The following is a 72,089-nucleotide window of genomic DNA, read 5'->3' as shown; positions in this document are numbered from 1 at the left end:
TGGTCACCAAAAGCAGGCAAAGCCAGGGACTTTGAGGCCGACCCTCCGAAAGATTCCCAACCACACAGTAACAACAGCAGCGAACAGGCGTTTCAGAAATTTCTCGAGATGTTCCTCTGTGCTTTCACGTCCATTCTCCATCAAATCAGAATTGTCCACAGCCCCTATTTAACAGAAATGATATCATTTTTCGCCGGAGGGCTGCGCACACGCAGGTGCACCGCCATCTTCTCCTACATTCTTTAAGAGTTTAAGAGTCGCGAAGTAATGATGCAGCTCTATAAAACTCTGGTTAGGCCACACTTGGAGTACTGTGTCCAGTTCTGGTCGCCTGACTACAGGAAGGGTGTGGAAGCATTGGAAAGGGTACAGAGGAGATTTATCAGGATGCTGCCTGGTTTAGAGAGTATGCATTATGATCAGAGATTAAGGGAGCTAGGGCATTACTCTTTGGAGAGAAGGAGGATGAGAGGAGACATGATTGAAGTGCACAAAATAATAAGAGGAATAGATAGAGTGGATAGCCAGCGCCTCTTCCCCAGGGCACCACTGCTCAATACAAGGGGACATGGCTTTAAGGTAAGGGGTGGGAAGTTCAAGGGGGATATTAGAGGAAGGTTTTTTACTCAGAGAGTGGCTGGTGTGTGGAATGCACTGCCTGAGTCAGTGGTGGAGGCAGATACACTAGTGAAGTTTAAGAGACTACTAGACAGGTATATGGAGGAATTTAAGGTGGGGGCTTATATGGGAGGCAGAGTTTGAGGGTCAGCACAACATTGTGGGCCAAAGGGCCTGTACTGTGCTGTACTATTCTATGTTCTATGTTGTGCTAACCACTACACGACCGTGCAGCCCCCGTTTCATTGTTGATATGAGTGAGCACTGCTTTCTCAGTGGGGATGTCAGACAGGATGACATAGAACTCGTTGTTCCCAGTGGAATGTATCAATGCTGTAGCTCCTCAGCTGTGTTCTTGGTGAGACCTGGAACCCCTTTCTCCATCCACCATTGATCATTTGCTCAGTCTGCTCTCCATAAAGTCACTGTTCTGTAATAATAAATTTATTTATCACGTCACGTGTACATTGAAACATACAGTGAAATCATCATTTTGCATGCAATCAAAGCAGCAAGGAACATGCTGGGCAGCCGACAAGTGTTGCCCACAACTCACTCACCTGTCTGTCTTTGGAACGTGGGAGGAAACCGCAGCACCCGGAGGAAATCCAAGTGTTCACGGGGAGAACGTACAGATTCCTCACAGGCAGTGATGGGAATTGAACACAGATCAACCCATCACACCCATGTTGACATTTTATGACCATCTGCACTGATCTCAGCTTTTGCAATAGATCCAAGTCTTTTCTAGTCGCTCCAATCTTTCAACATATGGCAGTCCCGCCATCCCAGGAATTAACCTCGTGAACCTACGCTGTGCTCCCTCAATAGCAAGAATGTCCTTCCTCAAATGTGGAGACAAAAACTGTACACAATACTCCAGGTGTGGTCTCACCAGGGCCCTGTACAACTGCAGAAGGACCTCTTTGCTGCTATACTCAACTCCCCTTGTTATTAAGGCCAACATGCCATTAGCTTTCTTCGCTGCCTGCTGTACCTGCATGCTTACTTTCAGTGACTGATGTACAAGAACACCTAGATCTCGTTGTGCTTCCCCTTTTCCTAACTTGACTCCATTTAGATAATAATCTGCCTTCCTGCTCTTGCCACCAAAGTGGATAACCTCACATTTATCCACATTAAACTGCATCTGCCATGCATCTGCCCACTCACCCAACCTGTCCAAGTCATCCTGCATTATCTCAACATCCTCCGCACATTTCACACTGCCACCCAGCTTCGTGTCATCTGCAAATTTGCTAATGTTACTTTTAATCCCTTCATCTAAGTCATTAATGTATATTGTAAGTAGCTGCGGTCCCAGCACCAAGCCTTGCGGTACCTCACTAGTCACCGCCTGCCATTCTAAAAGGGACCCGTTAATCCCTACTCTTTGCTTCCTGTCTGGCAACCAATTTTCTATCCATGTCAGTACCCTACCCCCAATACCATGTACTCTAATTTTGCCCACTAATCTCCTATGTGGGACTTTATCAAAGGCTTTCTGAAAGTCCAGGTATACTACATCCACTGGCTCTCCCTTGTCCATTTTCATAGTTACATCCTCAAAAAATTCCAGAAGGTTAGTCAAGCATGATTTCCCCTTCGTAAATCCATGCTGACCTGGACAATCCTGTTACTGCTATCCAAATGTGCTGCTATTTCATCCTTTATAATTGACTCCAGCATCTTCCCCACCACTGATGTCAGGCTAACTGGTCTGTAATTCCCTGTTTTCTCTCTCCCTCTTTTATTAAAAAGAGGGATAACATTAGCTACCCTCCAATCTGCAGGAACTGATCCTGAATCTTTAGATCATTTTCTCGATATCAGAGACTATAGAAATTTGCATCCTGTATTGAAAACTGAATCTATAGAAATTTTCTCGATATCAGTGACTATTTGTATAAAGAAAAGTTCTTTGTTCCCATTTGAACCCCCTTTACCTTACACACAATTGTTGTTGAGAGTGCGCACGGTAAAGAGAAACAAAACTGAATTTTTACCCTATCTATCCATCTTATATCCTGTACAAGACCATAAGACATAGGAGCAGAATTAGGCCATTCAGCCCATTGAGTCTCCCCTCCTTCACCCCAGAGAAAACAAACCCAGCTATAAGCTCTGCCTTAACTAAAGTGTTCCACTGTAGGTAACATCCTGATGAATCTCCTCTGCACTCTGTCCAGTGGAACTGGGTCCTTGCTACAGAATGGTGACCAGAACTACACAGAGCCCTCCAAGAGCAGGTTAGCCAGTAGTTTATAATGTTACAACATAACGTCCCAATATTGCTCTTCTATGTACAGACAGATGACAATTGTTCACAAAGTTCTGTCCCACTAACATTTCCACCAGCTGCCCAGTTTCACTCCCAAACATAAGGTTGAGTACCGTCCCACCTCAAATAGACAATCTACGCATTGTCTCAAAACTTCTCTTGAACATACTAACTAATTCCACACAGACCGTGCCCTTTGCACTAAGGTAATCCCAGGAAATGGTGGGAGAGTTGAAATTTCCCGCATCTCTAACCCTATTCCCATGGCGCCTCTGTTTGATTTGTTGATATATTGATCTGTTACTCTACTATTTCATGCCTGTGGTACAACACCAGCAAAGTAATCTTCCGTCTTGTATTTCTAGATTCTACATACAGTATTTGTTTCACTGGATGATCCATCCAGGATCCTCTCTCCAGGTATCACTGTCCATTATCTCCGAAGTCTCTTCCTGAAAACACTCAGCATAAGGCATTGGGTCCTGACTACTTGTCTCCCATTAGCCCTGTGATCCTTAGAGGTTCTTCTCTGTTATTTTAATTTTGTGTGCGTTTTCAGTGGGAAAACTTGTCGTCTACAAAATGAAGACTGATGGAAATTTTTGATTTAGTGTAACACATACAGAATTCTGGAGGAATTCAGCAGGTCTGGCTGTATCTATGGAAATGAATAGATAGTTAAAGTTTTGGACCATGACCCTTCTTCAGGAGAGGAGGGATGATGCCGGAATAAATAGTGGGGAAGGGGTTGGGGTCAATGTGGTTTGTCCAGTCAATATGTGGATTAAGATCTCCCAGGGTAATTACAGTCCTTTCAAACACACTTTTCATACTTTCCTCATTAACAATGGAGAGCACTCAGCCTGAAGTCTACAGACCAACCCCACCTTTGTCTTTCTCCCCTGCTCCCCGTGTTCATTATTTCCTCTCCAACAGATGTCCCACTAGTGACTGCTACATACCTCCATGAAGCCAGCAGATTTGATAGTTTCATTAATATCTCTCTTCTTCCTTCCTCTCAGTTTAAGAAATTGTCTGTGTTTACTAGGATAGCCAAGCACTCCAGGTTTGTAGTTTAGAATCAATGGACAGGCGAATGGATGGAGATGATAAAATGCATCCTCACCCTTCATGTTCTGGTCAATATGGTCAGAAACATCTACAATAATTTCAGAGTGACTTTGTAATCTCCACATCTGACCTTCTACAGGGTGTGGAACTGACCCAGTCTCAGAACCCCAATCACTACTTTTGGGTTGTTATTTTAATTGTGTTTTGCCTTATAGTTTTAGCATTCAGTACACTTGTTTACATATTTGTATAATCATCCATTGTCAATAACTTTCTGTAACTTGAACTATATTTGGTTCTATATTTCTATCTTTTCTTTCCCCGCAATGTTGAAGGATCAATCAATCAGTCTGTGCTGAACATGTTTCTTACCTAAACTGGCCTGGACTGGCTGATGGTATGAAAACAAACAAGGTGTTTATGTTTCTTAGTTACAGCCGGTCGGTGTTTGTTCCTTCTCTGCCTTGCTTGTCAGTATAACTGACCCTGTTTGTCCTGTATCATACATTCATTTAATGAAACAGCTGGAATTGTAATAGGTGCCTCATTCTTGACTTCGAAAAAATCTTTCTGTGCAACATCATCTCCAGATGGACAAGAGCACAGTTAATCTTTCTGGAGTTACGGCGGGAGCATGAGTGTTTCATGATTTCCTGTTCAGTGGGGCAGGGTGGGATGTGCAGCAGTTAAATTAACCTTCTGCAGGGACCGAGTCAGAAATGTGGGGTACGAAGTACAACAGAAGGAAGTAAAGGCATGTAAAAAGGGCAATTCTTTTACAGTCATGTGGGATTTCAATATACAGATAGATTGGGAAATCAAGTTGATCCTGGATCCCAATAGATGGCATTTGTAAATGGTTTTTTAGAGCAGCTTGTAGTTGTAATCCAGATTTGATTCGGAAGCTTAAGCTAAAGGAACACTTAGGATGCAGTGATCACAATATGTAAGATTTCATCTTGCAGTTTGAGAGAAGATAAAGTCAGATGTATCAGTATTGCAGTGGAGTAAGGGGATTTATAGAGGCATGAGAGAATTGCTGGCCAAAGTTTGCTGGAAGGGACAGTCACAAGGAGGACAGTAGAACAGCAATGGCTAGAGTCCCTGGGACAATTTGGAAGGCACAAGATTGATAAATCCCAAAGGTGAACAACTTAAGGAACGATGTTGCAAGCATGACTGTGAATGGATGTCAAAGACATAGTCATAGTCATAGTCATACTTTATTGATCCCAGGGGAAATTGGTTTCAATAAAGTATGACTATGACTATGACTATGCCTTTGACAGCAACAAAGCAAAAGAAAGGTTGTATAACGCAAAAGAAAGGTTGATTAACGCAATAGAAAGGAAGGACATAAGCCGGGAAGATGTGGAATCGATATGGGTAGAGCTGCATAACACTAAGGGGCAGAAGACGCTGGTGGGAGTTGTGTACAGGCCACCTAACAGTAGTAGTGAGGTCAGAGATGGTATTAAACAGGAAATTAGAAATGTGTGCAATAACGGAACAGCAGTTATAATGGGTGACTTCAATCTACATGTAGATTGGGTGAACCAAATTGGTAAAGGTGCTGAGGAAGAGGATTTCTTGGAATGTATGCGGGATGGTTTTTTGAACCAACATGTCGAGGAACCAACTAGAGAGCAGGCTATTCTGGACTGGGTTTTGAGCAATGAGGAAGGGTTAATTAACAATCTTGTCGTGAGAGGCCCCTTGGGTAAGAGTGACCATAATATGGTGGAATTCTTCATTAGGATGGAGAGTGACATAGTTAATTCAGAAACAAAGGTTCTGAACTTAAAGAGGGGTAACTTTGAAGGTATGAGACGTGAATTAGCTAAGATAGACTGGCAAATGACACTTAAAGGGTTGACAGTGGATATGCAATGGCAAGCATTTAAAGGTTGCATGGATGAACTACAACAAATGTTCATCCCAGTTTGGCAAAAGAATAAATCAAGGAAGGTAGTGCACCCGTGGCTGACAAGAGAAATTAGGGATAGTATCAATTCCAAAGAAGAAGCATACAAATTAGCCAGAGAAAGTGGCTCACCTGAGGACTGGGAGAAATTCAGAGTTCAGCAGAGGAGGACAAAGGGCTTAATTAGGAAGGGGGAAAAAGATTATGAGAGAAAACTGGCAGGAAACATAAAAACGAACTGTAAAAGCTTTTACAGATATGTAAAAAGGAAAAGACTGGTAAAGACAAATGTATGTCCCCTGCAGACAGAAACAGGTGAATTGATTATGGGGAGCAAGGACATGGCAGACCAATTGAATAATTACTTTGGTTCTGTCTTCACTAAGGAGGACATAAATAATCTTCCAGAAATAGTAGGGGACAGAGGGTCCAGTGAGATGGAGGAACTGAAATACATGTTAGTAGGGAAGTGGTGTCAGGTAAATTGAAGGGATTAAAGGCAGATAAATCCCCACGGCCAGATGGTCTGCATCCCAGGGTGCTTAAGGAAGTAGCCCAAGAAATAGTGGATGCATTAGTGATAATTTTTCAAAACTCGTTAGATTCTGGACTAGTTCCTGAGGATTGGAGGGTGGCTAATGTAACTCCAGTTTTTAAAAAAGGAGGGAGAGAGAAACCGGGGAATTATAGACCGGTTAGCCTAACGTCGGTGGTGGGGAAACTGCTGGAGTCAGTTATCAAGGATGTGATAACAGCACATTTGGAAAGCGGTGAAATGATCGGACAAAGTCAGCATGGATTTGTGAAAGGAAAATCATGTCTGACAAATCTCATAGAATTTTTTGAGGATGTAACTAGTGGAGTGGATAGGGGAGAACCAGTGGATGTGGTATATTTGGATTTTCAGAAGGCTTTTGACAAGGTCCCACACAGGAGATTAGTGTGCAAACTTAAAGCACACGGTATTGAGGGTAAGGTATTGGTGTGGGTGGAGAGTTGGTTAGCAGACAGGAAGTAAAGAGTGGGAATAAACGGGACCTTTTCAGAACGGCAGGCGGTGACTAGTGGGGTACTGCAAGGCTCAGTGCTGGGACCCCAGTTGTTTACAATATATATTAATGACTTGGATGAGGGAATTAAATGCAGCATCTCCAAGTTTGCGGATGACACGAAGCTGGGTGGCAGTGTTAGCTGTGAGGAGGATGCTAAGAGGATGCAGGGTGACTTGGATAGGTTGGGTGAGTGGGCAAATTCATGGCAGATGCAATTTAATGTGGATAAATGTGAAGTTATCCACTTTGGTGGCCAAAATAGGAAAACAGATTATTATCTGAATGGTGGCCGATTAGGAAAAGGGGAGGTGCAACGAGACCTGGGTGTCATTATACACCAGTCATTGAACGTGGGCATGCAGGTACAGCAGGCGGTGAAAAAGGCGAATGGTATGCTGGCATTTATAGCGAGAGGATTCGAGTACAGGAGCAGGGAGGTACTACTGCAGTTGTACAAGGCCTTGGTGAGACCACACCTGGAGTATTGTGTGCAGTTTTGGTCCCCTAATCTGAGGAAAGACATCCTTGCCATAGAGGGAGTACAAAGAAGGTTCACCAGATTGATTCCTGGGATGGCAGGACTTTCATATGAAGAAAGACTGGATGAACTGGGCTTGTACTCATTGGAATTTAGAAGATTGAGGGGGGATCTGATTGAAACGTATAAGATCCTAAAGGGATTGGACAGGCTAGATGCAGGAAGATTGTTCCCGATGTTGGGGAAGTCCAGGACGAGGGGTCACAGTTTGAGGATAGAGGGGAAGCCTTTTAGGACCGAGATTTGGAAAAACTTCTTCACACAGAGAGTGGTGAATCTGTGGAATTCTCTGCCACAGGAAACAGTTGAGTCCAGTTCATTGGCTATATTTAAGAGGGAGTTAGATATGGCCCTTGTGGCTACGGGGGTCAGGGGGTATGGAGGGAAGGCTGGGGCGGGGTTCTGAGTTGGATGATCAGCCATGATCATAATAAATGGCGGTGCAGGCTCGAAGGGCCGAATGGCCTACTCCTGCACCTATTTTCTATGTTTCTATGTTTCTATAATATACAACAATGAGTGGAAAGTTAGAGGATTAGAAAGATGTTAAAAACGAACAGAAGGCAACTAAAAATCCATATGGAGAGAAAAGATGAAATACAAAGGTAAGCTAGCTAATAATATAAAAGAGGACAGCAAAAGCTTTGTTACAGACATATAAAGAGTAAGACAGAAGTGAGAGCTCCACTGCCTCAGTTGAGCCTGTACATGCCACACTGCAACTACCCTGCAGCTTCTAGTCTTCATCACACCAGAAATAACGGATTGTACAGGCGCATCAAAGACATAACTCTGACAGAAAAATTACAGGTTATTGATTACAGTGATCATTTTCAACAAAATATGTGATTAATAAAGTAGTAAATAGTTGTATATGTTGCCAACAAGTCAGCGCTGTACTTCACCAGAGCCATATTAATCTGGAAGATTTGCTGGCATTGGAAAGGATCCAGAGGAGATTCATGAGAATTACTCAGGGAATGAAAGGGTTAATGTATGAGGAGCTGGGAAATCAGGTACATAGCTCTGGGCCTGTATTCCCTGGAAGTTAAAAGAATGAGGCGGGGTGTCTCATTGAGACTTATCGAATATTTTAAGGGATAGATAGAGTGGATGTGGAATGGTTGTAGAGAGCATGTGGAGTTTAGGATCAGAGTGCACAGCATCGGAATAGAGGAGCATCCTTTTAGAAGAGAGATGATCAGGAATTTCTTAAGCTGGATGTTGGAGAATCTGTGGAATTCATTGCCATAGACAACTTTGGATTCCAAGTCATGGGGTATACTTAAAGTGGAAATTGATGGGTTCTTGATTAGTCAGAGCATTAAAGTCTACAGGGAAACAGCAGAAGAATGGGGTTGAGAAGGATCATAATCAGCCATGATGGAATAGTAGAGGAGACTCAATGGGCCGAATGGCCTAATTCTGCTCCTATGTGTTATGGTCTTAACACACTTGGGAAACTGCACATGTTCCAGGTCACCCTGGTTCTTAGTATTATATTCAATGGGACCATTTAATTTGAGGACAAATTATGATGAATTGCAGTACAGTCAGGAGATACAGAGCTTAACTGCATGGTGTCATGACAACTACCTTTCCACAGTGTCAGCCAAACAGAAGACCATTGAGTTCAGGAAAGGGAAGGGTGCAGAGCATATGTCCCTGCCTACGTGAAAGCTTATGAGGTTCAGAGGGTTGATAATTTCAAGTTCCTAGGAGTGAGCATCTTCAAAAGCCTCTCGAGGTCTGACCATACAGACATCACAGGGACGAAAGTTCCCCAGCGCCTCAACTTCCTCAGGAGGTAAAACAAATTTAGTACGTTCCCCTTGACGCTCACCAATTTTATCAATGCACAGCAGAAAGCATCCGATCGACAAGCATCATGGCTTGGTATCTCTGCCCATGGCTGAACAAACTGCAAAGAGTTGTGGACACAGCTCAACACATCACAGAAACTGGATTCCATCCATTTACTCTGTCTCCCCTATTGCTGCCTTTGGGAAAAAGCCAGCATTTTCAAAGACCCAGCTACCCTGGACATTTTATCTTCTCCCTGCCTCCATATCAGCCTGAAGATAGAAAGCCTAAACTTGCATGCTTCCAGGCCCAAGGGTAGTTTCTACCTCGCATTTATGAAGCTGTTAAATGGTCCCCTAGTGCAAAAGGTTGGACTACTGACTTCACGATCTAACTCGGTTTGACCTTTCACCTTATTGTCTAACTGCATGACACTCTGCTTCTGTTGCTGCCACACTTCACTCTGCATTCTGTTATTGTTTTGCCTTGAACCACCTCAATGCTCTGTGTGATGAATCTGATCTGTATGAACAGTATGCAAAATAAGCTTTGCTCTGTATCTTTGTACACGTGACAACAACAAACCAATTCCAATTTATACACACCTTGCCCCAAGAGTGATGACCAGATCCAAGATCCCAGATTGGATCCATGAAGTACTGCTCCAGGAAACCATTCAGGAACTGGTCTCATAGCTCCCTTCTCCAGCTGTGGATTGCTGATTCCATTGAAGTGGAACATCAGAAGAGGATTTTTCTCATGTCACCTCTAACTTGTTCCCTTTTATATTGGTGACCTCTGTCCTTGAACCCTCCACTGAAAAAAGAACATCAGCCCAATATTCACTACCCAGAGCCCTGTCATTTTCTATTCAACTTCCCTTTGATATTCCCTGTGTCATAGGATGGGCGCTGGGAATGGACCCAAGTGCAAGACACAGACACTGAAGTACTAGGGACTGGACTAGGATACAGGGTGAGGGCTAGGACATGGACACGAAAATCGGGAACCTGGAACAGGACTGGACAAGAGAGCTAGGAGTCCGGGCTTGGACTCCAAGCCAGAGACTGGACAAGAACCCAGAATTTGGGTCTTGCCTCTGGCTCGGACCCCAGAACTAGACAAGGACGTGACATGGCTGGTAGGCAGGATGAGGCTGGAGTCTTCAGGCTTGAGGCCAGGCTTGGCTAGAGACTAGATGGTTGGGGTCTTGAGGCGAGGCTGGGGGCTTGGGGTGTGGAGGAGCCTCCTGGACAGGGCGTGGTACTCCTGGGCAGAGTGTGGTTCACCTGTTCAGGACGCGGATCACCTGGGCAGGGTGCGGATCTCCACCCGGCATAGGCAAGGGACAGGAAGGGACAGAACCATCCATAGGGTAATGGCAAGATGGCCTGGCTTACCTGATGGAGGCAAGGGACAGGAAGGGAGCTAGGTACAGGGTGGCTCCAAGACAAGACTTCAGGCAAGATGAGGCGAGAGTTACCAGCAAAACAAGGCAGGGCTTCAGGCGAGGAAACAGAAGGCAGGGGAAGGGATACAAGGAGTAAGGACAAGAACAATCCAGCAGCCACGCCCTGGTCTCTGGAGGTATTTATGCAGCCAGCCCCAACGAGAATCAGCTGCCTCAATTAGTGCTCAACAGGAACAGAAACAGGGTAGACAGGAAAACCTGGAGCAAGGGTCGATGGACCGGACCGTGAACTGGAATGCAGACTTCACGGACCAGACCATGACACCCTGAAGAAAATCTCCCTCTCCAATCTCTCCTGGAATAATGAGGGCTTTTCTCAGAAAAGATAACCAACATTTAGATTTCCAAATTCTATCTGACAACTTGCCACATAAGAGGAATTGTGTTGGCATGAATGGAAAATTGATGGAAGCGAGAGGTGGAATAAATAGGTCTCTTTCATAAACACAAGAGATTCTGCAGATGCTGGAAATCCACAGCAATAAGCTCAACATGTTGAAGGAACTCAGCAGGTCAGACAACATGTATGAAAATGAATAAACAATTGATTTTTGGACCATGACCATTCATCAAGACTGGAAAGGAAAGGAAAGGAAGATGCCAGAATAAAACGGTGGAGGGTGGGGGAAAGATGACTAGTTTTAAGGTGACAGGTGACGCCAGGTGATTTGGAAAGGTGAAGGGCTGGAGAAATAGGAATCTGATAGGACAGAAGAATGGACAATGGGAGAAAGGGAAGAATTGGCCACCAGGTGGAGGTGATAGGCAGATGAGAGCAGGTGAGAATCCAGAGTGGGGAATAGAAGAAAGGGTAAGGGGAGGGAAAAAGAAAAAAAATATATTGGAAGGAGATATTGTTCATTCCATCAGAGGATACACGGCTAGAATATGAGGTCAACACGAGGAAATCTGCAGATGCTGGAATTTCAAGCAACACATATAAAAGTTGCTGGTGAATGCAGCAGACCAGGCAGCATCTCTAAGAAGAGGTACAGTCGATGTTTCGGGCCGAGCCCCTTCGTCAGGACTAACTGAAGGAAGAGTTAGTAAGAGATTTGAAAGTGGGAGGGGAGGGGGAGATCCAAAATGATAGGAGAAGACAGGAGGGGGAGGGATGGAGCCAAGAGTTGTACAGTTGATTGGCAAAAGGGATATGAGAGGATCATGGGACAGGAGGCCCAGGGAGAAGAAAAAGGCGGGAGGATCCCAGAGGATGGGCAAGGGGTATAGTGAGAGGGACAGAAGGAGAAAAAGGAGAGAGAGAGAAAGAATGTGTGCATAGAAATAAATAATGGATGGGGTACGAGGGGGAGGCGGGGCATTAACGGAAGTTAGAGAAGTCAATGTTCATGCGATCTCCCAGTCTACAGGGGCTTCCCTTCCTCCACCATCAACTCTGCTCTCAAACGCATCTCCACCATTTCACGCACATCTGCTCTCACTCCATCCTCCCGCCACCCCACTAGGAATAGGGTTCCCCTTGTCCTCACCTACCACCCCACCAGCCTCCGGGTCCGTAACTTCCGCCAACTCCAATGGGATCCCACCACTAAACACATCTTTCCCTCCCCCCGCCCCGCTTTCCACAGGGATCGCTCCCTACGCGACTCCCTTGTCCATTCATTTCCCCCCCATCCCTCCCCACCAATCTCCCTCCTGGCATTTATCCTTGTAAGTGGAACAAGTGCTACATATGCCCTTACACTTCCTCCCTCGCCACCATTCAGGGCCCCAGACAGTCCTTCCAGGTGAGTCGGCTGGGGTGATATACTGCGTCCGGTGCTCCTGATGTGGCCTTCTATACATTGGTGAGACCCGACACAGACTGGGAGATCATTTCTCTGAACACCTATGCTCTGTCCGCCAGAGAAAGCAGGATCTCCTAGTGGCCACACATTTTAATTCCACATCCCATTGCCATTCTGATATGTCTATCCACGACCTCGTCTACTGTATGATGAAGCCACACTCAGGTTGGAGGAACAACACCTTATATTCCGTCTGAGTAGCCTCCAACCTGATGGCATGAACATTGACTTTTTTAACTTCCATTAATGCCCCACCTCCCCCTCGTACCCCATCCATTATTTGTTTATATACACACATTCTTTTTCTCGCTCTCCTTTTCCTCCCTCTGTCCCTCTCACTATACCCCTTGCCCATCCTTTGGGCTTCCCCCCTCCCCCTTTTCTTTCTCCCTGGACCTCCTGTCCCATGATCCTCTCATATCCCTTTTGCCAATCACCTGTCCAGCTCTTGGCTCCATCCCTCCCCCTCCTGTCATTTTGGATCTCCCCCTCTCCCTCCCACTTTCAAATCTCTTACTAGCTCTTCTTCCAGTTAGTCTCGACAAAGGATCTCAGCCCGAAACATCGACTGTACCTCTTCCTAGAGATGCTACCTAGCCTGCTGCATTCACCAGCAACTTGTATGTGTGTTGCTAGAATATGAGGTGTTGCTCTTCCAGACTGAGAGTAGCCTCATTGTAGCAGAAGTGGAGGCGGTGGACCACCATGTCGGAACAGGACTGGCGATGGAAATTAAAATGGTTGGCCACAGGGAAGTTCAGCTTTTGGTGGATAGAGTGGAGGGGGGTCTTTTTTAAACTGAGTGGAGGTGAATAGTGGCCTGAAATTGTTACTATTTACATTAATGCAGCACGCAAGACAATTACTTTGCCTGACAACTATACTTTATTAATCAAGATTTGTTTAAACAACTCAGATATTCTCTCTCTTGTCTCAAAACAGACTCATTCACGAAGCTCCACCATAAACACAAGCTTCCCCAGCTTCGAGGACGTTCTTGAAAGGCGATGTCTCAGGCATCCGTCATTAAGGGCCCTCCCCACCCAGGACACTCTCTCTGCTCGGTACTGCCACCAGGGAGAAGGTACAGGAACTTGAAGACCCACACTCAGCCGTTCAGTAACAGCTTCTCCTCTGTCATCAGAACTCTGAATGGTCCATGAACACATGAACACTGCCCCCCTATTCCTTTTTTGCATGATGTATTTATTGAGTGTGATTTACGGTAATGTTTGTGTCTTGCACTGTACTGCTGCCACAAAACAACAAATTTCACAACATAATAAACCCAATTCTGATTAACCCTTTAGTTTCACAAGTATTTTCATTGTGTAACTCGTTAGTTTGGTCTCGTAATCCACGATCTGCATTGACACTCTTGATGAACCCGGCCAGGAATCGAAGCGTCAACATCCTTTTCTGAATCACTGACTCGGGCTCTTCTTCAGTAGTTGCTCTCTGGAGTCTCAGCCATTGGTTACCTTGTAAGGCACCTTTTTCAAGAAGAGAGCAATAATGATGGGGCAGTTCATCAGTGAAGGAAACAGACTGAAGATTCTGCAGACACGAAAGAGACTTGCAAATGATATGTTGCCACCCAGGTGTCAGATCTCACGTCCAGTACAAATTATTCCTGACTGGAACAATACGATGAGGGAGGACACCTTCAAATGAGGGATGCCCCGGTGCACCTCTTCCCAGTGATGATAATGTCTAGTGTCCCTGTGAGACAAGCCGGGGAGAAACTCTCGCCGAAAAAGGGAAAGTTGACTGCTGAGTCATTCAACTTTGGGGATTCCCTGGTACAGGGAGGTTGGAAGAGGAGGTTGATAGAGAAAATATTGAAACTGGAAGGTGTCTTTTCTACTGACAAGTCTGATGTTGGTTGTTCCAAGACCACTCACCACACTATCTGGGTGACTGAGGACACCCTGTTCAGAGAAAGGTTGAGCGATTGGCCCCCGCAGAGGTGGAAAATATTTGGCAGTATTTGTGGATCAGAGATGCGCTGCCCCGTCTGAAAGGTGCAAAGTGGTTCAGTGTGCTGGGCTTGAGGGGTGGGTATTACCAAATTCCCATGAGTGAGGTTGACAAAAAAAAGATGGTATTTCAACTTCCACTGGCATTCTTCCAGTTCCCAAGGATGCCCCATGGCTAATCGGGAGCCCCTGCGAATTTCCAGTGTGTCATAGAGAAAATGGTGGGGGATGTGAAATTGCCTGAGGTATTGGTGTATCTGGATGATCTCACAGTGTTCAGGTCCACCATGCAAAAACATAAAGCGAGGCTAATGAAGGTGCTGGGCCACCTGAAAACTGAAGGGTTAAAACTTTCCCTGGACAAGTGCCAGTTCTGTAAGACATCTGTCAGCTATATTGGGCACATAGTCTCAGAGCATGGAGTAGCTACTGATCTAAGATAGAGGTGGTGCCAACATGGCCAAAGTCCCAGACCATGAGTGCTTTGCACTCATTCCTTGGTTTCTGTGGGTATTACTGGAGGTTTGTGAAGGACTCCCCAAAAGTGAGTCACTCTTTAAATTAGCTGATGGGGAAGAGAAGGAGGAGAAAAAAAGGAGAGAAAAGTAAAGATTATCTTGGTTTTTCGGAGCTTTTTGGAGTGAGATGGGATACAAAATATGAAGAGGCCTTTCAGTCACTGAAGAAGCTGCTGACACAGTCGTTAACTGTGACTGGCTCCAACTGTGACCACTCTAACTGTGACCGGCTCTAACTGTGACCACTCTAACTGTGACTGGTTCTAACTGTGACCACTCTAACTGTGACAGTCTCTAACTGTGACTGACTCTAACTGTAACAGTCTCTAACTGTGACTGATTCTAACCATGGCCGGCTCTAACTGCGACCACTCTAACTGTGACAACTCTAACTGTGACTGGCTCTAACTGTGACGACGCTAACTGTCACTGGCTCTAACTGTGACAATGCTATCTGTGACCAGCTCTAACTGTGACTGGCTCTAACTGTGACGACGCTAACTGTCACTGGCTCTAACTGTGACAATGCTATCTGTGACCAGCTCTAACTGTGACAGTCTCTAACTGTGACTGGCTCTAACTGTGACCACTCTAACTGTGACTGACTCTAACTGTGATGATGCTAACTGTGACTGTCTCTAACTGTGACCACTCTAACTGTGACTGGCTCAAACTGTGACTGGCTGTATCAGGGACTGATTGTAACTGTGATTGGTTGAGCAGTGACTGGCTGTTGCAGTGACAGCTGTAAATGTGACCGGTTCTAACTGTGACTGGCTGTAAAAGTTACTGGCTATAACCTTGACTGCCATAAATGTGACTTGCTGTAGCAGCTCCGATTGTAACAGTGACCATCTGTAACTGTGACTGACTGTAAATGTGACAAGCTTTAACAAAGAATGGCTGTAACTCTGACCACTATAATGGTGACTTGTCTGTAAGTGTGACCAGTTGTTACTGTGACTGGTGTAACTGCAACTGATTGCAACAGTGACTGGCTGTAATTGTGACCGCTGCTAACTGTGATCATCCATAACAGTGACAAGCTGTCACTGACATGGGCTGTAACTACGACTGTCCGTAACTCTGACCAAGTCTAACACTGAGCGACAGTAACAAAGGACCATGAGCACATTTTATGCTTTTATTCTGCCAAGTGCTCCGGGCCAGTTTATTTGCAAAACCCTTTCAGCAGATACCAACTGATTTACCCTTCAACTTTGCAGGGAAAGAAACTGCAGAAGAATGGAACAATTATACAACAAGTTACTAAAAGTCTACAGACAAATAGGTGATTGTACAAATATATAAACAAGTATAAAGAATGCTAAAACTACAGGGAAAACAATAAAAACATCAATCCCACAGCAGTGTCTGTGCTCCTGAAACAGGATTGGATTCACAACACTGGACAAGGTCAACTGTGATCATAACTGTGCTTTGAGAAATCGGTCAATGTTTCTGACCATATTATCCAGAACATACAGGGCCAGGATGCATTTTATCATCTCGATCTGACCACCTCTCCACTGATTCGAAACCACAAACATGGAACGCCTGTCCATCCCAGTACGTTCAGCCAACTGCTCAAACTGAGGGAAAGGAAGGAGAGAGAGGGTATTAATGGAATTATAAACTCCACAGGCTTCAGATTCACGGGCGATGGTAGCAGTAACGGAGACGGAGAGAGCTGTTCCATTGGGATGGGCTTCAGCTGAACTGTGTAGTGGTCAGTGTCCTGGGGAATCACGTGAATACTGTGTAGACCAGGCTTCAGACGAGACAGAAAGGGGAGGGTTCCAAGGGCAGAATGCTCAGTAACTGAAGAGGAAGTGAGAGACCGGTGGCTCAGAGGAGCGAGGGGGGATTTGACAAACAAAGTGTGACAGGAGGGGGCAGAAAATATCAGTAAAATGAGGCAGCACAAAGTAAAGCCTGAGTAATAGAGTTTAACACGTGGCTAAGGAGATGGTGCAGGAGGAGGAGGGCTTCAGTTTATTGGATCATTGGGCTCTCTTCAAGGGAAGATGGGACCTGTACAGACAGGATGGTTTGCATCTGAACTGGAGTGGAACGAATATCCGAGCAGGAAGGTTTGCTCGTGCTGCAAGTGGGGTGGGGGTGGTGTTTAAACTAGAACTACACAGGATGGGAACCAGAGAACCTGAACACATAGTGGAGTGGTTGTGGGGAAAGATGTTGCTGAGCCAACACACAAGGTCAGAAATCAAAAGGTTGACCATGGTGGGACTAATGTTCTGAGTTTTGTAAATTTCAATGCAGGGAGTATTGTAGGAAAGGCGGACGAGCTCAGGGCAGTCAAAGCATTCAAAGTACATTTATTGTCAAAGTATGCATAAATTATACAACCCTGAGATTCATCTGTTTGCAGCCATAAAGCACAAACCCGCAAAACCAATTAAAAAGAGACCAACTCCCAAGAAAACAATAAAAATAAGCGACAGCATTCCGAACCAAATTGAGTCCATAGACCCGAATCCCGGATAACCCAGAGTCGGCCCGCAGCCTGGGTCTCAGTTTGTCAGACAGCGGGACAAATCTCCGTGAAGCTCGCAGACAGGAAACGCGAAGCAGCCGGAGCAGTCTCACAGGTTCAGGGTGAAAGGTGAAAAGTTTAAGGAGAACATGAGGGGAAACGCCTTCACTCAGAGGGTCGTGAGAGTGTGTAACGAGTTGTCAGCACAAGTGGTGCATGCAAGCTCAATTTCAACATTGAAGAGAAGTTGAAAACATGCAGAGAAATTTCTTTAGCCAAAGGGTGGTGAATTTGTGGAATTTGTTGCCACATACAGCTGTGGAGGCCAGGTCATTGGATGTATTTAAGGCAGAGATTAATAGGTTCTTGATTGGACATGGCATCAAAGGTTATGGGGAGAAGGCCGCGAACTGGGCTTGAGGAGGAGATAGAAAGAAAAGGATCAGCCATGATTGAACAGACTCGATGGGCCTAATGGCCTAATTCTGCTCCTATGTCTTATGGTCTGGTTTGGATCGGTACATGGATGGTGGGGGTTTGGAGGGCCATGGTTCAGGTGCAGGTCGATGGGAGTAGGCAGTTTAAATGGTTCAGCACAGATCAGATGGGCTGAAGGGTCTGTTTCTGTGCTGTATTTCTCTACGACTCTCTGACTCGAAGCATAATTTGGAGTATTGTCTGCAATTTTGGTCAGCTACCCACTGGATAAGTGTTTGGAAGGTCGGTGGTCAAGAGTGCAGGGAACTGGGACAGAAGGAGATGAGGTCCGAGACAGATCAGCTGAATCATAGTGACTGGGACAGGATAGAGAGGCCCAGTGACCTCCTACTGCCTCCCGTGTTTACCTCTCTGCTGTCAGTGGGATCATGCTACGTGCAAATGGGTGTTATGTTTCCCACACCAATGTTAGCAACAACAAGGAACTGAGTATTAACTTCAAAAGGAGGAAACCAGAGGTCCATGAGCCAGTCCTCTTTGGGGTTCAGAGGTGGAGAGCTTCAGCAACTTTAAATTCCTCAGTTTTACTATTTCAGAGGCCCTGTTCTGGGCCCAAAAATTAAATGTGTTTACAAACAGAGCACAGCAGCACCTCTACTTGCTTAGAAGTTTGTGAAGATTTGGTATGACATCTAAAACTTTGTCAAACTTCTCTGGTTGTGTAGCGACAAGTCTACTGACTGGCTGCATCACAGCCTGGTGTGGAAACACCAATGCCCTTGAATGGAAAATCCTACAAAACTAGCAAGTATAGCCCAGTCCATCACGGGTAAAGCCCTCTCCACCATTGAGCACATCGATATGGAGCGTTGTTGCATCGTCTGGGACACATGTCACCCAGGACACGCTCTCTTTCTGCTGCTGCTCTCAGAAAGAAGGTACAGGAGCCCCAAGACTCATTCACTGGGTTCAGGAAGTTATTACCCCTCAGTCATCAGGCTCTTAAATCAAAGTGGATAACATTACTCAACTTCTTTTTGTTTTTCTTTACCAACCATTTAATTAAGATTCATAAATATAATTCCTCAAATTGTATGCAGTGTACTGTCTGTTATTTCATGGCACTAATTTGTAACAGGGTAACAAATTACACAGTATCCACACAAACCAGGGTTTCGTGCAGGAAAGCCATCTCCGTCTCGCGATTTTCACAGGACAAGAGAGTGTCTTCTCTCGATTTATGCAGCCAAGAAAACCACGGGGTTTCGTTGTGGGGTATCATCCGGGATCGATTTAGTTCGATGCTGTGCGATTGCCCCGAGTAGTGATCCAGTGGGTTGTGTGTTTAAGCCCGTGCTAACCCATTGGCCGGTAAAGTGATTACAGTACGTGGTTATTAACGCTGCAGGGGTTGAGCGGTGGTGGGAATCCACGGGGTTACCGGTAACGAATGCGTGTGTATTGAGTGGAATAGACATTTGTAACCCCAATGAATTGTTAATTCGGACTCTGTGTACTGTTAAAGCATTAGCAACAGTTACGATCATGGAGTGGTGGTTTGACAAAATGGCAGGCAAAGACTTTGTTTCAGTTCAGACACTCGCTGAGGTAACGACAATGGATCTGCCCGGTTCTATCGGGGCCCAGGAAGAGGGAGGGGGCCGTGGGCCATCCATACTTTCCGGGAGGAGGGGAGTGTAGACGAGGGTGCCGAATCGGAAACTCAGTTTCCCGGAGCTGGGTCGGAGACTTTAAAGACAAATTGCTCTCGTTTCTGCGGAGCGAGGGGAAGGAGCGGTCTGATGTGGAGGGTCTAATGGGTCCTCCAGCGAGGGAGGAGCATTCTGAGTTGGTATCGGCCTTTACCTCCCTGGCAAATAAATGGCAAAGTGCCCAGGTGCAAAGTGCCAGTTATCGTAGGCGAAGGATGTTCTCGGGAATAACGCCCACCCGTCGGGGAAGCGGAGTATCAGACTTGGGCAGAGCAGATCTCTCAGATGCTGGATGAGTGCCAGAGCTCTGATGATACAAAAAGACAGCAATTGGCAGAGGGTCTGAGGGGGCCGGCCGATGACGTAAGAGATCCTTAAAGAACCCCTTTGTTATTTCTGCGGGATACATGCAAGGGCTAGAAAATGTTTTTGCTGCAACGGGAAGCCCAGTGGAATTTATGTCTGGGGTTTTGGACAATGGAGATGGGGGAGAAATTTCCCGCTTACATTTCTCACCTAGAGAGGCAGCTGAGTTGTTTGCAGCGTCGGGAGTCCATTCAAAGTGAATCAGTTAAGAATGGACTGCAAAAGACGCACAGTCACAGAACGTGATCACCTGGGGTCTCCGAATGTCCGGTAAGATGCGCCCCACCCCCATTTTGTCAAGCTGATCAGAGAAGTAAGAGAAGAGGAGGATGCGACGGAGGTGTGGGAGCTCTCTGTCAGGGTACAGTTCTCAGTAGTAGCCCCCGTTGCTGAAGTGACCACTGGTAGCCACCCCAGTGGTGGTAAAGGAGCTCGTGGCAGAGTATTGAACCGAGATGTCCCAGTTATTGGAGGGTTACAGCCACCCCGCACGACAAAGCTGACGAGGAGTCGGACCCCTGAGGGGACGGACTGAGGAGAGGAAACGGCAGAAGCCCTCAGTTGTGCAGGTGAACAGGATGACAGTGATTGTCAGGAACACCTTGGAGAGGGAGGTCACTGTCAGGCGGGTCATGTCAATGGCTCAACTCTTTCTGGTGAAGGTACTGTATGGTGTCCCTGTGAGACAAGCCGGGGATAAACTCTCTCTGAAAAAGTTAAAGCTGACTGCTTAGTCAGTCAACTTTCTGCACTTCTCACTACCTTGAGGTTGGAAGAAGAGGTTGATAGAGAAGACGTTGAAGCTGGAAGATGTCTTTTCTACTGACGAGTTTGATGTGGGTTGTTCTAAGAGCACTCACCACACCAGCTAGGTGAAAGAGGACACCCCCTTCAGAGAAAGGACACAGCGACTGGTGCCTGCAGGGGTGGAAGATGTTTGATAGCATCTGTAGAAGTTGAAGGGAGAGTCCAGAAGCCCCTATGAATCTCCAATAGTGGTAGCCAGGAAGAAAAATGGGAATGTATGGATGTGTGTGGACTACCAGACTCTGAACAGGCATACCGTCCCCAACCAGTATTCAGTCGGAGAACTGGGGACACTCTGGGCTGCCTGAATGGTGTGAAGTGGTTCAGTGTGCTGGACTTGGGGAGTGGCCATTATCAGATCCCCATGGGTGAGGCCGACAAAGAGAAGACGGCATTTATATGTCCCCTGGGATTCTTCCAATTTGAAAGGATGCCTCAGGGCATATTGAGAGCCCTGGCAAATTACCAGTGTGTCATAGAGAAAACAGTGGGGGATCTGAACTTGCTTGAGGTGCTGCTGTACCTGGATGATCTCAGAGTGCTCAGGTCCACCTTGCAAGAATCTGAAGTGAAGCTACGGAAAGTGCTGGGCCACCTGAAAGCTGAAGGGTTAAAACTTTCCTGGACAAGTGCCAGTTCTGCAAGACATCTGTTAGCTATGTTGAGCATATTGTCTCATAGTATGGAGTAGTTACGGATCAGACTAAGATCGAGGTGGTGACTACATGGCCAAGGCCCCAGACTGTGAGTGCCCTGTGCTCATTGCTTGGGTTCTGTGGGTACTATCGGAGGTTCATGAAGGACTAATCTAAAGTGAGTCGCCCTTTTAATCAGCTTCTGTGCGGTTACCCTCCCTTGGGGAAGAAAGGGAGGAAGACGAAAGGAGATAGTAAAGATTATCTTAGCATTTCAGACCCTTTTGGAGCAAGGTGGGATGCAAAATGTGAAGAGCCCTCTGAGTCGGTGAAGGAGCTGCTGACTGGCTTTTACAGACCCCAGATTGCCATACGTTCTGCATATAGATGCCAACGGAGAGGGCTTAGGGGTGTTCTGTATCAGGATCGGGGCCCAGGGTTGAGACCTGTCACATTTGTCAGCCGGAGTCTGTCACTCTTCGAGCAAATGTACCCACACACAACTTGAAGTGGGCTGTGGTGGACAAGCTAGTGACTATCTCTATGGTGCCAAGTTTGGGGTGAGGACGGACAAGAACCCATTAACTTATATCCTGACCTCAGCAAAATTGTATGCCACAGGCCATCGGTGGTTGGTGGTGGTATCTGCCCATGATTTCAGCCTGAAATCCCAGCCAGGAAGTCGCAATATTGATGCCGATGTGTTGTCCCAATGTGTACATGAAGAGCTGGACAGGGACAGAGAGAGGGAGAGCATTCCTGACCCTGGAGTGAAAGCACTGAGACAGTTTTCCAGAACAGTGGAAGACAAAGGAAAGGCAAGGGCAGAATTGAGCGGTAGATCATTTGGGATTTAATGATGGTGTCATTCCATAAGCTCACTGCAACCTGACTGCTCTGAAGACAAAGCAGTTGCCAGAATTGAGTCCCTGGGAAGTGGCAGCCGCTCAGGGAAATGACCCGGACATAGGCACCGTTTGGTCAGCAGTTGTAGAGGGGGACATGGCACAAGAGGACAAGATGAAACACTCTGTGGTGTCCCTAATACTGAGAGAATGGCCCAGATTGGAGTTGATGAACCAGATCCTACACCGTGTCACATCGCCTCCGGACTGGCCTTGGCATTCCTAGCTGGTTCTGCCTGAGAAGTATCAGAGGATTGTGTTTCTGGCCGTTTGAGGGTTGACAAGATTGCTCAGAGATCGGTACTACTGACCCCGAATGAAGTTGGAGGTCGAAGAGTACTGCAGGTCGTGCATTCAATGTACACGGAGGAAGACGCTGCCCATGAGGGCCGCTCCATTGTCCCACTTGCAGAGTGTGAGGCCACTTGACCTGGTGTGCGTGGATTTCCTATCAATAGAGCCTGATATCAGCGACGTGGTCAATGTCTTTGTCATTATAGATAACTATACTAGATATGCACAAGCCTTCTCTACAATGGATCAGAGGGCATCCACCCTGGCCAAAGTGTTCTGGGAGAAGTATTCCATTTATTATGGTCTCCCCAGGTAGATACATATTGATCAGGGACAGGATTTCGAGAGTAGGCTCATACATGAATTTCTGAGCATGCTTAGAGTTGAGGAGTCAAGGACTATGCCTTATCACCCGCAGAGTGACCCCAGCCTGAGAGGTTTAATCGGACTTTGCTAGACATGCTCAGAATCAGAGATTAGCAAAAAGAACAAGTGGAGTCAACAAGTTGGACATTTGGTCCACTGCTACAACTGTACACGAAATGAAGCTACCGGATACTCGCCATATTACCTGATGTTTGGGTGCGAGGTGAGGTTGCCCATGGACATTTGTTTTGGGACTGGCGAGGAAGATATACCACAGAAATCTTATCTGAAGTATGTGTCTGATATAAGAAGGGAGCTGAGGAAAGCTTATGAGTTAGCTGATGTCTTGGCTACCAAACAGAATGAAGAGATAAGAGAAGGTACGATCAAAAGGTTAGGTTCTCCCAACTGATGCCTGGCGACCAAGTCCTTATAAAGAATTTGTGCTGAAGAACCTGGGAAGCACAAGTTGGCTGACCACTGGAGTCTATACCCTATATCTTGGAGAGTCTGATGCCAAACGTTCCGGTTTTCTGGGTGAAACCAAAGGATGGGAATGGACCTGTCAAGGTTCTCCATCGGAACCACCTTCTACCTCTGGGGCTTGAGGTAGGTGTTGACCCAGAGCTTGACCTGGACGGTACATTGAGAAGAGGATTCTGCGGGGACGAGGGTGAACGGAAGCGGAAAGGACTAGACCAGACCTTCCCCCCTGAATGTGATACGGACTAGGAGGATGAGGAAATAGGGGTGTTGTATATGCTGCCCTGCGAAGGCAATAACTCCTCAGTAATTGATGAAGAGATTCCCAACCCTTCTCACGCTGAAATGGGGGGAACTAGCAGAGGACAGGCAGGTTTATGGTTAGAAAATAACGGGAGGCTGGACTCTAAAGCAACTGGACATGAAGCCGAGCTCAGCCAAGTGACGAGGGCACCTGAGTTGTCGGGAGGCATGAGTAAGGGATGGGGAGGGGGCTCCCCAGGTAAACAAGGAAAAGTGCAGGGAGTGTCTGAAGCTGAAGAATAGATGATGGGGTAAGGAGGTTTCAAAGAATCAGAAGACCTCCAGACAGACTGGCCTATATCGCACCTGGGGAAGAGAGTGTGGCACCTATCCCCTTGGTGAGATATGTCACTGCCATGTACACCTGGATTGGATGTTGTGCTTTGTATTACGGGGTGACAAATCTCAACACCATGAGGACATGACTAATTATATTGGAGGGAGAGTGCAACACCCTGGGAAAGGTTTCACTGCTAACGTAATGGTCATTCTGTAGAAGCCGTGTTTGGGTTATGGTTAGAGATAACGGGTGCTTTGGAATGTGAGCCATCCAATGAGGGGAGCTGGTTTTTGTGTTGTGTACCTGACACCGGTGTGATCTGAGTCCTTTATTCAGCGGGAGGTGAAGGGAGAAGATGCTGAAGAGAACCAGTGATATGATTTGACCCAGTGGGTCAACCGTGATTCGATGGAGCAAGGTGCCGAGATCAACTGAAGATCAGTGAATATGAATTTTGGGAAGAGTTGAGCTCCAACTCATGTACATTTGACTGTTTAATTGTTATGGGCCCTTTTTGTTTCTTTCTTTTCATTCCTAACCCTTTAGGTAAGTGAAGATTCATCAATATAATTCATTTAATCGTATGCAGTGTGCTGTCTGTTATATCTTGGCACTGAGTTGTAACAGGGCAGCAAATTACACAGCATCCACACAAACCGGGATCTGGGGTGGAAGAGCCGTCTCAGTATCACGGGTTTGCAGTACCAGAGTGTGCCTTCCCTAGACTTACGTAGCCAAGGAAACCGGGGGATTTCACTGGAAAGCAGCATCCACCATCAGGGACACACACCTCCCAGGACATGCTCTCTTCTTGCTGCTGCCATCAGGAAGAAGGTACAGGAGCCCTAAGACTCACTCCGCTGGGTTCAGGAAGTTCATACTCCTCAATCATCAGGGTCTTGAATGAAAGTGGATAACGTCACTCAACTTCACTTGCCCCCTTCATTGAGATGTTCCCACACCCACTGGACACACTTTTAGGGGCTCTTAATCTCACCTTAAAATGGAGGTAAGGAGGATTTGTTTTGTAGCCAGACAGTAATGAATCTGTGGACAGAGAGATGTGGAGGCCAAGTCCATGGGTGTATTGAAGGCAAAAGTTGATCGTTTCCTGATTGGTCAGAGCATCAAAGGTTCTGGCAAGAAGGCAGATGTATGGGGTTGAGTGGGATCCAGGATCAGCCATGATAGAATAGCGGGGCAGACTCAATGGGCTGAATACACATAGATTAAGATGTTAGCTGTCCTGTTCTTATTCTGCTCCGATGTCTCATGGTCTTATGGTTTTGATATTTATTGTTTAGTTATTTATTTTATTATTATTTCTTTCTTTTTGTGTTTGCAGTTTGTTGTCTTTTACACACTGGTCGATCACCCAGGTTGGTGCTGTCAATCATTGATCCTGTTATGGTTAATATTCTATGGATTATTGAATATTCCCTCAGGAAAATGAATCTCAGGGTTGTATATGGTGACATTTATATTCTTTGATCATAATTTACTTTGAACTGAGGTTTCTCCTGTGGTTATCAATACAATGACATGGAAATGATGGTTCACTGTTACCTGTCCGAGTCTGATCAAGGATGGACAATAAATGGTGGATGTGTCTGCACACTCACAAAGTGGGATCGTTACACTGCAACAATACCATATTGATATCACTTCTCTGATTCTATAGATTATTACCTTCCTCTGCAGTGGCTCATATTCATAAATCGATGCATTGTGTTTCTCTGGTATCCCTAATAATTCAAACTTGGTCCCAATCACAACCCTGTGAACATCTGGAAAAGAGAGATGATCCAGATATCAATATGAAGCTGCAATGCTGAGGTGACAATAGTTACACAGAACAAAAGAAAACACTTACATTTCTGTGCCACGATCGTCTGTAACACCTGAAACTCTTTCATTTTATCATCACTGATCAAGTCTGTGGTGTCGATGTTAAATATGAATATGACTCCGTGAATTACATTTTCTGGAATAACGGGGTAGTTGGCAATATCCAGGTCAGGAATGAAATGCTGTAACTAAGTGAGACAAAGAAAAACTGGTAACAGAGGGAACAGCAAGAACACCGATGTCGGGTGTGATAACAAAGTCTGCAGATGATTCAGAAACTGTTTGGTCCTTCACACTGCAGGATGATACAGATGGTTGGTCAGTGTGTAAACTGATGGGAAATTTAATCCTGAAATCTGTGAGCTGTTCACTCTCCATCAGTAATGTGGGAGAGACAATCGTATGTATTGTATCCAGGACTAGCAGGTGGCACGGCAGGGCGGCAGTGGCCTTTCAGATCTGGTGTTACTTAAATTTAATTTTTTTTTAGTTTAATTTTAAGGCACAATTTTTGATTAGGGCACAGGAATAACAGAGCGACCAGATCTACCATCGCCAGATACTGTTACCATATAGAGATCGACTAAAAACAAACCTTCATGAAGGTCTGCTGGTTAAATTTTGTGACCTTGGCTTGCTGGGGGGATCGGGCCTACAGTACTCGGACTCGCCTGCTGCCGGTGGCTGGAGGTGGGGACGAGGTAAGCGGTGTGCGAGGCAGCGGAAGCGAGGCAAGCGGGCAGGAATCCGTGCCAGGCAAAAAGCAAACACTAGCCAGCCGGCTCTCCCGTCCATTCCGCTCTCCAAGTTCGCTCCCTGGACAATAAATTGGACTACATCCGACTCCAACGAAATACTCGGCGGGAGTACAGAGTCTGCTGTGAATATGTTTTCACAGAAACGTGGCTCTCTGATGGAATCCCGGACGCCGCCATTCAGCTTGACGGGCTCGTCTTGTTTTGAGTGGACAGAGGTGCAGCTCTGTCTGGTAAGGCTCGCGGTGGTGACTTGTGTGTTTACATCAATACGGAATGGTGCAAGAACTCTGTGCTGGTTTCAAGATACTGCTCATTGCTAGTGGAGTTTGTGACTGTTAGATGCAGACCATTTTATTTGTCACGGGAATTCACCACTGTCCTTATAGTCGATGTGTACATTCCCCCCAGCGCTAATGCTAAGGAGGCGCTCTGTGAGCTGTATGGGGCTATTAGCGAACTGCAGAACGCACACCCTAAAGGACTGTTTATTGTCACCGGAGATTTTTAACCACGCGAACCTTAAATCAGTGCTCCCCAAGTTCTATCAGTATGTGGACTTTGCAACGAGAGGGGAGCTTGTGTGCACAAACGTTTCCGACGCGTACCGGGTGGAGCCCTGCCCCCACCTCGGTTACTCAGACCACATCTCTGTTATGCTAATCCCAGCATACAGACCGCGCATCAGGTGCTCCAGACCAGTTCAGAAGCAGGTGAAAACCTGGCCAGCAGGAGCCATCTCTGCTCTTCAAGACTGCTTTGATCACACTGACTGGCACATGTTCAGGGAGGCTGCAACCGATGGCGACTCTACCAACTTAGAAGAGTACACGGCATCAGTGACTAGCTACATCAGCAAGTGCATCGATGACGTCATTGTCTCCAGGACCATCACTACACGTGCTAACCAGAAGCCATGGATGACCGCAGAGGTGTGTGCGCTGCTGTGGACCTGTGACTTTGCCTTCAGAGCAGGTGACAAGGCAGCCTTAACAACAGCGAGGGCCAAACTGTCCTGGGCCATCAGAGAGGCAAAGCGTGCACACATCCAGTGAATCCACAGCCACTTCCAGGACAGCGGCGACACGCGGTGCATGTGGAAGGGCAGTCAGGACATCGTCAACTACAGGACAACATCACCTGACTGTGCAGGTGATATCTCCCTCCCACTTGTGCTGAACAACTTCTGTCCTCGTTTTGAGGCGGAAAATGATGTGGCGGTGAGGAAGACCACCCTTTCTCCAAACGACCAGGTGCTGTGTCTTACCGTGGCCGATGTGAGGAGAACCCTGTGCAGGGTCAACCCACGGAAGGCTGCTGGACCAGACAATATTCCTGGCAGAGTGCTTAGAGGATGTGCAGACCAGCTAGCTGAGATTCTCACTGACATCTTCAACATCTCGCTGAGCAGCGCTGTCGTTCCTATGTGCTTCAAGGCTGTCACCATCGTTCCTGGGCCGATGAGGTCTTCAGTGTCCTGCCTCAACGACTACCATCCCGTCGCACTCACATCCATCATCATGAAGTGTTTCGAGAGGCTCGTCATGAGGCACGTCAAGACCCTGCTGCCCCCCTCACTGGACCCCCTGCAGTTTGCGTACCGTCCCAACCGTTCAACAGATGATGCCATTGCCATCACTCTCCACCTGGCCCTAACCCACCTGGGCAAAAAAGGTACATACGTTCGAATGTTGTTCATAGACTTCAGTTCACTATTCAACACAATCATTCCTCAGAAACTGATTGGAAAGCTGAGCCTACTGGGCCTGAACACCTCCCTCTGCAACCGGATTCCAGACTTCCTGACTGGGAGACCTCAGTCAGTCCGGATCGGAAGCAGCATCTCCAACACCATCACACTGAGCACGGGGGCCCCAGGGCTGTGTGCTCAGTCCACTGCTGTTCACTCTGCTGACCCACGACTGTGCTGCAGCACACAGCTCAAACCATATCATCAAGTTCGTCGATGACACGACCGTGGTAGGTCTCATCAGCAAGAACGATGAGTCAGCATACAGAGAGGAGGTGCAGTGGCTAACGGACTGGTGTAGAGCCAGCAACCTGTCTCTGAATGTGAACAAAACAAAAGAGGTGGTAGTTGACTTCAGGAGGACATGGAACGACCACGCTCCGCTGAACATCGACGACTCCTCCGTAGAAATTGTTAAGAGCACCAAATTTCTTGGTGTTCACCTGGTGGAGAATCTCACCTGGTCCCTTAACACCAGCTCCATAGCAAAGAAAACCCAGCAGCGTCTATACTTTCTGAGAAGGCTGAGAAAAGTCCATCTCCCACACCCCATCCTCACCACAGTCTACAGAGGTTGTATTGAGAGCCTCCCGAGCAGCTGCATCACTGCCTGGTTCAGAAATTGCACCATCTCGGATTGCAAGACCCTGCAGCGGATAGTGAGGTCAGCTGAGAAGATCATTGGGGTCTCACTTCCCGCCATTACAGACATTTACACTACACGCTGCATCCGCAAAGCAACAGCATTATGAAAGACCCCACGCACCCCTCATACAAACTCTTCTCCCTCCTGCCATCTGGCAAAAGGCACCAAAGTATTCGGGCTTTCACGACCAGACTATGTAACAGTTTCTGCCCCCAAGCCATCAGACTCCTCAATACCCAGAGCCTGAACTGACACCAACCTACGGCCCTCTACTGTGCCTATTGTCTTGTTTATTATTTATTGTAGTGCCTGCACTGTTTTGTGCACTTTACGCAGTCCTGTGTAGGTCTGTAGTCTAATGTAGTTTTTGTGTTTTTTTACGTAGTTTTTATATTGTTCATGTAGCACCATGGTCCTGAAAAACGTTGTCTTGTTTATGATCAAAATGACAATAAAAAGTGACTTGACATGACTTGACTTGATTTGAGGTTAGTAGGTTATAGGAAGGTAAATGATAACTTCAGCAGCTTTTGTTCATGTTATTTTCCTTCAGCCGTTCTGCCAGTCCAGTCTATGCTAGCCATTGGTCAGTTCTCCCTGCTCTCTCATCTCCCCATCAATTCCCCACCATTCTGACAACCCACTGGAAATGACAGCAGCAGACTGACCCAATGACCTGCACGTCATTGGGATGTGGGAGCCGGAAACCAGGATCATCAGGGGGAAGCCCACATCATCCCAGGAAGAACGTGCAAACACCACACAGACAGCTCCAGAGGCTGGAATGGAATGGGAATCACTGGATCTGCGAGGCAGCACTACTAACTGCTCCATCACTGTGTCACACAGTAGTACAGACGACTCGCTCCAATTCTATCGGGTCCTGGTGAGGCTTGTGCACAGTTCAGGATTCCTTACCCAAGGAAGGATTGCAGCAATGGCTGACCAGACTGATCCGGGGATGGTGGCTTTGACGAATGAAGAGAGATAAGAACAGGAACAGAGTGTAGGGGAATGTAATGGGTGACAGATGGCACATATTGTTCATCATAGAAACTGTTCTACATGATTCACAAACACCATCATTCAGTTAGTGTTCACTTTCAGAGATTGTGTCTGATGTAATGACATTAGTTTAAGGTGACTGCTTTTGGTTTTTCTGTAATGGAAGTAAAAGACTGCAAATCTTATTAAGCACATAAAATGACTCACAAATGTTTTACTCACAAAATCTTGCAAGGGCAAACACAGCCCACCACACCCCCCCATCCTTTCACTAACCCCAGCCTTCTCCTTCAATTCAGTGAGCAGAACTGATCTAGTCTGGACCTCAACACCCTTCTTCTGTTGGCCCATGGCCATTGACTCCTGAGTGTCTGTTCTCACATCAGATTGGAAGACATGATCTCATGGCTACACACAGAATTGCAACATCAAACCCCACACGGTGGAGAGGTTGCCCCATAATGGACACCAGCAGAAGGCAACTGGTGGGAGACAAGGAGGAGCTGCTCCAGGTGAGTTGGAGCAGGGGTCGGACCATCATCGGGGCAGGTGACCCTGTGACCTTCACTAGCAGTGGAGCGGATGCTGGGGTCATGTGCTGTTGGAATTGATCCATTTCCCCATCACTGCTCCATCTCCTGACCTGTACCATGTGGAGGATGTCAGGACAACACTCAGTCCTCCCTCACGTGGACAAGAACTCAACATGTCCCAACAATGTGCAGAGGGCAGGTGAGGTGGGGACGGCTGGTGGTGAGACACCAAGGAGAGAGATATGGAAATCCCCGACCTATCTCTGTCATTGTGTCCCCATGTGTAACTCCAGGACTAATCATTATCACTGTGTTCACAAGTGTTACTCTTTGTTTTGTGTTTCTGAATAGCTTCGTTTACAGCGTGCCACCCTCTTTCAATCTACATTGCAGCTTCATCCTGATCAGAATGTGGACCCAGTCTTCTGAACCATGTATGTTGCATCAGAGACTTGTATTGGAGCCATTTCTCCCTTCGTTCTCTGAGGTTGTTCAGTGTTTAATGGGTTGTGGAAATCAGGAGTATGAAGTAACAGAGGAAACTCACGTTTGTTCCCTTGGGAACTCTCCCTTCCAGGATCATCTGTAACACTCTCTTTGTCCGATCAATATTCTTCAGAGCATTCCATCCAGCTGAATCCCAAAACTTTAAACGTCCTGCTCTGTAGGACCTGAGCTGTAAATCTTCAAAAAGATGCACATTTCTATGACATCTTTCATGGAATGTAAAGTTCTGTGTAATATAGAACACAGGACAGACAGTGTTTACACAGCAAGATCCCATAAACATTAGAATGGTGATCAACTGAAGATTTGCTTTGCGTCATTGGCTGATGGTTAAAAATGTGCATCAGGACATGGGAGAACTCCCTGCTTTTTGCTCAGTGATGGGACATTCCAATCTGCGGGAGAAATCCTTATTCTTCCCTCAGGGACAGGTGTGACGAGAATACAGATAAATTAAGATGTTTGCTGGCCTGGGCTAGCACCAGTGGCATCAGCAGTTGGTCTGCCACCTGTCCTCAGGGGAGGGAGAGATAAGGCACACAATGAAGCAGCATTTGGAGGTGTTAATGAAGGAGCCATCAGTCTGGGTATTGTCAAGATCGGCTCCCTCTTTGAACTCTGAACTGTTTGAAGTGATGGACAGGCGATCTGGAGATGTGTAATGAAGGGACGGGAGAGAGAGCTGTCTAGAGCGGCTCCCCCCTTTGAACCCTGAACTGTTTGAAGTGATGGACAGGCGATACCCCAGCAGGGGGATAAAAAGGGACAGGTTCGCTAAGGCAGGACACACACGACACTCGAGGTAACGAGACCCTGGAAGCGGTGCGCCTCTCACGAGTTGGTGAGAAGTACCGGGCCACAAACACACAGGGTGGAAAGGTACGATTAGCGGGATCCCGGTGTGTGTCCGCCCTTGCTTGGGTGCCGGGTTCACTGCAGAGGATCGACCGCATCTGGAGGAGGGGTCACAGTCGGTGACCTCAGGTGACATCACAAAGGACTCGCCCGAAAGCTGCTTGTGAGCAATATCGCAGGTCTGTGAGTGGAAGCCGTTCTGAATGATCAGTCGTTCTCATTCTCTCTCTCCCTCCCCCCACATTGTCCATCGCCATGGCAACGATTACTGCGAACTGAACTAAATTGAACTGGACTTTGTGTCACTTTGAAATTGGTCATTTACCCCTCGACAACGATAGAGCTTGATTGATGCTGTTATCTTAATTCTGTGCACATGTGTGTTTATCATTGCTGAACTGTTGCATTTATTATCCTTTCGATTACTGTGTTGCTTGTTTCTTTAATAAAACTTTCTTAGTTCTAGTAATCCAGACTCCAACTGAGTGATCCATTTCTGCTGGTTTGGCAACCCAGTTACGGGGTACGTAACACAGGACATCCCAGTCTGTGGGAAATCTCCCTGATCTTCTCTCTGTCACATGTTGTCTCATGACACAAGGAAACTCCGCTTCCCTTGCTGCCCTGGGACTGCTTACATTCCCCCCGAGAGGGCAGTTGAATCCCTGGTATACAGAGCCAGAGACACTCTGACTACAGCAATGTTACCCTGAATCTCTTGATTCCCCTTTCAATCTGCAGCGGTCCATTTCACCATGAAAACCAAATTAATAAGGACAGTCTTGGGGTGAGAGAGCAAAAATGTGGAGAATTCTCAACATATCAGGCAGCATCTGTGGAGAAAGGAACAGGAATTTCCTCAAAAGAGGGGATTTGTGGTTAAACCAACTCGAGTACAGGTCATTCTGGATTAGGTGTTGTGAAATAAACTGGATTTGATTTGGGAGTTTAAGGTAAAGGAACCCTTTGGAGGCAGGGTTCAGAATATGATTGAATTCACCCTGAAGCTTGGGAGCAAAAAACAAAAAATGATGTATCAATATTACAGTGGAATAAAGCGAATCACGGAGGCATGAGAGAAGAGCTGGCCAAAGTTGACTGGAAGGGGACACTAGCAGAAATAGCAGCAGAACAGCAATGTTTGGAGTTTCTGGAAGCAATTCAAAAAGCGCAGGATAGATTCATCCCATAGTGGGAGAAGCATTCTAAAGGGGGCAAAATCATAATGAAGTAACCATGGCAAACAAGGATAGTCAAAGACAGCACTAAAACGAAAGAGAGGGCATATAATGTAGCAAAGGTAGTGAGAAGTTAGAGTATTTGGTTTATTTTAAAAACCCACAGAAGGCAACTGAAAAAATCCAGAAGCAGAGAAAAGGTGAAATCTGAGGATAAGCTATCCAAGAATATAAAAATAATACCAAAAGATTTTTCAGATATATAGAGCCAAAGAGAGCAAGAGTGGATATGAGCACATTGGAAAATAATACAGGAGACAAAGTAATGGGGTACACAGAAATGGCAGATGAACCCCATAAGTAGTCTGTCAGTCTTCATGTCATGGTCTGGTCTGTGAAGTCCACATTCCGGTTCACAGTCTGGTCCATCGATCCTTATTTCAGGTTTGCTGGTTTTCCCTTGTTCTGTTGGGTGCCTTAATTGAGGCACATGATTCTCGTTTTGGACTGGCTACATAAACAACTCCTGGGTTCAGCGTTGGTTGCTGGACTGTTCCCTTCCCTTCTCCTTCTTTCTGAAGCCCTCGCCTAAACCCTCGCCTGAAGCCTCACCAGCAACCCTCGCCTGAAGCTCGCCTGCTACCTTTGTCAGAATCCTCATTAAGTATCCTCGACAGGGACCTCGTCAAGTGACCTTGGCAGGTATCCTCGGCAGTTACCTGGGTAGTTACCTCGGCAAGTTACCTTGGCAGCCAACCCGGCTCTGCGTTCTAAAGAGGGTCCAACCCTGCGTCCTGGAAAGCATCTCGGCCCTGTGTCCTAGAAGGGTCCCAGTGGTTCTGAGCCCAAGAAGGAGTCCCAGCTCCGAGCCAAAGAAGGAGTCCTGGCTCTGTACCCTAGAGCCTAACCCAGCCAAGTCCAAGAGCTGAGCCAAATCCAGTTCAAGAGCCACGTCCTGCCCAGGAGTACCTCGCTCAGCCCAGGAGTACCTTGCCCAGCCCTATGCTGGAGATTCCTCATCCTGTGCTGGAGTTCTCTCATCCTGTCCTAGCCACATCCAAGAACCTCGTTCTGTCTAGTCAAGGCTTTGTGTTCTTGTCCTGTAGCCACGCCATGTCTTGTCCTCGCCTAGATCGGGGCTCCGAGCCCGAGTCAAGACCCAGGTTCCAGGTCGCTGTCCAGTCTCTGGCTTGGAGTCCTAGCCCAGGCTCCAAGTTCCAAGTTCCTTGTCCTGGTCCCACTTTCCTAGTCCAAATCCCAGCCCAGGCCCTGAATCCTAGCCTTACCCAGGGCCAGTGACAATGTCCAGCATCATTTCTTCGTTTCTTCCCCTCTTCCCCTGCTTGCTTGACACACCTAGTCCAGTTCCTAGTACTTCAGTGTCTGTGTCTTGCACTTGGGTCCTCTACCAGCGCCCCCCCCCCCACCCCCCGTATGATACTTCAATGTGGAACACACTAACAGTATGCCAGAAAGTCAACAGGAGTGTCAGGGACTAGCAGTGAGTGTAGTTGCTGCTAGTAAGGAGAAGGTGATGGGAAGTGGGAAGGTCTGGATGTAGATAGGTCACCTGGACCAGGTGAACTGCAGCCCAGATTCTGAAAGGGGTTCCATAAGAGATTGTGGAAGCATCAGTACTGATCTTTAATTATACACTAGATTCTAGTTTGGTTCTGAAGGACTGGAAAATTGCAAATGCCATTTCATACACTCATTCTCCCATCTGTCTGTCCTTCTGCAAAATCCCTGCTTCCAAGACTACCTTCCCCTCTAACTATTTTTGTATCATCCACAAAACTGGCCACAAAGCAATCAATTCCATTTTCCAAATCTTTGGCATATAATGTGAATAGAAGCATTCCCAATCTTGATTGTAACAACACGAGCCACCAGCAGGCAGTTAGGCAAAGCACCAACTATTTCTACTCTTTACCTCCTGCCAGTCAGCCAAACTTCTGTCCATGCCAGTAACTTTCCTGTAATACCATGGACTCTTAACTTGTTTAGCAATTTCACATGTGATTCCTTGTCAAAGGCCTTCTGAAAATCCAAGTAAACAACATCCACTCTCTCTACTTTGTCTTTCCTGCCTGCTATTCTCGGTGCTGGATGTGGGAGGCCCTGGAGTCTCCAAGCCTCCCGAACGTCCGCATCTGTGCCAGGTGCACCGAGATGCAGCTCCTAAGGGACCGCGTTAGGGAACTGGAGCTGCAGCTCGATGACCTTCGTCTGGTCAGGGAGAGTGAGGAGTTGATAGAGAGGAGTTACAGGCAGGTGGTCACACCGGGGCCACGGGAGGCAGACAAGTGGGTCACGGTTAGGAGGGGGAAGGGGAAGAGTCAGGTAATAGAGAGTACCCCGGTGGCTGTGCCCCTTGACAATAGGTACTCCTGTTTGAGTACTGTTGGGGGGGACAGCTTACCCGGGGGAAGCGACAGTGGCCGTGCCTCCGGCACAGAGTCCGGCCCTGTCGCTCAGAAGGGTAGGGCAAGGAAGAGGAGGGCAGTAGTAATAGGGGACTCGATAGTAAGGGGGTCAGATATGCGATTCTGTGGACGCAGTCCAGAGACCCGGATGGTAGTTTGCCTCCCTAGTGCCAGGGTCCGGGATATTTCTGATTGCGTCCAAGATATCCTGAAGTGGGAGGGTGAGGAGCCAGAGGTCGTGGTACATATAGGTACCAATGACATAGGTGGGAAAAGGGAAGAGGTCCTGAAAGGAGAATATAGGGAGCTAGGAAGGGAGCTGAGAAAAAAGACCGCAAAGGTAGTAATCTCGGGATTACTGCCAGTGCCACGCGACAGTGAGAGTAGGAATGTGATGAGGTGGAGGATAAATGCGTGGCTGAGGGATTGGAGCAGGGGGCAGGGATTCAAGTTTTTGGATCATTGGGACCTCTTTTGGTGCAGGTGTGACCTGTACAAAAAGGACGGGTTACACCTGAATCCTAGGTGGACCAATATCCTGGCGGGGAGATTTGCGAGGGCTACTGAGGTGACCTTAAACGAGAATGGTTGTGGGGGTGGGAATCAAATTGAAGAGACTAGGAGAGAGGAGGTTGGTTCACAACAGGGGGATGGGAACCAGTGCAGAGAGACAGAGGGGTATAAAATGAGGGTAGAAGCAAAAAGTAGTAAGGTGAAAAGTAACAGTCGCAGGCCGGCAAATCCAGGGCAAAAATCAAAAAGGGCCATTTTTCAACATAATTGTATAAGGGCTAAGAGTGTTGTAAAAGCAAGCCTGAAGGTTTTGTGTGCATTCGTAACAAGGTGGATGAATTAAAAGTGCAGATTGTTATTAATGAATATGATATAGTTGGGATCACAGAGACATGGCTCCAGGGTGACCAAGGATGGGAGCTCAACATTCAGGGATATTCAATATTCAGGAGGGATAGACATGAAAGAAAAGGAGGTGGGGTAGCATTGCTGGTTAGAGAGGAGATTGACGCAATAGAAAGGAAGGACATTAGCCGGGAGGATGTGGAATCGATATAGGTAGAGCTGCATAACACAAAGGGGCAAAAAACGCTGGTGGGAGTTGTGTACAAGCCACCTAACAGTAGTAGTGAGGTTGGGGATGGTATTAAACAGGAAATTAGAAATGCGTGCAATAAAGGAACAGCAGTTATAATGGGTGACTTCAATCTACATATAGATTGAGTGAACCAAATTGGTAAGGGTGCTGAGAAAAAGGATTCCTCGGAATGTATGCGGGATGGTTTTCTGAACCAACATGTCGAGGAACCAATTAGATAGCAGGTATTCTAGAGTGGGTATTGAGCAATTAGGAAGGGTTAATTAGCAATCTTGTCATGAGAGGCCCCTTGGGTAAGAGTGACCATAATATGGTGGAATTCTTCATTAAGATGGAGATTGACATAGTTAATTCAGAAACAAAGGTTCTGAACTTAAAGAAGGGTAACTTTGAAGGTATGAGACGTGAATGAGCTAAGATAGACTGGCAAATGATACTTAAAGGGTTGACGGTAGATATGCAATGGCAAGCATTTAAAGATCGCATGGATGAACTACAACAATTGTTCATCCCTGTTTGGCAAAAGAATAAATCAGGGAAGGTAGTGCACCCGTGGCTCACAAGGGAAATTAGGGATGGTATCAATTCCAAAGAGGAAGCATACAAATTAGCCATAAAAGGTGGCTCACCTGAGGACTGGGAAAAATTCAGAGTCCAGCAGAGGAGGACAAAGGGCTTAATTTTGAAAGGGAGAAAAGATTATGAGAGAAAACTGGCAGGGAACATAAAAACTGACTTTAAAAGCTTTTATAGATATGCGAAAAGAAAAAGATTGGTTAGGACAAATGTAGGTCCCCTACAAGACAGAAACAGGTGAATTGATTATGGGGAGCAAGGACATGGCAGACCAATTGAATAACTACTTTGGTTCTGTCTTCACTAAGGAGGCCATAAATAATCTTCTGGAAATAGTAGGGGACAGAGGGTCCAGTGAGATGGAGGAACTGAGGGAAATACATGTTAGTAGGGAAGTGGTGTTAGGTAAATTGAAGGGATTAAAGGCAGATAAATCCCCAGGGCCAGATGGTCTGCATCCCAGAGTGCTTAAGGAAGTAGCCCAAGAAATAGTGGATGCATTAGTGATAATTTTTCAAAGCTCTTTAGATTCTGGACTAGTTCCTGAGGATTGGAGCGTGGCTAATGTAACCCCACTTTTTAAGAAAGGAGAGAGAGAGAAACCGGAGAATTATAGACCGGTTAGCCCAACATCGGTGGTGGGGAAACTGCTGGAGTCAGTTATCAAAGATGTGATAACAGCACATTTGGAAAGCGGTGAAATCATCGGACAAAGTCAGCATGGATTTGTGAAAGGAAAATCATGTCTGACGAATCTCATAGAATTTTTTGAGGATGTAACTAGTAGAGTGGATAGGGGAGAACCAGTATATGTGGTATATTTGGATTTTCAAAAGGCTTTTGACAATGTCCCACACAGGAGATTAGTGTGCATACTTAAAGCACACGGTATTGGTAAGGTATTGATGTGGATAGAGAATTGGTTGGCAGACAGGAAGCAAAGAGTGGGAATAAACCGGACCTTTGCAGAATGGCGGAGAGTGACTAGTGGGATACCGCAAGACTCAGTGCTGGGACCCCAGTTGTTTACAATATATTTTAATGACTTAGATGAGGAATTAAATGCAGCATCTCCAAGTTTGCGGATGACACGAAGCTGGGCGGCAGTGTTAGCTGTGAGGAGGATGCTAAGAGGATGCAGGATGACTTGGATAGGTTAGGTGAGTGGGCAAATTCATGGCAGATGCAGTTTAATGTGGATGCTGCTGCTGTTCATCCTTCGTAGTCGAAGATGACCATGGCTTCAAAGTCAAATGGGAGATTGGTGGCTGTGGGTCCGGAGGTGACTGACGAGGCCAATCCGGGCCCTGAAGGCTCGCCCACATGTGGGACACAAGTGGGTGGGTGCTGTTGTGGCAGTGGATGCTGCTCGGGCCTTGCGCACAGCACGCTTTCGTTGCGCCTCCATGATGCGCCTGACTTCAGCTGCGCGGGCTCCTGTAGTGATCTTGCTGCTCCAAGCTGGACGGTCGAGGGCAAGCGTCTCCCACGTGTTGATGTCAACATCCAGGCCTTTGAGGGACGCTTTGAGGCAGTCTTTGTAACGTTTCTTCTGCCCCCCGACTGAGCGCTTGCCCTGACACAGTTCTCCGGACAGCAGCTGCTTAGGCAATCGGCTGTCTGGCATTCTGACCACATGTCCAGCCCACCTGGCTTGGGCTTTCAGCAGGAGGGTGTAGACGCTGCAGAGCCCAGCTCGTTCCAGGATTTCCGTGTTGGGGACTTTGTCCTGCCACCTGATGTGGAGGAGTCTGCGGAGACAGCTCAGGTGAAAGTGGTTGAGCTGTTTGGCGTGTCTGCTGTAGACAGTCCAGGTCTCGCTGGCGTAAAGGAGGGTGGTAAGGTCCACTGCACAGTAGACCTTCAGCTTGGTGGTAAGGCTGAGTCCTCTCCGCTCCCAGGCGTTCTCACGGAGTCTCCCAAAGGCGGCACTGGCTTTGGCAATCCTGTTGTTGACCTCAGCGTCTACATTCACTGCGCAAGAGAGTATGCTGCCCAGGTAGGTGAAGTTGTCGACTGCCTGGAGGTTCTGGCCCTTCACCGTGATGCGCGGCTCCTGGTATGGCTTTCCTGGGGCAGTCTGGTACATAACTTCGGTCTTTTTGGTGCTGATAGTGAGACCGAAGTTGTCGCAGGCTTGTGAGAAGCAGTCCATTTCACGCTGCATCTCCTGCTCTGTGCTGGCGTTGAGTGAGCAGTCATCAGCAAACAAGAAGTCTCTGATGACAGTCTCTCGCACCTTTGTAACTGCCTGCAGGCGCCTAAGGTTGAACAACCTGCCATCAGTCCTGTACCTGACGTGGATTCCTTCTTCGTAGTTACGGAAGGCATCTGTCAGCACAGCAGAGAATACCATACTGAACAGAGTCGGGGCAAGAACGCAGCCTTGTTTGACGCCATTTGTCACTGGGAAGGCCTCATCCAGAACTTTCACCATCATACCGTCATGGAACTGCCAGATGATTGTGATGAACTTGCTAGGGCAGCCAAACTTCTCCATGATCTTCCACAAGCCTTCTCTGCTGACCGTATCGAAAGCCTTGGTTAGATCGACAAAGGTCACAAAGAGGTCGCTGTGTTGCGCCTGGCATTTTTCCTGGAGTTGGCGCACAGCAAAAATCATGTCCGCGGTCCCACGTTCAGCGCGGAAGCCGGAGTGGCTTTCTGGGAGCAGACCTTGTTCAAGATGTTGGAGAAGGCGGATGAGCAGGACACGGGCCAGAATCTTCCCCGCAATGTGGATAAATGTGAGGTTATCCACTTTGGTGGCAAAAACAGGAAACAGATTATTATCTGAATGGTGGCCGATTAGGAAAAGGGGAGGTGCAACGAGACCTGGGTGTCATTATATAGTCATTGAAAGTGGGCATGCAGGTACAGCAGGCGGTGAAAAAGGCGAATGGTATGCTGGCATTTATAGCAAGAGGATTCGAGTACAGGAGCAGGGAGGTACTACTGCAGTTGTACAAGGCCTTGGTGAGACCACACCTGGAGTATTGTGTGCAGTTTTGGTCCGCTAATCTGAAGAAAGACATCCTTGCCATAGATGGAGTACAAAGGAGGTTCACCAGATTGATTCCTGGGATGGCAGGACTTTCGTATAATGAAAGACTGGATCGACTAGGCTTATACTCGTTGGAATTTAGAAGATTGAGGGGGGATCTTATTGAAACGTATAAAATCCTAAATGGATTGGACAGGCTAGATGCAGGAAGATTGCTCCCGATGTTGGGGAAGTCCAGAACGAGGGGTCACAGTTTGAGGATAAAGGGGAAGCCTTTTAGGACCCAGATTAGGAAAAACTTCTTCATACAGAGAGTGGTGAATCTGTGGAATTCTCTGCCACAGGAAACAGTTGAGGCCAGTTCATTGGCTATATTTAAGAGGGAGTTAGATATGGCCCTTGTGGCTAAAGGGATCGGGGGTATGGAGAGAAGGCAGTTGCAGGGTTCTGAGTTGGATGATCAGCCATGATCATACTGGATGGCGGTGCAGGCTTGAAGGGCCAAATGGCCTACTCCTGCACCTATTTTCTATGTTTCTATTTCCTCAAAGAATTCCAACAGATTTTTCGGGTAAAGTTTCCCCTTCAGGAAACCATGCTGACTTTGGCCCATTTTGTCATGTGACTCCAAGTGTATCGAAACCTTATCCTGATCAATGGAGTCTAGTATTTTCCAGCCACTGACCTCTGGCCTATAATTGCTTTTGATTCCCTCCCTTCTAAATTCTCCAGCAAATTGTTCACTGATATCAGAGAGTTGGATTTAAATGCACCGTTCCCAGCCTCGGGACCTCCCGATGTGCTTTCCAGCCAAGAGATTGGAGTGGGGTGACTCTCACGACTTCTGATGTGGACATCAGGGAGACAGAGAAAGGGCAGTGAAATCACAATGAATAGAGCAACGTATAGTGCCTGTGTATTTATATTAAATTAAAGGAAATGTGTGTACCTCTGGTGTGAGAGACCGGAGGTTCATCCCCATCGGGACATAGGTTATGGTCGTTCCTTGTGGATCCAGAGCCGAGAGGAATGTGTTGATGGTCGATGATTTCCCAGCCCCCACCATGCCGACCAGCAGGATGTTTATACAGTCTCCACAGCCCTCAGGGGGGTTGTAGCTACACAAGTAGTTCCTCAGAGTGTCCAGATTCCTGACAAAGATCAGGGAGACAGAACATCAGCTGTCTGGGTGAAATGGGTTAATGAATTCACACCCTGATTATGGAAACTTACCGTTTGTCCATGGTTGGGAAGTGAAAACAGCCGTTCTTTGAAAACTCTGAAAAACTCTGAAATGCAATGTGAAAGTATTAATTTATTTGTTTTTTATCTAGAGAATTGGGGGCGGGATGGTCTCAGTAACAGATTGAAGATATAAACTCACTGCTTCCCATGTTTGTCGTTGTATAAACCCAGTGATCTGCGCTGGTATGTTGACTGTGCTTTAGCCCGCAGGGATCCAAGTCTATTTCTTGCTTGCACTTTCACTTCCGCTTGCAGCTGATCAGTGTGCGAACTTGGCTAGGGTGATCAAGTGAAGCAGGAACCAATAAAGAATTTTACAGTGAGACTACATTCATTCTGCCTTTGCTGTTATCTGGATTCAGCGACTCCATCCAGGGCGTGCACATTAACTCACAGAAAGAGCCCTTCCTGTTTACAGTACAAACACCCTCAAACAGGAGACATGACAGGACTTTCCAACAGGAAAGTTCTGACGCATTTTTCCATCAGGGAATGTTGCTGACCTCCAGACCCTACAGTACCACCGGGTGAATTCCCATTCCTTCACCTTCCCTGTGAGTATGTGGACATTGTGCTCAGTCTCCTCGCGGCCCCTCCCCTGTCCAACACGTCGGCTTCATCTTTGCTCCTTGATCAGCTGACGTTGTCATAGTTTCCCATATCACTCCATCCCATATGAAGATCCTGTCTTCCCATGGAAGCAGTGGTTTCCCAGGATCATGTGCACCTTGCCCGCGAATGGCTTCAGGAAATGGAGGAGTCACTTCAAATAAGAAGACGGTGAGGACTGTGGAAATGGAGAACTCCAAGGGCTTTGCTCTTGCCTTTTACTGGAAAGAATGTGAGATTGTTTTCCAACATACATTTTGTGAACCATCTTGTGAGCAGCTTTTTCTCAGGAGCACATAGATTCATCGAGAGACCCAGCACAGAAACGGGCCCTTCGCCCATCTAGTCCATGCTGTAACTACTTAAACTGCCTACTCCCATTGACCTGTAGCTGGACCATAGCCTTTCAAATCTCTGCTATCCATGTACCTGTCCAAACTCCTCTTAAACATTGAAATCAAGTTTGCATGCACTATTTGTGCTGGTAGCTCAGTCGACACTCTGACAACACTCTGAGTGAAGAGGTTTCCCCTCATGTTCCCCTTAGACTTCTCATCTTTCACTTTTAACCCATGACCTCTGGTTGTAGTCCCACCCAACCTCAGTGGAAGAAGCCTGCTTTCACTTACCCTGTATATACCCCTCATAATTCTGTATTCCTCTATCAATCTCCTCTCAATCTTCTCTGTTCTAAAGAATTCTGTCCTAACCAATTCAATTTTGGTTATGACGCAGGTACTTCAGAACTGGCAACACCAATTTCGTCTGTACTAATTCAGCCCTGTTTACATCGTTCCCTGAAGATAGGTGACCAAAGCAACAAACAGTACTCCAAATTAGTCCTCACTAACACCTTACACAACTTCAACATAACATCCCATCTCCTGTACTCAATACATTGATTTATGAAAGCCAATATGCCAAAAGCTTTCTTTATGACTTGTGATACCACTTTCAATGAATCACGGACCTGTATTCCCAGATCCCTTTGTTGTACTACACTCCTCAATGCCCTACCATTCACTGTGTAGGTCCTACCAAAGTGGAAAACCTCATACTTGTCTGCATTAAATTCTATCTGCCATTTTTCATGAAAGCCTTCCGCACTGTCTACTAGATCTTTGGTGTCTTGGTGTCCACTGCAAATTTGCTGATCTAGTTAACCATATGATCATCCAGATAATTGATATAGATGACAAGTAACAAAGGACCCAGCACCAATCCCTGCAGCACACCACCAGTCACAGGCTACCAGAGAGGCAACCCTCTACCACCACTCTCTGGCTTCTCCCACACAGACAATGTCCAATCCAATTTACTACCTCACCCTGAATGCTGAGCAACTAAACCTTCTTGACCAGCCTCCCAAATGGGACATTATCAACTGCCTTATTGAAGTCCATGTAGACAACATCTACTGTCTAGCCTTCATCAACTTTCCTGATAACTTCCTCAAAAGACTATAAGATTGGCTGGACATGACCTACAGAGCACAAAGCCAAGCTGATTATCCTTAATTAACCCATGTCTATCCAAATAGCTATACATCCAGTCCCTTAGAATGGCTCCAGTGTGGGAGGAGAAGATGGCAGCGTGCCGCACATGCGCAGCTCTCTGGTGAAATATGATGTCGTATCTGTTAAGTAGGGGCCGTGGGCAATTCTGATTTGATGGAGAATAGACGTGAAATCACAGAGGAACATCTGGAGAAATTTCTGAATCGCCCGTCCGCTGCTGTCGTTACTGTGTGGTCGGGAATCTTTCGGAGGGTCGGCCTCAAAATCCCTGGCCTTGCCTGCTTTTGGTGACCAAGAAAGTGGTCGAATCGCTCGGACAGAGATGGCGCTCAGTACTCGGTGACGGAGAGCTGATTAGAGCTCGAAGTTTTCGGATGACTCAGAGTCGGATTGTGGTCGGCATGGCAGGGAGAGTTCTTCCTTCTCCCGTCTGCGTGAGATGTGGGACATTTGAGAAACTTTAAACTTTACTGTGCTCACGGACTTTCTTATTCAAGTTGTGGTATTTTGCACTGTTGTAACTATATGTATAATTATGTGGTTTTGTCAGTTTTTTCAGTCTTGGTCTGTCCTGTTTTTGTGATATCACACCGGAGGAAATAATGTATCATTTCTTAATGGATGCATTACTAAATGACAATAAAAGGGGATTATGTTTCTTCATAATCATAGCTTCCAATAACTTTTCCACAACTGATGTGAGACTCACTGGCCTATAATTTCCTGGTTTATGTTTAGAGCCTTTTCTTAAACAGTGGAACAACACTGATCCTCCAATCCTCTGTTACCTCTCCTGTCACTAAGGATTGTCACGTGACCGACAACAATGACTATCAATTGAGTCAGATTTTATAAAAACAAACAAACATTTATTAAACTCTGCTCAAAAATAACGAAATATATTCAAACGACTAATTTAACTGGAAGTTCACTGCTATACAGCAACTCTGGAGCAGTTCTTAAAAGGGTAAATGCGAAAACAGTTTTTAAAGTGGTAAAGTTGAACCCAGTTCTTAGAATGGTAAATTCGAAAGTCCAAGAGATTTATACAGTCAATTAGGAGAGACTTTCCTGAAGTAAAGGTTTCCTCGAAGACAGGTCGTTACTGCTGATCCCAGCCGGAACCTGCCTTGTCCGCAGGATTCACAGCAGCGGGAATAAAACGGTTTAAAGGAACTGACCTTTCCCTCTGGAGAATAGACACTGCACAATCTTTCCTACTTAAGAAGGGGATATCTCAGTTGTAGGTCACTTTTTCTTGAACGAAGATTCAATAAAGGTTGATCCTCTCTAAAACCGCCAAACAGTATCAGTTTTACTCGACTCGGTGAATTCCTGCACTTTGGCTAGGTCTTCACTCTCCAATACTACTCACAATAGAAAGTAGAACTCCACTTTAAAACAAAACTGCGTCATAAGCCAAATACGCAACAAAACGGAGTATCTAACACAAAACTAAACTGAAAAAAACTAACTGAGTCACCCCAGGTGTCTCCCCTTATATACCTGTGGTGAACATGTCATCACGTGACCTCACATTGGCGGGAAAATTACATCATGTGACCTCCACAAGACCATTACCTCATGCTCATCAGATACCCAATTACATCATGATCATAAGACAGTCACAAGATATCCATGAGGTATATAACAGGATATTTTAAATAGCTTTGCTAGGGCCCCAGCAATTGCTGCACTTGTCAGGTCCTAGGACACACCTTGTCAGACATTGGAGATTTATCCACCCGATTTGCCTCAAGGTAGCAAAAACGTCATCCTCTGTAATCTGTAAAGGGTCCGTGAAATTGATACTTCTTTGCCGCACTTCTATAGACTCTGTATCCATCTCCTGAGTAAATACTGATGTAAAGAATTTATTTAAGATCTTCCCCATCTGTTTTGGATCCACACATGGATTACCATTATGGTCTTCCAGAGGACCAATTTTGTCCCCATGGATTAAAGACCTTAAAGGTGGACACAGTGAGGCCCCTACTGTTGATCTGCTTGAATGGAGATAAAGATCTGTAATGTAGATGATCTTGTAGCACAGTAACAGATTGTTAATTGTGGGTATCACTAAGTCATGGCTGAAAGAAGATCTTTGTCAAGAGGTTAACATCTAAGAATATACATAGAACAAAGAACATAGAATAGTACAGCACAGTACAGGCCCTTCAGCCCACAATGTTGTGCCGCCCCTCAAACCCTGCCTCCCATATAAGCCCCCACCTTAAATTCCTCCATATACCTGTCTAGTAGTCTCTTAAACTTCACTAGTGTATCTGCCTCCACCACTGACTCAGGCAGTGCATTCCACGCACCAACCACTCTCTGAGTAAAAAACCTTCCTCTAATATCCCCCTTGAACTTCCCACCCCTTACCTTAAAGCCATGTCCTCTTGTATTGAGCAATGGTGCTCTGGGGAAGAGGTGCTGGCTATCCACTCTATCTATTCCTCTTATTATCTTGTACACCTCTATCATGTCTCCTCTCATCCTCCTTCTCTCCAAAGAGTAAAGCCCTAGCTCCATTAATCTCTGATCATAATGCATACTTTCTAAACCAGGCAGCATCCTGGTAAATCTCCTCTGTACCCTTTCCAATGCTTCCACATCCTTCCTATAGTGAGATGACCAGAACTGGACACAGTACTCCAAGTGTGGAAGAGTTCTATAGAGCTGCATCATTACACCGTGACTCTTAAACTCTATCCCTCGACTTATGAAAGCTAACACCCCATAAGCTTTCTTAACTACCCTATCCACCTGTGAGGCAATTTCCAGGGATCTGTGGACATGTACCCCGAGATCCCTCTGCTCCTCCACACTACCAAGTATCCTGCCATTTACTTTGTACTCTGCCTTGGAGTTTGTCCTTCCAAAGTGTACCATTCACACTTCTCCGGGTTGAACTCCACCTGCCACTTCTCAGCCCACTTCTGCATCCTATCAATGTCTCTCTGCAATCTTTGACAATCCTCTACACTATCTACAACATCACCAACCTTTGTGTTGTCTGCAAACTTGCCAACCCACCCTTCTACCCCCACATCCAGGTCGTTAATAAAAATCAGAAAAAGTAGAGGTCCCAGAACAGATCCTTGCGGGACACCACTGGTCACAATCCTCCTATCTGAATGTACTCCCTCCACCACAACCCTCTGCCTTCTGCAGGCAAGCCAATTCTGAATCCACCTGACCAAACTTCCCTGGATCCCATGCCTTCTAACTTTCTGAATAAGCCTATCGTGTGGAACCTTGTCAAATGCCTTACTAAAATCCATATAGATCACATCCACTGCACTACCCTCATCTATATGCCTGGTCACCTCCTCAAAGAACTCTATCAGGCTTGTTAGACACGATCTGCCCTTCACAAAGCCATGCTGACTGTCCCTGATCAGACCATGATTCTTTAAATGCCTATTTATCCGGTCTCTAAGAATCTTTTCCAACAGCTTTCCCACCACGGACGTAAGGTTCACTGGTCTATAATTACCCGGACTATCCCTACTACCTTTTTTGAACAAGAGGACAACATTTGCCTCCCTCCAATCCCCCGATACCATTCTCGTGGACAACGAAGACATGAAGGTTCTAGCCAGAGGCTCAGCAATCTCTTCCCTCGCCTCGTGGAGCAGCCTGGGGAATATTCCGTCAGGCCCCGGGGACTTATCTGTCCTAATGTATTTTAACAACTCCAACACCTCCTCTCCCTTAATATCAACATGCTCCAGAACATCAACCTCACTCATATTGTCCTCACCATCTTCAAGTTCCCTCTCATTGGTGAATACCGAAGAGAAGTATTCATTGAGGACCTCGCTCACTTCCATAGCCTCCAGGCACATCTTCCCACCTTTATCTCTAATCGGTCCTACCTTCACTCCTGTCATCCTTTTTTTCTTCATATAATTGAAGAATGCCTTGGGGTTTTCCTTTACCCTACTCGCCAAGGCCTTCTCATGCCCCCTTCTTGCTCTTCTCAGCCCCTTCTTAAGCTCCTTTCTTGCTTCAATAGATCAATAGATCAATTCCTCAATAGATCCATCTGATCCTTGCTTCCTAAACCTCATGTATGCTGCCTTCTTCCACCTGACTAGATTTTCCACCTCACTTGTCACCCATGGTTCCTTCACCCTACCATTCTTTATCTTCCTCAATGGGACAAATGTATCCCTAACATCCCGCAAGAGATCTCTAAACATCGACCACATGTCCATAGTACATTTCCCTGCAAAAACATCATCCCAATTCACACCCGCAAGTTTTAGCCTTATAGCCCCATAATTTGCCTTTCCCCAATTTAAAATTTTCCTGTCCTCTCTGATTTTATCCCTTTCCATGATAATGCTAAAGGCCAGGGAGCGGTGGTCACTGTCCCCCAGATGCTCACCCACTGAGAGATCTGTGACCTGACCCGGTTCATTACCTAGTACTAGATCTAGTATGGCATTCCCCCTGGTCGGCCTGTCGACATACTGTGACAGGAATCCGTCCTGGACACACTTAACAAACTCTGCCCCATCTAAACCCTTGGAACTAATGTATGGAAAGGACAGGCAGGTAGGCAGAGGGGGTAGTATGGAATACATTGTTAACGTGGAATGCCATAAGTTGGATTTATGTATTTATTGGCGGTGAGCAAGGTCAGATGTCAGAGGGGACGTGTGGCCCCAGTCATAGCGAGAGCTCACCCTCAAGCCAAGATGTCGCCTGTTTGCAGCCTGTTACGTACACACATCCCGGGAGAAAGTACTGGTTACATGCTTACAACACTGAAAATATCAGCAGCAATAGAACACAGCTGGAGTCTGGCTTTGCTGTTAACAAAACACTATTTTATTAGTATCTACGTCATATAGTAACTTAACCAGGTAATCCAAAAGTTAGCACTGTTAGGCATATATAGATGTATAGATACAGTTCCCAAACTTATTCAAGCTCACGTGGCAAGAGTTACCGTCTTATGGTGGTATGTAAGGAAGTTCAGTTCAGTTCAAATGCACAGAGTTGTTATTGTTGTTATGAGGGAGATATTTGTAATCCAAAGGCGAATGTTGTAAGAAGACAATTATGTTGATATTCCACTGATTCCACGACAGCAATACAAAATAACAACAGTAGTAAGTTTTATCTCCAAATTTGTTCCTCTCCACACACACAGTATCACCAACAGTAGATTATCACAAAGGGGACCATCTTCAAGGGAATCACCACCCAGGCAAGGGTAGACACACCGGTAGATTCCACACAGTGACCCCAAACACACAACGTGATAACCACTTATCCAGTTCCGTGTCATACGAAATAACTCCAACCTTGATTTGCCAGAGGGGTGCCTTTTTTCAGTGAACTACCACACCCAGACAAGGGTAAGCACACACGTGGTATTGACAAATGTTTTCCCCTCACCAGAGAACCCACTGCTGTGGATTAACTATGTGACAATCACACTTTGTAGCCGAATAGAATCAAACTCACCCTTATGGGCTACTTAGAAGAGAGTCCAAACAGTGATTTCTTTATCACTAGGTTTCTTCTGGTTCAAACCTTTCTCTCCTCTTCTCTTTCTGGGCCAATTTCTTCTAGTTGCAGCACTTGTGAGAGTCATTTATCAATACTCTGGATCAATCTCAACTCACCCCTTTTGGCTACTGAAAGTTTAAACCAGTTACCTCACTCACTAGTGTCTTTCATTGATCAAAACCATCTTGACTCTGAACTGTGTGTGCCTGTAAGGGGATCATCTGACCTTGCTTAATCAAAACAAGGCGCGAGGAACCATAAATCATTCATTGTCCATCAAATAATTCCATCTCTTTCACCATAGTAACCCAGTAATTTTGTAGTCAGTAGAAATCCAACAGTGTCCAAAAGTCATTCTCTCAGCTTTTTAAAATGACAGTCCACAGAAAAAATTAACCCTAGGGGTATATAACACCTAGACCGGAGAGAGGCATTGGAGCCATTGTGCTGCACTGGGGGAGGTGTTGTGGTGAAATGCTGGAAGTGGTGCTGCCTCTCCCCACTCCCCAGTGTTTGCTCAGCAGTGTTTGCTCTATTTGTGGACGACACAGATTTCGGTGGCATTCAATGGACCCAGAGCCTCAAGTCATGGTGTTGCCAGCTTACAGCCACCAGGAGAGAGGAGTTGGAGCCTATGTGTCCCACGGGGGGAGATAATTTGGAGTAGCATCCAGGCTGGAGTTGGTGCTGCCAGCTCCCGCACCCCCCCCCCCCACCCCCAGTGTTCACTTGGCAATAAACTCAGAATCAATACTAAAGATAAATATCCACTCTGTGGTTATATTCTACTGTTATACTATATGTAGTTGCCATCTTATATGTGCAAAGACTAGGCCTTAGGTCGCAGTATCGCCTGTTCCAGCCATCAGAAGAGAGGTGTTGGAGCCAGTGTGCTCCACCGGGGGCAGTGTCGCGCAGTGTCCGCACTGGAGTGGCTGCTGCTCCCCAGCTCCCCTAGTGTTCACTCGGTAGAAGACACGCCCTGTTGTGGTCGTCTGCTGATTGCAGTAGCATTTGATGGCTTGAATTTGGACTCTTTTATAGAGTGGCTGGATTGTTCAACCCCATACGTGCTATGTGTGCTTTGTGCTGTGAGTGACTGTTGGTGCTGTGTTTTGCACCTTGGCCCTGGAGTCAATTCAACTTGAAGTCAATTCAATTAATTGGGAAAATTAGGTTGGATCTGGATCTCAAGAGATAGAATTCATAGGATGCCTATGAAGTGGCTTTTGAGAGCAGCTTGTGTTTGAACCCAATAGGGAAAAGAATATTCCAGATTGGGCATTGCATAATGAACTGGATTTGATAAGGGAGCTTAAGGGAAAGGGGCCCTTAGGAGACAGCAATTATAAAATAACAGAATTCCCCTGCAATTTGTTTGGGAAAAGTTGAAGTCAGATCTGTCAGTATTACAGTGGAGTAAAAGAAATTATAGAGGCCTGAGAGAGGAGCTTGCCTGAGTTGATTGGAAGAGGACCTACCAGGGCTGATGGCAGAACCACGACAGTGAGAGTTTTGGGAACACTTAGGAAGGCACACAGTAGATACACGATCTCAGAGAAGAAGTATTGTAAAGGCAGGAAGAAGAAACTATGGCTGACAAAGGAAGTCAAAGACAACATAAGAACAAAAGAGAGGATATACAATAAAGAAATATTAGTGGGAATATAGTGGATTGTGACACTTTTAAAAACCAACAGAAGGCAACTTAAAAAGTCATAAAGATGGAAAATAAAGATGAAAAATGGATGTAATCTAGCTAATGATATCAAAGAAGATACCAAAAGATTTTCAGATATATAAAGAATAAATGAAAGGTGAGAGTAGGTATTGGACCCTGGAAAATAATGCTGAGAGGTAGTAATGTGGGACTAGGAAATAGTCAATGAACTGAATAAGTATTTTATATCAGTATTCACTGTGGAAGACACTAGCAGTTGCTGGAAGTTCAAGAGCATCTGGGGCAAAAGTGAGTGCAGTTGTTATTACTCAGGAGAAGATGCTTCAGAAGCCTCAATGTCTGAATGTAGATAAGTCACCTCGACCAGATGGACTACACTCCAGGGTTCTGAAAGAGGTAGTGGAAGAGATAGTAATGATCTCTCAAGAATCACTGGATTCTGGCATTGTGCTGAAGGACTGGAAAATTGCAAATGTCACTCCACTCTTCCAAACAGGAGGGAGGCAGAAGAAAGGAAATGAGAGCAACTGACTCAAAATGCTGGAACAACTCAGCAGGCCAGGCAGCTTTTATGGAAAAGAGTACAGTCGTTGTTTCTGGCTGAGGCTCATCAGCAGGACTGGGGGAGAAAAGACAAGGAGTAGAGTTAAAAATTGGGGGGGGGGGAGAGAGAGAGAGAAACATAAGGTATTAGGTGAAACTGGAAGAAGGAGGGGTGTGTGGCCTCACCGTGACAGTAGATTTATGGACATCTACGAACAGTTTGAGCTGGTGTCAGGGGCCAGGGTCAACCGCACGAAGAGCGAAGATTGAAGCCATGCTCTTCAGCAACTGGCCCGACCGATCCAGTGCCCCCTTCACCATCAGGTCTGATCACGTGAAGGTGTTGGGGATCTGGTTCGGAGGGACCGAGGCGTGCAACAAGAACTGGCAGGAGCAGACTGCCAAGGTGAAGCAGAAACTGGGACTGTGGGGAGGGCACTCCCTATCGATAACGGGCAAGAACCTGGTCATCAGGTGTGAGGTGATCTCTGGGCTGCTGTACTTGGCGAAGGTGTGGCCCGTCCCCCGCACTTGCAGCTTGGAAATATCCCGAGCTGTCTTCAGATTTGTCTGGGGATCCAAGATGGAGCGGGTCAGATAGACCGTCATGCACAAGTCCCTGGAAAATGGGGGCAAGAACGTCCCCAGTGTCGCCCTCACCCTGATAGCCAGCTTCATGTGTGACTGCATCAGGTTGTGTGTAGAACCCAGATAAGTGGGCACCAAGTACCACCATGTGCCCAGGTTCTACCTGTCGCCCTGCCTACGAAGGATTGGTCTGGCCCCATTACCGCGCAACGCCCCAGTCAGCTGGTCGTTGCCGCCATACCTGTCCTTCGTAGAAAAGTTCTCCCAGGAGAACGTCTTTGACCACAGGGCCATCAGGCAGTGGTCGGCACGTAATGTCCTGCAGGCACTGCAGGAGAAGGACGTGATGGACACAGTGGGGTGGTTCCCTGAGCAGACCATCCAGTTCATCTGGCAAATTGCCTCATTGCCAGATCTCACCAACAGCACCAAGACCTCGCCTGGCTGGCGGTGAGAGGGGCCCTCCCAGTCAGATCCCTCCTGTACACCCGAAACGTCGTCTCTGCACCCCACTGTCCACGGGAGGACTGCAGTGAGGAGGAGTCTGTGAGCCACCTCTTTGCACACTGTCAGTTCGCAGAGAGGGTGTGGAGGAGGATGGACGGGCTAGTGTCACGTTTTATCCCCAGCAGCTGCGTAACAGAGCACTCTCTGATCTACGGGCCGTTCCCAGGGATGCACACGAGAGAAACATCCGGTGATGCTGACAGATCATCAACTCGGTTAAAGACGCTCTTTGGTCGGCCCGAAACTTGGTGATCTTCCAGCACATGGAGATATCTGTGGCTGAATGCTGCCGACTGGCACATTCTGGGCTGCAGGAGTACGTGCTGAGGGACGCACTGAAACTCGGTGCAGCCACCACAACGGCCCGGTGGGGAAGGACCACAGTTTAGGGTTCTTCACCCGCGGGAGAGGGAGGAGTCGGGTGGCGGGGAGTATACCCCTCAACAATGGTGTGGTAAGGTGAACCAATGGAGTGATACGTGGGTGGCCAAAAGTATGGATATTTAGAGACCGTAAGGGAAATGTATGTACAGGATTGAGAGTCATTGAATGTTTTATTGTACATAATTTTATTTTTGAATAAAGTATATTTTGAAATTTTAAAAAAAACATGTTGGATGTTGTCAAATGCCTTACTAAAGTCCATGTAGACAACATCCACTGCCTTTCCTTTATCAACTTTCCTGGTAACTTCTTCAATCTGTAAGATTGGCTGGACATGACAAGCCAAACTGAATATCCTTAATTAACCCATGTCTATCCAAATACCTATACATCCAGAGTGTTAGAACACCTTCCAAAAACTTTCCCACAACTGATGTGAGACTCACTGGCCTATAATTTCCTGGTTTATGTTTAGAGCCTTTTTTAAACAGTGGAACAGCATTGGCTATCCTCCAATCCTCTGGAACCTCTCCTGTTACTAAGTATGTTTCACATACATTTGCTAGGGCCCCAGCAATTTCTGCACTTGCAGGGGCCTAGGAAACACCTTGTCAGACATTGGGGATTTATCCACCCAATTTGCCTCAAGGTAGCAAATACATCGTCCTCTGTAATCTATAAAGGGTCCATGAAATTGATGCATCTTTGCTGCACTTCTACAGGCTCTGTATCCACCTCCTGAGTAAATTCAGGTGCGAAGAATTTATTGAAGATCTTCCCCATCTGTTTTGGCTCCACACATGGATTACTATTATGGAGTAATTTTGTCCCCATGGATCAAAGAGCTTAAAGGTGGACACAGTGAGGCCCCTACTGTTGATCTGCTTGAATGGAGATAAAGATCTCTAATGTCCATGATCCTGTAGCACAGAGAGAGATGATAATTGTGGGCATCACTAAGTCATGGCTGAAAGAAGATCCTTGTCGAGAGGTTAACATCCAAGAATACACATCATATGGAGAGGACAGGCAGGTAGGCAGAGGGGTAGTATGGAATGCATTGTTAACGTGGAATGCCATAAGTTGGATTTATGTATTCATTGCCGGTGAGCAAGGTCGGATGTCAGAGGGGACGTGTGGCCTCGGTCAGAGCGAGAACTCACCCTCAAGCCAAGATGTCGCCTGTTTACAGCCGACTGCAGAGAGGCGTTGGAGTCATTGTGCTCCACTGGGGGAGGTGTTGTGGTGAAATGCTGGAAGTGGTGCTGATCCTCCCCACTCCCCAGTGTTTGCTCAGCAGAAGACAAGCTCTGTTTGTGGACAACGTAGATTTCAGTGGCATTCAGTGGACCCAGAGTCTCAAGCCATGGTGTTACTCCTCTCTCCTGGTGGTTGTAAACTGGCAACTTCAGAAGCCTGAATGTCTGAAGGTTGATAAGTCATCTGGTCCAGATGGACTACACCCCAGGGCTCTGAAAGAGGTAGCTGAAGAGATTGTGGAGGCATTAGTAATTATCTCTCAAGAATTCCTAGATTCTGGCATGGTGCTGAAGGATTGGAAGATTGCAAATGTCACTCCACTCTTCCAAACGGGAGGGAGGCAGAAGAAAGGAAATGAGAGCAACACATACAAAATGCTGGAGGAACTCAGCAGGCTAGGCAGCTTCCATGGAAAAGAGTATAGTGATGTTTCTGGCCGAGGCCCTTCAGCAGGACTGGGGGAGAAAAGTCGAGAAGTAGAGTTTAAGATGGGGGGGGTGGGAAAGAGAGTGAAACACAAGGTGATAGGTGAAAAAGGAAGAGGGAGGGGTGGGTGGCCTCATTGTGACAATTTGCGTTGGGTCTCGGCAATATATAGAAGGCCACACCGGGAGCACCGGACGCAGTATATCACCCCAGCCGACTCACAGGTGGAGTGTCGCCTCACCTGGAAGGACTGTTTGGGGCCCTGAATGGTGGTGAGGGAGGAAGTGTAAGGGCATGTGTAGCACTTATCAGCTTATATGAATAAGTGCCAGGAGGGAGATTGGTGGGGAGGGATGGGGAGGATGAATGGACAAGGGATTTGCGTGGGGAGCGATCCCTGTGGAAAGCTGGGGGGGGGGGAAGGGAAAGATGTGCTTAGTGATGGGATCCCGCTGGAGGTGGCAGAAGTTACGGAGAATTATATGTTGGACCCGGAGGCTGGTGGGGTGGTAGGTGAGGACAAGGGGAACCCTGTTCCTAATGGGGTGACGGGAGGAATGGGGTGTGAGCAGATGTGCGTGAAATGGGAGAGATGCGTTTGAGAGCAGAGTTGATGGTGGAGGAATGGAAGCCCCTTTCTCTGAAAAAGGAGCACATCTCCTTCGTACTAGAATGAAAAGCCTCATCCTGAGAGATGTGGCGGAGTAAATCATTGTGTGATTTACTGGACGCTCTATTAAAAGCTGCAGGAACTAATCAAAGTAATCCAGTGGAGGGTCTACATAAGTGTAGACCATGAAAAGGAGAGCACCCCACTGCATCTGTGATAAAGTTATGGTCGGTTTTCTCAAGTGTTTATATTCCCACTTTGGACAGGTGAGATTTGACTCAACAACAGAGTATTAACTGGCTGAAGACTCTGATATCACACAGTACTGAGGAGAGCAGAAGAGTGTGTGAAATGTTTGATCCCACAGATCCCATACACAGAGACATGGTTTCTTAGAAGGATGAAATGAGAATGCGAGAAGGGAAGGAGAAATGTACGATGGAGGATAAGGAGAAACAGGTTCCAAAATGTCCCCTATAAGAGAACAAGGTGTGTAGTGACAGAATGAAGGGGGACGGGGTGTCTAACAGGGTAAGCCATCGTCACACTCAACAGCACCACCTACTGGAAGGGGTGGTCGAGGACACGGTCAGAATGTCGACAATCCTCCTGTTATGAATACCGGACCCCCATGGAAGTGTTTTGCTGGGGTCTGCCCACAACCCAGCCGGGTTGGGAAAGATCAGGATGTAACAAAGGCTTCATTGCCCCGGAAGGTCAACTGCGTTACCCGCAATATAATGTCCATGGTGCAGAGTGAAATTGACAAATGTATCCAGAGTTACCTATGGGGTCTCAAGTACACAAAGATGGTGTCAGGCCTCAGTTACATTGGAGTGCACCACAGGGTGGGCTGGTGTGGGTCGACCCCTTGTAGAAGCTCGGGTAGGAGACTGTCATAGAATATGTTTTGGGACACCAAAGGCTCTTGATCCACCCTAGACACATCCACAAATCAATGTTCCAATCTGGGAAACACAAGATACTATTATTTTATCTGGATTTACAGTACATTCACAGTAGGGGAGCTGACTACACCCCTGAACATACAGTCAGGACAACTGAGGGTGTCCCACTCAGTTCTGCTCATCAACTTTCCAACCACTCAAGAACATATTCTGGGGAGTGATTTTATCAGGAAAACAGGCTTGAGTTTTGAGCCGATTAGCTATATGTTTAGAAACATAGAAACATAGAAAATAGGTGCAGGAGTAGGCCATTCGGCCTTTCGAGCCTGCACCGCCATTTATTATGATCATGGCTGATCATCCAACTCAGAACGCCGCCCCAGCCTTCCCTCCATACCCCCTGATCCCCGTAGCCACAAGAGCCATATCTAACTCCCTCTTAAATATAGCCAATGAACTGGCCTCAACTGTTTCCTGTGGCAGAGAATTCCACAGAGTCACCACTCTCTGTGTGAAGAAGTTTTTCCTAATCTCAGTCCTAAAAGGCTTCCCCTCTATCCTCAAACTGTGGCCCCTCGTTCTGGACTTCCCCAACATCGGGAACAATCTTCCTGCATCTAGCCTGTCCAATCCCTTTAGGATCTTATACGTTTCAATCAGATCCCCCCTCAATCTTCTAAATTCCAACGAGTACAAGCCCAGTTCATCCAGTCTTTCTTCATATGAAAGTCCTGCCATCCCAGGAATCAATCTGGTGAACCTTCTTTGTAGTCCCTCTATGGCAAGGATGTCTTTCCTCAGATTAGGGGACCAAAACTGCACACAATACTCCAGGTGTGGTCTCACCAAGGCCTTGTACAACTGCAGTAGTACCTCCCTGCTCCTGTACTCGAATCCTCTCGCTATAAATGCCAGCATACCATTCGCCTTTTTCACCGCCTGCTGTACCTGCATGCCCACTTTCAATGACTGGTGTATAATGACACCCAGGTCTCGTTCCACCTCCCCTTTTCCTAATCGGCCACCATTCAGATAATAATCTGTTTTCCTATTTTTGCCACCAAAGTGGATAACTTCACATTTATCCACATTAAATTGCATCTGCCATGAATTTGCCCACTCACCCAACCTATCCAAGTCACCCTGCATCCTCTTAGCATCCTCCCCACAGCTAACACTGCCACCCAGCTTCGTGTCATCCGCAAACTTGGAGATGCTGCATTTAATTCCCTCATCCAAGTCATTAATATATATTGTAAACAACTGGGGTCCCAGCACTGAGCCTTGCGGTACCCCACTAGTCACCGCCTGCCATTCTGAAAAGGTCCCGTTTATTCCCACTCTTTGCTTCCTGTCTGCTAACCAACTCTCCACCCACACCAATACCTTACCCCCAATACCGTGTGCTTTAAGTTTACACACTAATCTCCTGTGTGGTACCTTGTCAAAAGCCTTCTGAAAATCCAAATATACCACATCCACTGGTTCTCCCCTATCCACTCTACTAGTTACAGCCTCAAAAAATTCTATGAGATTCGTCAGACATGATTTTCCTTTCACAAATCCATGCTGACTTTGTCCGATCATTTCACCGCTTTCCAAATGTGCTGTTATCACATCCTTGATAAATGACTCCAGCCGTTTCCCCACCACCGACGTTAGGCTAACCGGTCTATAATTCCCCGGTTTCTCTCTCCCTCCTTTTTTAAAAAGTGGAGTTACATTAGCCACCCTCCAATCCTCAGGAACTAGTCCAGAATCTAACGAGTTTTGAAAAATTATCACTAATGCATCCACTATTTCTTGGGCTACTTCCTTAAGCACTCTGGGATGCAGACCATCTGGCCGTGGGGATTTATCTGCCTTCAATCCCTTCAATTTACCTAACACCACTTCCCTACTAACATGTATTTCGCTCAGTTCCTCCATCTCACTGGACCCTCTGTCCCCTACTATTTCTGGAAGATTATTTATGTCCTCCTTAGTGAAGACAGAACCAAAGTAATTATTCAATTGGTCTGCCATGTCCTTGCTCCCCATAATCAATTCACCTGTTTCTGTCTGCAGGGGACCTACATTTGTCTTTACCAGTCTTTTCCTTTTTACATATCTATAAAAGCTTTTATAGTCCGTTTTTATGTTTCCTGCTAGTTTTCTCTCATTAAGTTCTTTAAGTTCCCCTCTTTACCCCTCTTTAAGTTCAGAACCTTTGTTTCTGAATTAACTATGTCACTCTCCATCTTAATGAAGAATTCCACCATATTATGGTCACTCTTACCCAAGGGGCCTCTCACGACAAGATTGTTAATTAACCCTTCCTCATTGCTCAAAACCCAGTCCAGAGTAGCCTGCTCTCTAGTCAGTTCCTCGACATGTTGGTTCAAAAAACCATCCCGCATACATTCCAAGAAATCCTCTTCCTCAGCACCTTTACCAATTTGGTTCACCCAATCTACATGTAGATTGAAGTCACCCATTATAACTGCTGTTCCGTTATTGCACACATTTCTAATTTCCTGTTTAATACCATCTCTGACCTCACTACTACTGTTAGGCGGCCTGTACACAACTCCCACCAGCGTCTTCTGCCCCTTAGTGTTATGCAGCTCTACCCATATCGATTCCACATCTTCCCAGCTTATGTCCTTTCTTTCTATTGCGTTAATCAACCTTTCTTTTGCGTTATACAACCTTTCTTTTGCTTTGTTGCTGTCAAAGACATAGTCATAGTCATAGTCATACTTTATTGAAACCAATTTCCCCTGGGATCAATAAAGTATGACTATGACTATGACTATGTCTTTGACATCCATTCACAGTCATGCTTGCAACATCGTTCCTTAAGTTGTTCACCTTTAGGATTTATCAATCTTGTGCCTTCCAAATTGTCCCAGGAACTCCAGCCATTGCTGTTCTACTGTCCTCCTTGTGACTGTCCCTTCCAGCCAACTTTGGCCAGCAATTCTCTCATGCCTCTATAAATCCCCTTACTCCACTGCAATACTGATACATCTGACTTTATCTTCTCTCAAACTGCAAGATGAAATCTTACATATTGTGATCACTGCATCCTAAGTGTTCCTTTAGTTTAAGCTTCCGAATCAAATCTGGATTACAACTACAAGCTGCTCTAAAAAGCCATTTACAAATGCCATCTATTGGGATCCAGGATCAACTTGATTTCCCAATCTATCTGTATATTGAAATCCCACATGACTGTAAAAGAATTGCCCTTTTTACATGCCTTTACTTCCTTCTGTTGTACTTCGTACCCCACATTTCTGACTCGGTCCCTGCAGAAGGTTAATTTAACTGCTGCACATCCCACCCTGCCCCACTGAACAGGACAACATGAAACACTCATGCTCCTGCCGTGACTCCAGAAAGATTAACTGTGCTCCTGTCCATCTGGAGATGATGTTGCACAGAAAGATTTTTTCGAAGTCAAGAATGAGGCACCTATTACAATTCCAGCTGTTTCATTAAATGAATGTATGATACAGGACAAACAGGGTCAGTTACACTGACAAGCAAGGCAGGGAAGGAACAAACACCGACCGGCTGTAACTAAGAAACATAAACACCTTGTTTGTTTTCATACCATCAGCCAGTCCAGGCCAGTTTAGGTAAGAAACATGTTCAGCACAGACTGATTGAATGATCCTTCAACATTGCGGGGAAAGAAAAGATAGAAATATAGAACCAAATATAGTTCAAGTTACAGAAAGTTATTGACAATGGATGATTACACAAATATGTAAACAAGTGTACTGAATGCTAAAACTATAAGGCAAAACACAATTAAAATAACAACCCAAAAGTAGTGATTGGGGTTCTGAGACTGGGTCAGTTCCACACCCTGTAGAAGGTCAGATGTGGAGATTACAAAGTCACTCTGAAATTATTGTAGATGTTTCTGACCATATTGACCGGAACATGAAGGGTGAGGATGCATTTTATCATCTCCATCCATTCGCCTGTCCATTGATTCTAAACTACAAACCTGGAGTGCTTGGCTATCCTAGTAAACACAGACAATTTCTTAAACTGAGAGGAAGGAAGAAGAGAGATATTAATGAAACTATCAACTCTGCTGGCTTCATGGAGGTATGTAGCAGTCACTAGTGGGACATCTGTTGGAGAGGAAATAATGAACACGGGGAGCAGGGAAGAAAGACAAAGGTGGGGTTGGTCTGTAGACTTCAGGCTGAGTGCTCTCCATTGCTAATGAGGAAAGTATGAAAAGTGTGTTTGAAAGGACTGTAATTACCCTGGGAGATCTTAATCCACATTTTGACTGGACAAACCACATTGACCCCAACCCCTTCCCCACTATTTATTCCGGCATCATCCCTCCTCTCCTGAAGAAGGGTCATGGTCCAAAACTTTAATTATCTATTCATTTCCATAGATACAGCCAGACCTGCTGAATTCCTCCAGAATTCTGTATGTGTTACACTAAATCAAAAATTTCCATCAGTCTTCATTTTGTAGACGACAAGTTTTCCCACTGAAACCGCATACAAAATTAAAATAACAGAGAAGAACCTCTAAGGATCACAGGGCTAATGGGAGACAAGTAGTCAGGACCCAATGCCTTATGCTGAGTGTTTTCAGGAAGAGACTTCGGAGATAATGGACAGTGATACCTGGAGAGAGGATCCTGGATGGATCATCCAATGAAACAAATACTGTATGTAGAATCTAGAAATACAAGACGGAAAATTACTTTGCTGGTGTTGTACCACAGGCATGAAATAGTAGAGTAACAGATCAATATATCAACAAATCAAACAGAGGCGCCATGGGAATAGGGTTAGAGATGCGGGAAATTTCAACTCTCCCACCATTTCCTGGGATTACCTTAGTGCAAAGGGCACAGTCTGTGTGGAATTAGTTAGTATGTTCAAGAGAAGTTTTGAGACAATGCGTAGATTGTCTATTTGAGGTGGGACGGTACTCAACCTTATGTTTGGGAGTGAAACTGGGCAGCTGGTGGAAATGTTAGTGGGACAGAACTTTGTGAACAATTGTCATCTGTCTGTACATAGAAGAGCAATATTGGGACATTATGTTGTAACATTATAAACTACTGGCTAACCTGCTCTTGGAGGGCTCTGTGTAGTTCTGGTCACCATTCTGTAGCAAGGACCCAGTTCCACTGGACAGAGTGCAGAGGAGATTCATCAGGATGTTACCTACAGTGGAACACTTTAGTTAAGGCAGAGCTTATAGCTGGGTTTGTTTTCTCTGGGGTGAAGGAGGGGAGACTCAATGGGCTGAATGGCCTAATTCTGCTCCTATGTCTTATGGTCTTGTACAGGATATAAGATGGATAGATAGGGTAAAAATTCAGTTTTGTTTCTCTTTACCATGCACACTCTCAACAACAATTGTGTGTAAGGTAAAGGGGGTTCAAATGGGAACAAAGAACTTTTCTTTATACAAATCGTCACTGATATCGAGAAAATTTCTATAGATTCAGTTTTCAATACAGGATGCAAATTTCTATAGTCTCTGATATCGAGAAAATGATCTAAAGATTCAGGATCAGTTCCTGCAGATTGGAGGGTAGCTAATGTTATCCCTCTTTTTAATAAAAGAGGGAGAGAGGAAACAGGGAATTACAGACCAGTTAGCCTGACATCAGTGGTGGGGAAGATGCTGGAGTCAATTATAAAGGATGAACTAGCAGTACATTTGGATAGCAGTAACAGGATTGTCCAGGTCAGCATGGATTTACGAAGGGGAAATCATGCTTGACTAATCTTCTGGAATTTTTTGAGGATGTAACTATGAAAATGGACAAGGGAGAGCCAGTGGATGTAGTATACCTGGACTTTCAGAAAGCCTTTGATAAAGTCCCACATAGGAGATTAGTGGGCAAAATTAGAGTACATGGTATTGGGGGTAGGGTACTGACACGGATAGAAAATTGGTTGCCAGACAGGAAGCAAAGAGTAGGGATTAACGGGTCCCTTTTAGAATGGCAGGCGGTGACTAGTGAGGTACCGCAAGGCTTGGTGCTGGGACCGCAGCTACTTACAATATACATTAATGACTTAGATGAAGGGATTAAAAGTAACATTAGCAAATTTGCAGATGACACAAAGCTGGGTGGCAGTGTGAAATGTGCGGAGGATGTCATGATAATGCAGGATGACTTGGATAAGTTGGGTGAGTGGGCAGATGCATGGCAGATGCAGTTTAATGTGGATAAATGTGAGGTTATCCACTTTGGTGGCAAGAGCAGGAAGGCAGATTATTATCTAAATGGAGTCAAGTTAGGAAAAGGGGAAGCACAACGAGATCTAGGTGTTCTTGTACATCAGTCACTGAAAGTAAGCATGCAGGTACAGCAGGCAGCGAAGAAAGCTAATGGCATGTTGGCCTTAATAACAAGGGGAGTTGAGTATAGCAGCAAAGAGGTCCTTCTGCAGTTGTACAGGGCCCTGGTGAGACCACACCTGGAGTATTGTGTACAGTTTTTGTCTCCAAATTTGAGGAAGGACATTCTTGCTATTGAGGGAGCACAGCGTAGGTTCACGAGGTTAATTCCTGGGATGGCGGGACTGCCATATGTTGAAAGATTGGAGCGACTAGAAAAGACTTGGATCTATTGCAAAAGCTGAGATCAGTGCAGATGGTCATAAAATGTCAACATGGGTGTGATGGGTTGATCTGTGTTCGATTCCCATCACTGCCTGTGAGGAATCTGTACGTTCTCCCCGTGAACACTTGGATTTCCTCCGGGTGCTGCGGTTTCCTCCCACGTTCCAAAGACAGACAGGTGAGTGAGTTGTGGGCAACACTTGTCGGCTGCCCAGCATGTTCCTCGCTGATTTGATTGCATGCAAAATGATGATTTCACTGTATGTTTCAATGTACACGTGACGTGATAAATAAATTTATTATTTCAGAACAGTGACTTTATGGAGAGCAGACTGAGCAAATGGTCAATGGTGGATGGAGAAAGGGGTTCCAGGTCTCACCGAGAACACAGCTGAGGAGCTACAGCGTTGACACATTCCACTGGGAACAACGAGCTCTGTGTCATCCTGTCTGACATCCCCACTGAGAAAGCAGTGCTCACTCATATCAACAATGAGACGGGGGCTGCACGGTCGTGTAGTGGTTAGCACAACATAGAACATAGAATAGTACAGCACAGTACAGGCCCTTCGGCCCACAATTTTGTGCTGACCCTCAAACTCTGCCTCCCATATAAGCCCCCACCTTAAATTCCTCCATATACCTGTCTAGTAGTCTCTTAAACTTCACTAGTGTATCTGCCTCCACCACTGACTCAGGCAGTGCATTCCACGCACCAGCCACTCTCTGAGTAAAAAACCTTCCTCTAATATCCCCCTTGAACTTCCCACCCCTTACCTTAAAGCCATGTCCTCTTGTATTGAGCAGTGGTGCCCTGGGGAAGAGGCGCTGGCTATCCACTCTATCTATTCCTCTTATTATTTTGTGCACTTCAATCATGTCTCCTCTCATCCTCCTTCTCTCCAAAGAGTAATGCCCTAGCTCCCTTAATCTCTGATCATAATACATACTCTCTAAACCAGGCAGCATCCTGATAAATCTCCTCTGTACCCTTTCCAATGCTTCCACACCCTTCCTGTAGTCAGGCGACCAGAACTGGACACAGTACTCCAAGTGTGGCCTAACCAGAGTTTTATAGAGCTGCATCATTACTTCGCGACTCTTAAACTCTTAAAGAATGTAGGAGAAGATGGCGGTGCACCTGCGTGTGCGCAGCCCTCCGGTGAAAAATGATATCATTTCTGTTAAATAGGGGCTGTGGACAATTCTGATTTGATCGAGACAGACGTGAAAGCACAGAGGAACATCCCGAGAAATTTCTGAAACGCCTGTTCGCTGCTGTTGTTACTGTGTGGTTGGGAATCTTTCAGAGGGTAGGCCTCAAAGTCCCTGGCCTTGCCTGCTTTTGGTGACCAAGAAGGAGGTCGAATCATTCGGACAGAGATGGCGCTCAGTACTCGGTGACAGAGAGCTGATCAGAGCTCGAAGTTTTCGGATGACTCAGAGTCGGACTGTGGTCGGCATGGCAGGGAGAGTTTTTCTTCCTTCTCCCGTCTGCAGGAGATGTGGGACATTTGAGAAACTTTGAACTTTACTGTGTTCATGGACTTCCTCATCAAGTTATGGCATTGTTGCACTGTTGTAACTATATGTTATAATTATGTGGTTTTGTCAGTTTTTTCAGTCTTGGTTTGTCCTGTGTTTTGTGATATCACACCAGAGGAAATAATGTATTATTTCTTAATGCACACATTACTAAATGACAATAAAAGAGGACTACATGTATTCATAAACTAATCTAAAAAAAACTCTATCCCTCGACTTATGAAAGCTAACACCCCATAAGCTTTCTTAACTACCCTATCCACCTGTGAGGCAATTTCCAGGGATCTGTGGACATGTACCCCGAGATCCCTCTGCCCCTCCACACTACCAAGTATCCTGCCATTTACTTTGTACTCTGCCTTGCAGTTTGTCCTTCCAAAGTGTACCACCTCACATTTCTCCGGGTTGAACTCCATCTGCCACTTCTCGGCCCAGTTCTGCATCCTATCAGTGTCTCTCTGCAATATTTGACAATCCTCTACACTATCTACAACATCACCAACCTTTGTGTCGTCTGCAAACTTGGTAACCCACCCTTCTACCCCCACATTCAGGTCGTTAATAAAAATCACGAAAAGTAGAGGTCTCAGAACAGATCCTTGTGGATCAACGCTTTACAGTAGCAGTGAACTGGGTTCAATTCCCGCCACTGTCTGTTAGGAGTTTGTACTTTCTCCCTGTGACTGTGTAGGTTTCCTCCGAGTGTTCTGGTTTCCTCCCACAGTCCGAAGATGTAGGTTTGTAGGTTAATTAGTCTTTGTAAATTGTCCTGTGATTAGATCAGGGATTGCTGGGCAGTGTGACTGGAAGGGTTTAATCTGTGCTGTGTCTCAATGGATAAATACATGAATAAGTGGATATATAAATAAATAGATAAGATAATTAATTAATCTGAAAAAAGATGGACCAACGTTGCTCGAGCATTTCCACACCCCTGTTAGCTGTGGGAAGTGATGAGGGCCCAGACTGGTCTAACTGACCATCTCCATACACACTGCATCACCATCAATGTCACCATCTTACTCAAATGAACTACTGTACAGACAACAAAAGGACATCCAGGACAACTGAGATTGTCAGAGAGATTCCGTACCCTTGGTGAAAGGCAGGATTGGGGAAGACATGATCAAATGGAGAGTATTGAACAAAAGGGATGACAGTACAAGGCATTAGGGAGAGGTCATAGAGTTGAGGGAAACAAAGAGTGGGTGGCGTCTGTTTTTTGTCTGGAATAACTGGAGTGGTGTTATGATCTGAAGTTATTGAACTGATTCAGTGCAGAAATTGCCTCATCAAAAGCTGTGTATTCTTGATTCATTAAATAACTTGGAGTGTGTCACGGTGTCGTAGTGTTTCGTGTGATAATATTACAGCTCAGGGTGCAAAAGTTCAGAGTTCAATCCTGGCATCATCTATAAGGAGTCTCTGTGCATCTTCCCCATGGAATGTGTGGGTCTTGTCTGCATCCTCCGGTTTCCTTCCACAGTCTAATGACGTACCGGGTGTCATTGCAACAGATGGCTGTGCAGGTCAAGTCACTGAGTATGTTTAAAGTGGAGGTTGATAGGGTCTTGAGTCTGATAGGTGATGTGATGGACCAAATTGCTTAATTCTGCTCCTATGATGTATGTTTTTGGTGGATAAATTGGACATTGTACGTTGTCGCGTGATTACGTTTGAGATAAATCGTGGTAGATTAGGGCAACGCACATCAAAGTTGCTGGTGAACGCAGCAGGCCAGGCAGCTCCTCTAGGAAGAGGTACAGTCGACGTTTCAGGCCGAGACCTTTCGTCAGGACTAACTGAAGGAAGAGTGAGTAAGGGATTTGAAAGTTGGAGGGGGAGGGGGAGATCCAAAATGATAGGAGAAGACAAGAGGGGGAGGGATGGAGCCAAGAGCTGGACAGGTGATTGGCAAAAGGGGATACGAGAGAATCATGGGACAGGAGGTCCGGGAAGAAAGACGAGGGGGGAGGGGAACCCAGAGGATGGGCAAGGGGTATAGTCAGAGGGACAGAAGGAGAAAAAGGAGAAAGAGAGAAAGAATGTGTGTATATAAATAATGGATGGGGTACGAGGGGGAGATGGGGCATAAGCGGAAGTTAGAGAAGTCAATGTTCATGCCATCAGGTTGGAGGCTACCCAGACGGAATATAAGGTGTTGTTCCTCTAACCTGAGTGTGGCTTCATCTTTACAGTAGAGGAGGCCGTGGATAGACATATCAGAATGGGAATGGGATGTGGAATTAAAATGTGTGGCCACTGGGAGATCCTGCTTTCTCTGGAAGGCCACATCGGGAGCACCAGACGTGGTATATCACCCCAGCCAACTCACAGGTGAAGTGTCGCCTCACCTGGAAGGACTGTCTGGGGCCCTGAATGGTGGTAAGGGAGGAAGTGTAAGGGCATGTGTAGCACTTGTTCCACTTGGCTCCATCCCTCCCCCTCCTGTCTTCTCCTATCATTTTGGATCTCCCCCTCCCCCTCCCACTTTCAAATCTCTTACTTACTCTTCCTTCAGTTAGTCCTGATGAAGGGTCTCGGCTCGAAACATCAACTGTACCTCTTCCTAGAGATGCTGCCTGGCCTGCTGCGTTCACCAGCAACTTTGATGTGTGTTGCTTGAATTTCCAGCATCTGCAGAATTCCTCATGTTTACGTGGTAGATTAGGGGTTGCTAGGCTTTGTGGTTTGAAGGGCCAGAAGAACTGAGTCTGTGCTGTAAATAAATAAAATACAATTTTGTTTTCAGAAGACAGCCCCAACTTAGCGTTAACCATGGATATGAACAATACCCAATGATTTCCACATAAGAAAGGACATTTGAGATGTTTACTAATTTCAGCTATATTCATAACCTGAAGGGTTAAGTTTATTGGCAATGTGGAACAAATTTCAGATTTCCTGTAACAACACACACACTCAGGGGGATTTCCAGCTTCTCTGCTCGACATTGCAGTGATGTGTGAGGTATTCTTGCATGATAAATGTACCATTATTGATTCTAGTACTACATAGTGTTTGATAAGGTTGTTATAGCTGGGAGTCATAGTGTGGATAAGCTCCCACTACCTATTAAATGCTGTTAACGGGGTGCGTCTCAAATAGCCTCTGACAACCATTAGGAGGAAGTGACCATAATATGATAAGTTTTAATCCACAATTTGAGCAGGAGAAGGGAAAATCGGAAGTGTCAGTATTGCAGTTGAACAAAGGGGACTATGGAGCTATGAGGGAGGAGCTGGCCAAAGCTGACTGGAAAGATACCCTAGCAGGGATGACAGTGGAACAACAGTGATGGGTATTTCTGGGAATAATGCAGAAGGTGCAGGATCAGTTCATTCCAAAGAGGAAGAAAGATTTTAAGGGGATTAAGGGGTGACCATGGCTGACAAGGGAAGTCAAGGACAGTATAAAAATAAAAGAGAAGAAGTATAACATAGCAACGATGAGTGAGAAGCCAGAGGAGTGGGAAACTTTTAAAGAGCAACAGAGGATAACTAAAAAGGCAATACGGGGAGAAAAGATGAGATACGAAGGTAAGCTAGCCAAGAATATCAAGGAGGATAGTAAAAAGCTTCTTTAGGTATGTGAAGAGGAAAAAATAGTTAAGACCAAAATTAGTCCCTTGAAGACAGAAACAGGTTAATTTATTATGGGGAACAAGAAATGGCAGACGAGCTGACCAGGAACTTTGCATCTGTCTTCACTAGGGAAGAGACAAACAATCTCCCAGATGTAATAGTGGTCAGAGGACCTGGGGTAACAGAGGAACTGAAGGAAATTCGCATCAGGCAAAAAATGGTGTTGGGTAAACTGATGGGACTGAAGTCTAATAAATCCCTAGGGCCTGATGATCTCCATCCCAGGGTAATTAAGGAGGTGACCCTAGAAATCGTGGGCACATTGGTAATTATTTTCCAATGTTCTATAGATTCAGGATCAGTTCCTAAGGATTGGAGGGTAGCTAATGTTATCCCTCTTTTTAAGAGAGAGAGAAAACAGGGAATTATAGACCAGTTAGTCAGACATCAGTGGTGGGGAAGATGCTGGAGTCAATTATAAAGGATGAAATAGCGGCACATTTGGATAGCAGTAACAGGATCGGTCCGAGTCAGCATGGATTTACGAAGGGGAAACCATGCTTGACTAATCTTCTGGAATCTTTTGAGGATGATGAGACACGAAGGTATACAGGTATATACTTTTACAGGTATATTAAGAGTGAAAGGATTGTAAGGGATAAAATTGGTCCTCTTGAAGATCAGAGTGGTCGGCTATGTGCAGAACCAAAAGAAATGGGGGAGATCTTAAATAGGTTTTTTGCGTCTGTATTTACTAAGGAAACTGGCAGGAAGTCTATGAAATTAAGGGAAACAAGTAGTGAGATCATGGAAACTGTACAGATTGAAAAGGAGGAGGCGCTTGCTATCTTGAGGCAAATTAAAGTGGATAAATCCCCAGGACCTGACAGGGTATTCCCTCGGACCTTGAAGGAGACTAGTGTTGAAATTACAGGGGCCCTGGCAGATATATTTAAAATGTCGGTGTCTACAGGTGAGGTGCCGGAGGATTGGAGAGTGGCTTATGTTGTTCCGTTGTTTAAAAAGGGATTGAAAAGTAATCCGGGAAATTATAGGCCGGTAAGTTTGACGTTGGTAGTGGGTAAGTTATTGGAGAGAATACTAAGAGACAGAATCTACAAGTATTTGGATAGACAGGGACTTATTAGGGAGAGTCAACATGGCTTTGTGTGTCATAGGTCATGTTTGACCAATCTGTTGGAGTTTTTCAAGGAGGTTACCAGGAAAGTGGATGAACGGAAGGCAGTGGATGTTGTCTACATGGACGACAGTAAGGCCTTTGACAAGGTCCCGCATGGGAGGTTAGTTAGGAAAATTCAGTCGCTAGGTACACATGGAGAGGTGGTAAATTGGATTAGACATTGGCTCAATGGAAGAAACCAAAGAGTGGTGGTAGAGAATTGCTTCTCTGAGTGGAGGCCTGTGACTAGTGGTGTGCCACAGGGATCAGCGCTGGGTCCATTGTTATTTGTCATCTATATCAATGATCTGGATGATAATGTGGTAAATTGGATCAGCAAATTTGCTGATGATACAAAGATTGGAGGTGTAGTGGACAGTGAGGAAGGTTTTCAGAGCCTGCAGGGGGACTTGGACCAGCTGGAAAAATGGGCTGAAAAATGGCAGATGGAGTTTAATACAGACAAGTGTGAGGTATTGCACGTTGGAAGGACAAACCAAGGTAGAACATACAGGGTTAATGGTAAGGCACTCAGGAGTGCAGTAGAACAGAGGGATCTGGGAATGCAGATACAAAATTCCCTAAAAGTGGCATCATGGGTAGATAGGGTCATAAAGAGAGCTTTTGGTACATTGGCCTTTATTAATCAAAGTATTGCGTATAAGAGCTGGAATGTTATGATGAGGTTGTATAAGGCATTGGTGAGGCTGAATCTGGAGTATTGTGTTCAGTTTTGGTCACCAAATTACAGGAAGGATATTAATAAGGTTGAAAGAGTGCAGAGAAGGTTTACAAGGATGTTGCCAGGAGTTGAGAAACTCAGTTACGGAGATAGGTTGAATAGGTTAGGACTTTATTCCCTGGAGCGTAGAAGAATGAGGGGAGATTTGATAGAGGTATATAAAATTATGATGGATATAGATAGAATGAATGCAAGCAGGCTTTTTCCACTGATGCAAGGGGAGAAAAAAACCAGAGGACATGGGTTAAGGGTGAGGGGAGAAAAGTTTAAAGGGAACATTAGCGGGGGCTTCTTCACAGAGAGATTGGTGGGAGTATGGAATGAGCTGCCAGACGAGGTGGTAAATGTGGGTTCTTTTCTAACATTTAAGAATAAATTGGACAGATACATGGATGGGAGGTGTATGGAGGGATATGGTCCATGTGCAGGTCAGTGGCACTAGGAAGAAAATAGTTCAGCACAGCCAAGAAGGGCCAAAAGGTCTGTTTCTGTGCTGTAGTTTTTATGGTTCTATGTAACTATGAAAATGGACAAGGGAGAGCCAGTGGATGTAGTGTACCTGGACTTTCAGAAAGCCTTTGATAAGGTCCCACATAGGAGATTAGTGGGCAAAATTAGAGCACATGGTATTGGGGGTAGGGTATTGACATGGATAGAAAATTGGTTAGCAGACAGGAAACAAAGAGTAGGGATTAACAGGTCCCTTTCAGAATGCAGGCAGTGACTAGTGGGGTACCGCAAGGCTCGGTGCTGGGACCGCAGCTATTTACAATATACATTAGTGATTGAGATGAAGGGATTAAAAGTAACATTAGCAAATTTGCAGATGACACAAAGCCGGGTGGCAGTGTGAAATGTGCGGAGGATGTTGTGATAATGCAGGATGACTTGGACAGGTTGGGTGAGTGGGCAGATGCATGGCAGATGCAGTTTAATGTGGATAAATGTGAGGTTATCCACTTTGGTGGGAAGAACAGGAAGGCAGATTACTATTTGAATGGTGTCAAGTTAGGAAAAGGGGAAGTACGTGGATATCTAGGTGTCCTTGTTCATCAGTCACTGAAAGTAAGCATGCAGGTACAGCAGGTAGTGAAGAAAGCTAATGGCATGTTGGCATTCATAACAAGGGGAGTTGAGTATAGAAGCAAAGAGGTCCTTCTGCAGTTGTACAGGGTCTTGGTGAGACCACACCTGGAGTATTGTGTACAGTTTTGGTCTCCAAATTTGAGGAAGGACATTCTTGCTATGGAGGGAGTGCAGCGTAGGTTCACTGGGTTAATTCCAGGAACGGCGGGACTGTCATATGTTGAAAGATTGGAGCGACTGGGCTGGTATACACTGGAATTTAGAAGGATGGGAGGGGATCTGATTGAAACATATAAGATTATTAAGGGATTGGATGTGCTAGAGGCAGGAAATATGTTCCCGATGTTGGGGGAGTTCAGAACCAGAGGCCACAATTTGAGAATAAGGGGTAGGCCATTTAGAACGGAGTTGAGGAAAAACTTTTTCACCCAGAGAGTTGTGGATCTGTGGAATGCTCTGCCCCAGAAGGCAGTGGAGGCCAATTCTCTGGTTCCTTTCAAGAAAGAGTTAGATAGAGCTCTTAATGATAGCAGATTCAAGGGATGTGGGGCAAAGGCAGGAACAGGGTACTGATTGTGGATGATCAGCCATGTTCAGGGTGAATGGTGGTGCTGGCACGGAGGGCCGAATGGCCTACTCCTGCATCTAATGTCTATTGTCTATTGACTAATGAACTAGGTCACCGGATCTGGAGGTATCACCAGTGCCTCACATGGGCCAAGGTTCTGCTCCCTCGAGGTGTCACTGAATGTGATCTTGAGGTGGTGGTTTATCTCCTCTAAAGAACAAGTGAGGTGGCCACTTTGCTTCGGTCCCAGTATTCTGTTGGTCAAGCCAAAGGGATTGGTAATGTAAGTACTGCACTTTCGGGCCCTCTCCTTGCCCTTCTTTCGGTGCCACTCAGCCCGCCTGAGTGTGATGAGCCTCCTCCCTATGATATCTGTAAGATCTGACAGAGCAGTTTTCTCCTCCTCCTTGGCCAACTTAAATTGACGCTTCAGAGATGTGAGTTCTTGTCTCAGCTGTCAGATCTTAAATTCCCGCCGGTTTGGTTTTGCTGGATTACTTGCTCCAGTCTTAAAATGGTAAATTCGAAATTCCAAGTGATTTACACAGTCAATAAGGAGAGACTTCTCTGGAAACGGATTTCTTCAAAGATATGGCATTACTGCTGATTCTCCAAACGA

General features: G+C 46.0%; 1 protein-coding gene across 2 annotated transcripts; it reads right to left on the bottom strand.

Annotated features, from left to right (window-relative positions):
- Nucleotides 1-16,189: 16,189 nt before the first annotated feature.
- LOC140201631 (interferon-induced protein 44-like) lies at nt 16,190-41,806 on the bottom strand. 2 transcript variants are annotated; one of them, XM_072266026.1, is made up of 7 exons: nt 41,728-41,806; nt 41,577-41,632; nt 41,293-41,494; nt 31,234-31,419; nt 26,023-26,185; nt 25,839-25,936; nt 16,190-16,655 (listed from the first exon to the last, which is right to left on the bottom strand). In XM_072266026.1, the coding sequence occupies exons 2-7, from the start codon at nt 41,585-41,587 to the stop codon at nt 16,491-16,493; spliced, it is 825 nt and encodes a 274-aa protein (XP_072122127.1). In that variant the 5' UTR covers nt 41,588-41,632; nt 41,728-41,806; the 3' UTR covers nt 16,190-16,490. The 2 variants fall into 2 exon arrangements, with proteins under 2 accessions (XP_072122127.1, XP_072122128.1); XM_072266027.1 differs by having other exon boundaries at nt 31,234-31,362; nt 41,728-41,802.
- Between the last annotated feature and the right edge of the window lie 30,283 nt (nt 41,807-72,089).

The sequence above is a fragment of the Mobula birostris genome, chromosome 8, assembly GCF_030028105.1.
Source record: "Mobula birostris isolate sMobBir1 chromosome 8, sMobBir1.hap1, whole genome shotgun sequence".
NCBI classification, from domain to species: Eukaryota; Metazoa; Chordata; class Chondrichthyes; order Myliobatiformes; family Myliobatidae; genus Mobula; species Mobula birostris.
Note: the sequence above shows the minus strand (reverse complement) of the source record. Positions and strands in the feature narration are given on the sequence as shown.

What these genes read in the sequence shown, in the direction of transcription:
- LOC140201631 (XM_072266026.1), bottom strand. An exon ending in TCCGGTCTCTCACACCAGAG is followed by an intron (nt 31,420 to 41,292) that starts GTACACACATTT and finishes TATATTACACAG; the next exon opens with AACTTTACATTCCATGAAAG. An exon ending in GACGATCGTGGCACAGAAAT is followed by an intron (nt 25,937 to 26,022) that starts GTAAGTGTTTTC and finishes TCTCTTTTCCAG; the next exon opens with ATGTTCACAGGGTTGTGATT.